The 67,845-nt window shown below is 37.2% G+C and overlaps 4 protein-coding genes and 2 long non-coding RNA genes across 14 annotated transcripts; 3 read left to right on the top strand and 3 right to left on the bottom strand.

Annotated features, from left to right (window-relative positions):
• Nucleotides 1–18,316: 18,316 nt before the first annotated feature.
• Nucleotides 18,317–19,461, bottom strand: LOC113297696 (mitochondrial import inner membrane translocase subunit TIM23-2-like). The gene is made up of 2 exons (XM_026546260.1): nt 19,020–19,461; nt 18,317–18,882 (listed from the first exon to the last, which is right to left on the bottom strand). Exons 1-2 carry the CDS (start codon nt 19,288–19,290, stop codon nt 18,584–18,586), a joined length of 570 nt encoding a protein of 189 aa, XP_026402045.1. The 5' UTR covers nt 19,291–19,461; the 3' UTR covers nt 18,317–18,583.
• Nucleotides 19,462–20,945: 1,484 nt separating this feature from the next.
• Nucleotides 20,946–23,392, top strand: LOC113293273. Its single transcript, XR_003332174.1, has 4 exons — nt 20,946–21,023; nt 21,916–22,130; nt 22,536–22,658; nt 23,273–23,392. It is a non-coding gene; the product is annotated as an uncharacterized LOC113293273 (long non-coding RNA).
• Nucleotides 23,393–32,865: 9,473 nt separating this feature from the next.
• Nucleotides 32,866–44,257, top strand: LOC113297695 (MAG2-interacting protein 2-like). The gene is made up of 12 exons (XM_026546259.1): nt 32,866–33,210; nt 33,328–33,376; nt 33,487–33,660; nt 34,263–34,467; nt 34,702–34,901; nt 35,124–36,093; nt 36,471–37,405; nt 37,570–37,658; nt 37,881–38,240; nt 39,430–40,663; nt 40,835–41,094; nt 41,518–44,257. Exons 1-12 carry the CDS (start codon nt 33,127–33,129, stop codon nt 44,164–44,166), a joined length of 7,209 nt encoding a protein of 2,402 aa, XP_026402044.1. The 5' UTR covers nt 32,866–33,126; the 3' UTR covers nt 44,167–44,257.
• Nucleotides 44,258–45,356: 1,099 nt separating this feature from the next.
• LOC113297694 lies at nt 45,357–47,063 on the top strand. Its single transcript, XM_026546257.1, has 3 exons — nt 45,357–45,513; nt 46,207–46,366; nt 46,516–47,063. The coding sequence occupies exons 1-3, from the start codon at nt 45,435–45,437 to the stop codon at nt 46,763–46,765; spliced, it is 489 nt and encodes a 162-aa protein (XP_026402042.1). The 5' UTR covers nt 45,357–45,434; the 3' UTR covers nt 46,766–47,063.
• Nucleotides 47,064–53,564: 6,501 nt separating this feature from the next.
• On the bottom strand, nt 53,565–59,220 carry LOC113297693. Of its 9 annotated transcripts, none has more exons than XR_003333595.1 (10): nt 57,803–59,220; nt 57,072–57,235; nt 56,856–56,961; nt 56,607–56,718; nt 56,053–56,104; nt 55,479–55,556; nt 54,977–55,373; nt 54,519–54,668; nt 54,359–54,418; nt 53,565–54,065 (listed from the first exon to the last, which is right to left on the bottom strand). It is a non-coding gene; the product is annotated as an uncharacterized LOC113297693 (long non-coding RNA). The 9 variants fall into 9 exon arrangements; XR_003333593.1 differs by having other exon boundaries at nt 53,565–54,140; nt 54,519–54,659; nt 57,803–59,219; XR_003333592.1 differs by having other exon boundaries at nt 54,519–54,659; nt 57,803–59,218.
• Nucleotides 59,221–61,988: 2,768 nt separating this feature from the next.
• On the bottom strand, nt 61,989–65,602 carry LOC113297692 (molybdate-anion transporter-like). The gene is made up of 8 exons (XM_026546256.1): nt 65,311–65,602; nt 64,605–64,749; nt 64,334–64,502; nt 63,810–64,080; nt 63,280–63,545; nt 62,957–63,172; nt 62,706–62,817; nt 61,989–62,577 (listed from the first exon to the last, which is right to left on the bottom strand). The coding sequence occupies exons 1-8, from the start codon at nt 65,459–65,461 to the stop codon at nt 62,516–62,518; spliced, it is 1,392 nt and encodes a 463-aa protein (XP_026402041.1). The 5' UTR covers nt 65,462–65,602; the 3' UTR covers nt 61,989–62,515.
• Between the last annotated feature and the right edge of the window lie 2,243 nt (nt 65,603–67,845).

Genomic DNA, 67,845 nt, shown 5'->3' with positions numbered 1-67,845 from the left:
AAGGCACTAAAGAATCTCCTTGGTTGGCATACTTATTGACTACAGGAAGAAGTACCCTGATGCGAAATTCCAATTGTTGTACACGAGTTTACACTCAAGCATACTAAAATTCATATAAAGTGACAGAGCTCTACTCAGATAGTTTCTGGACATCATAAACCGGAGTCAACCAATCACATGGATAGATTAAGAAGATGGATGTAGACAAAAACGTAGATGATGTTAACTAAGGTGAACCTATCCTAATGGACCGAGATACAGGTTTGGACTAATATCAACACACCGGCATATACAAGGGAACCAGTGGTCGATAATCCTAACTCTAGGTCAACTCAGATGGAATATACAAGGGTACCAGTGATCGACTTTATTGTTATTATTCCGGTCGATCTGGTGGTCTGGTCTGGTCTCTTCATTTTTTTTTTTATCTCAGTCACTCTATTTCACCCTAGCAATGGTAAAAAGAAAAAAAAAGAACTGATCAGGATTCTTTCGATGTTTCCATCACGAGGATATGGCGAAACTACCATGTTTTTTTTCCTAACACCTGAGCTCTATGCTTTTATGAATAGAATCTTTAGATGTTTCCATCTAATCAGATTGGTTCCTCAACTCCTATAACCAAGATGCTTCCATCCACTTAGATTGGTTAGTTCCATCCTTAATAAGCATAAATTTCTAGGCTCTGGAGTTTGTTTAATGCAACTAAAAAGTTTCTCCCATACCCCAAACTTAAATCTAACATTGTCCTCAATGTTCTAAAGATAAAATTAAAAGCATGAACAAGGAGAAACTGTTACCACTTGAAGCAAAAGATATAAGGAAAGATATTACTGTGTCGCATGAATATTGGGTTACCTCCCAAGAAGTGCTAAGTTTAAAGTCTTCAGCCAGACTAAGAAAGGATTAGTCACCTCGTCGAATCATAAAGTAATAGCCGGAATAACTGTGGGTCATCTGGATCAAAAAGTGTTACCCACAAGAAGAGGAAACTGCAACAGACCAAGAAGATACCGAACATACCCTTGCTTAAGACAACTACATCTAGTTGTGGTTCAGGTTCAGGCTCTATAAAAGGGTCCAAATAAAAATCTTTCATTGGTTGGATTTCCTCAAAGGTATTCTGAAGATCAGGCTGAAGAGTCTGGAAATACTCAAGTAATAACTTAGAAGCGCATAACAAAAGCCTAAATAACTGGGGATCCTCTAAGTCAATCAGATTTGACTCACAGAGCTGACCACAATGAAAGAGGTGGTCTTCCTTAAGAAAATGTGCCGACCCTATTCTCCTAAAGTAATTAGGTTCAGTCTCAAAACTTAATAACCGACACATCTGAAAATTATATGTTCCCACAATTGGAAGAAAAGTTTTTGGTGGGAAAACAAAGTCAATCTTGGTATCATAGCCTGGGTTAACCACATCAACCAGGGGATGGGTTTCTAACAACTGAGCTTCTTTCTGGACATTATTAGGTTCGGGAAAACGTGTATGAAGATAATCTTGTACGATGGTTGAGGCACAAATGTCAAGCCCTACACGAGGGAACTTTCTAAGAGTTAAAGGTAAAGCACAGGGAGAATGATAATCAACTCCAAACTTAGAGTTTTGGGTGTCTCTAGGTAGACTAACTACAATTTTCCTAATTTCTAGATCATCGGAATCCTGAAAATGGTCAATTGCTTCTTTTAGGTTATACTCAGGTGATGCATCCTCACTCATATTTAAAATCTCTACGAGTTCATCTTCTTCGTCTAAGACTATTGTTTCTAAATCGCTAGACTCTAAAACATTATTCTCAGAATAAACTTGTTCCTCTAAATCATTATCGGCTTTGTAAACAGGAAATACTACATCGTCTAAAACGAGGGTATCTCTAGTCAAATCCTCGTCCTTTTGAATAGGTGAATAATTATTAAAATTATTTGGATTTGAACTAGAAATAATATTATCATTGTAAAGCTCAATTGGAGTAACCATTTCCTGATCACTATTCCTACATAAGTATGATTCTCCATCAACACTATCCTCATCATAATAACATGAAAGAGATCGAACCTCATCTAAAATAGTGTCTCCAATTCTATCCTCGTCATCTTGATTAGGTGAATAGTAACTATCCTCATTTTCAAGGGTAAAACTGGGAACACTGTGTTGGAAATTCATATAATTTCGAGTATTTCTTTCGTTCGTCTCAGCTATCCGCTTGAGGTGGTCTTCTAAAGAAGGTTCACTCATTATTGTAGTTCTCTCGTCTATAATTATACTATTCATCTCAGCTAACTTACGCGTCGACTCAGCTAACTTCCTGAGGGACTCTTCTAAAGGAGGAATAGGAACAGAGGGATTATAAAAAGGACTACTTTTCAATAGTTTGATTGTATCCTCTAGAGACGAAGAAATAGTACTATAATATTCTTGCTCGTAAGACTGATGCACGTGTGGATAGTAATTGGGATCACCAGGGTATGACCCATAACCTTCGAAAGGTTGGCGTTCCCAACCACTATTCACACTATGGTCATAAAAAGAGTGATGTCCATATTGTTCAGTTGGATATTCATATTCATTGTGATGGCTATTATAATACCAGTTTGACATCCTAACTGCAAGGGAATTCTACACAAACACAAAGAAGGCTGACTCGACCACAACAAGTCTAATTTGTCTAGCAAACAAAAATCATGATGGCTCCACTTAGATTGTTTCTAGACCAGCTTCTAATCCTTCGAAAGGGAATTCGTTACAATTTAAGAAAACCCCTCTGGAATCAATCCGAGTCAAAGTAAGTTTAATAGAGGCGAGGAGAGCTGCGTGGAGCTTTGATACCCAAGGCATCACCGCATTACAAGGTGGCGCAGTCACGCATTCAGCTCACAGAAACCATCATGAACTTTGAAGTATGCTTAAAAGAGTAACCAATATTTTTTGAATGACTTTCCTATTAAGATCGTTACCCTATCAGTCTCGTTCTAGTCAATATTTTAAGCTTAGATTCGCGTAGGTTTACGTGTTCCTAAGGCGGGAAAGAAGGAAACGGTGATGAAATCCGAGTCCTTATCTTGTTTTGGCCAGGCCTTTCCTTTTACTAGAAAATTAAATCCGATTTCAGGTCCTCAACATATATGCATACAAAATCATCCAGTAAACCCGCTGACAGAGGATTCGCGGGTGTTTAGAATTCTTACCTCCCGTTCCAGACGGGGGATAAACTGTTGAAGTCTACTCGGGCCACAACTCTTATGTCATGTACGAACCGAGGGTCCGAGGCGATATCGTAATCGTCGTCCTTCTCTACAAACAGTTTAATATTTAAACTACCCTTCCGTAGGGTTTAAAAATAATGTCCCAAATTTTACAGTCCAAAGTCCAAAAAATAAAGTACAAGGGAAAAGGAAAGTCTAAAAAAATAAATAAAAACAATTAAAAATGTCTCTCTTTTTTTGCTCTCTTTTTTTTATAAAATAAAAAAAAAGTTCTTCTTCTTTCGCTCCTTTCGCTTTGCCTTTTACTCCAAGTCTTTAAGTATTCACCAAAAGCTTTGGCAAAATTTTCTTTCGCTCCATATTCCAAATTCTGTAAGGAAAAGACAAAAACCCAAAAAACGTAAAGAAGAACAAAAAAAATAAAAACAAATAAAAAACTAAAAAAGAAAAAAAATCTAAAAACTCTAGCCTAAAGACAAGTCCGCGTCGGCGGCGCCAAAAATTGATGTTATTTTTCAATGTTGTTGTAGTAAAAAGGTTCGTAAGACTTGTGAAAGCAAAAGATTCTAGATTTAATTTTTAAACTAAAAATATAGCAAACTCAAATAAAGTGATATCAAGATATTAGGAACAACCAAGACACTGATTCCACTATTACACATGAATAAATTATGGTAAATAATATAAAACTCTAATTATCTTTTAAGTCTCTTATTTCTTAATTCACAAATAATCAGGCAAATTCTCAAAAATTAATTGTATCCCCTAAGCATAGATTATCTAAACAAAGCATAACCTATCTAATTGAATCACAACTAATGAAGAAAATTTTGCAAACAATTAAAAACTCTGCAAAAGCAGTGATTGAGTGAATTATAAATTATAAATTAGAGAAAATAAATAATTACCAATTATTCATACGTAAATAGCTTCCTCATTGCCTTGGTTGTCAGAGAATTAGCCGCTCATCATGTTGGAAACACGCTCAAAAATCATTATTATTGCTCAAAGGTGGTTTACAAATGATGAAAAGGGAGAAATATAATGAAAACCGGGTTTGTAACAGTTATGTGTGTTACAAACCAGAACGACCCACATTATGTGTCACTGATACTGTAACAAATAAGTCTGCCTCTGATGTACGACCCTTGACTGTGAGTCGTTATCACTGTAGAAAAACGACTGTCTTTGTTGGTCCGTTCTTCGTGTTCTTCAGTATTTCTCTGCTGCTGCTGCTGCAGATTTCTCTGCAGCTTGATTTTTCGACTCTGTGGTGCTCTATTCTATCCCCTAACTCTCCATCCGCACTCTACTGACCCTCAACGACTTATATAGCTTCACTGCCCCCAAATCTCCCATCATAAATGCATATAATCTTTCATTACTCGGCATTGAAGAAAAATATTCTCGGGAATATTTTGTTTCCATTTTCTTCACCTGCACACGTCTTCAGCTTGTCAATTCGTGTTTACTCACTCCAAACACAATACATAATGAGTCACGTCTTCTCCCATCACATGCTAACCACAGAGAAACTCGGGAAAGAATAAAAAAACGGTCCCATGAAACCTCACGCCCCTGTTTTCTTCATCCGGACAATGCAACCAATTCTAACTGAACCGTGGACCATACCATCCCTGTGTGGTCCAAACAGGCCCAAAGAAAGAAAAATCATTGATCGAGTCTCACTCAAACTTGCCCAACCTCTTAACAGGGTTTCCGCAGGAAGAAAACCCTAGAATCGGTTCAATCCCTGAATCCATCTTTCTAGCCAATTCTGGTCTAAACTACGACCATTGCCAGCTCTGTTGTGTCGATATATACAAACCCAACAAGTTTTGGCCCTTGAATCTCCCTACAACACGTCCAATTCTCAAACCCTAAATTCTGTTATCTGAAGAACTCTTTTCCCGACAAAAACCAGATTCAAATGGGGAAGATGATGGTCGCCCCCTATCCATAGTAGGGGTGCGAAGAGCAAATTCCATGAGGGCGCCTTTGGTCAGCTGCTTGGGTGTAAATATCCTTTGGGTACCCCTTATCATTTGGGTGCCCCTTATCCAACAATGCGAGTCCGAATAACATGTGTCCTCCGGGTGCTTTAGACAACTTTTCGAGCCGATTTTTCCACCAAAGTTTATTTTCCAAAAAATACCTACAAACACACAAAACACCATAATAAGGACGAAAACGAGTACTAACAATACGAAACATTAAGGACAAATTAGACACATAAATGCGTCTATCACACGACTTACTCACATTTCTCATCGTGGATGAACACACGTGCCGTAGACCGCCAGACCAAAACCCTAATTAATATCCCCCCATGTGGTGTGATTGATGTCTCACGAACGTGGAGTTTTCAAGGCAGACGTGTATTTAATTAGTCAGTTGTTAACTTGATTAAACGATGAGTCTAAGTGTTGTTGAGTCGAGCATGATTGATGAATGCTATATGATTCATGGATTGAGCATGAGCAAATATTGCTCGTCTGAGCGAATATTGCTCGCTTGAGCAATTATTAAACATCATAATATTATTGTCCGTCCGAGCGAATATTGCTCATTTGATGGATTACTGAATATTGATAGTTGAATCAATATTGATAGTTTGAGAAAATATTGCTCGTTTGAACAATTATTATAATTAATAATAATAAAATTATTAATTAATCAATATGTTGATTGCTTGATCAACATAAAATTATTAGTGCTTGAACTTGCTCAAAATTATGATTTGCAGAGCGTTCATTTTGATCGATTGTTGATTAATTGATGATTTACTGAAAATCAATCACCGAGTGAGAGAGGGACCGGCTACATGGGATGATAGCTGACCATGTAACTCCCAGGTGCTTGAGTGAGCATGCACCAAAGTCCTTTGTAGACCAGTTGGTGAAAGGATGATTAAATGCTGGTTTAATCATTTATTGAAGTAGTGCTCGTCTGAGCATTAGGAAATAAAACATAATTATGGAGATATGAGGGACCGACCAAGGGGTATGAAACTGGCCTTTGATGGTCGTGGGACCAGTTGGTAGTCGATTGAACAAGTTCCAAGTTGGTTGGAAAGAGTTTGTACCCAATTATGAATTGTAGAAGATTAATTAGGTCAAAATTGTGAAAGAGTGTGGAACCGGCTCCTTGCAAGCCTAAGGGCCGACCTTGGTCGACCAAGGTGGCATGAACGTGTCACCATAGTGTCTGTGTCTCAGTCCTGAGAATTTTGGTATTTTCTGGTACGCGTTTGAGCAATATTTTGGATTTTTAGAAGAGTTTGATCTTGACTGAAACTCTCGATTTTGCTCGAATAAGCAAGTAGAACTCTGCTCGCGCGACCAATATTTTGAGAAATATTAAAATAATAATATTTTAATATTTTCCGTGAGTAGCCTAGTCGGTTATGTGACCATTTGGCTTTTTGCCTTTTTGGATTTTTGATGTTTGAGCAATATTTGAGAAAATATGAAAAACTAGGGTTTTTGCTCAAATGAAGGAGTTTCATGAGATGAAGGAAATAATAATCTAGAATACAAAACAAAGTTTGGCTAAGTTAGGCTAGATAAAAAGCGGCCGAGATTTGTCTAGGAGGGATAAATCTGCGGCCGTGATTTTTTCAACTAACCATTATAAATACTTTATTTCTCATGGTGAATGATTAATTAATTTTTCGTGATAAATGTTCGTTTAATGAATCTAATAAATACATATTTTTATTAATAAATAAGTTTATTAAAAACTATATATATTCATCAGTAAAGAATTTGGTGCTAGCGAGTTTCAAACTCAGGTAACTGGTATCATCACCCAATGACTTTACCATTGTACTACAGTGACCCCGGTTAAAAATTATATTAATAATTTTTAATGGTGGTAGTGAAAGAAGCAGTCGGTGGTGGAAACAATGGCGGGTATTTGTGAGCGGTGGAGGTGGTAACATTACTGGTGGTGGAAAAAATAGTGGGCGTGGCTGGTTTTTATGTACGGTGGTGGATGTTAGTGAATAGTAGTGGACAAAAATAGTTTTGTGTCTTTACAAAATGGGCAACATTTTAGCACAACTGGTATGGACAAAACACAAAATATTTTGAGGATGATGCTAAATCATATAAGACAATATGATCATGACCGCTGGATCACCCAAATGGGATCCCAGCTATTTATAGTACCCGATCGAATAAATCATGGTTTTTAGTATTAAAATAAAATTGATTACATTTCCAGAATACAAAAAAAAAGTTTGTACAAGTTAGGCTAGATAAAGAACGATCAAATTTATACTTGCAGAACATAAATCTACCGTTATAAATGATAAGGTCTAATTAAAAATTAATAATAAATGTTCAATTGATATTTCATAATAAATGTTTCTTTAATTAATCAAGTGAATATATTTTTGTTGATACATAATAAATTTATTTGATATTAACCATATCAGTAAGCATTAATGGTGGTTGTGATGGTGGGCAGTGGTGGGGATAATGATTGGCGAGACTGGTGGAGTGGTGACGATAATGTGGTGGTGGAAGAAGTAGTGGTAATAGGATGAGAAAAGGGGTCCTAAGATAGGTAAATTAAGCACTAATGGTGGTTTTGATGGTGAGTGGTGGTGGTGGATCGACGGTGGGGATAACGATGGTGGGTATTGGTGAGACTGGTGGAGTGGTGACGATAATGTGGTGGTGGAACAAGTAGTGGTAGTAGGGTGAGAAAAGGTGTCCTAAGATAGGTAAATTATTTACCTCGCGTTTTTAGGGGCCACCAGAAAGGATTTAGGGGCCATCAATTTATACCCAGCCAAAGACTCTAGTTAAGGGGTACCCTATATGATATTAAAGTTACATAAATGCCCTTCTGGTAAAACTGTATAAAAACCAAATCAAAAAAAAATCTACTCATTTCAACTCTTCTTCTTCCAGTTTCATATTATCTTCCGATTGTGGAAGAAAAAAAACTTTCCCTCGTTCAACCGAAACATCGCCGCGAATCGTAAAATCAAAACATCGTCGATTCGTTTATAAAACAATGGATAAGGAAATGAAACCCACAGACCTAGAACCAAAAATGTTGCTCGGGGTATCGATCCAAATTGGATTTTAGCAAGAAATAAAGAAATTGTTGCTGCAAATGAAGAAGAACGCGAAGAACGCGAAGAAGAACCCGGAATGTAGTCGGTGGTGGCGATTCCGATAGTCAAACACTTCGTCAACTTCAAATGGCCCCAATTAGGTAAGAATCTATCATTTTTGGGGTTTATTTCGCTTTAATTCGACGAATCGAGAAAAAAAATTTCTAGGGTTTTCGGTTATTTATCCAGATTCGGACGATATTCATGCTTATTTACTTCCGAATGTAGTCGTGTTCTTCATTTCAAGAACATCGACAGTATTCGGGAGAAATTTGTGGTTATCTGCCGAATATTGTGGCCATATCTTCCTGGATACAAACTGCTAATAATCGGTAGTTTAATGAATTTTTTATCTCCGAATATATTTAAGTAGACACACAGTATTCGGAAGAACACTCACTACCGAATATATATATTGAAAAAATCTCAAAATTTCTGATATAGGAAAAATCCCATTTTGGGCCAGTATTTATTCGGAAGACTATAATGTTTTATACCTCCGATGTGTAGGATAAAATTTTAGAGTTTCTGAACTCCAGTTGATGAATATTCGGTTGTAAACATGTTTAGTTATATTCCGATTGTTTTTCATTCGGAAAAATATGTGTCTTCTTACTTCCGAATTTGTACATTCGGGTTATAGTGCACTTTGTCTTCCGATTGTGTAGGATGAAAAATTTAGAGCTTCTGAACTCCAATTGATGCATATTCGGTTGTAAATATGTTTAGTTAGCTTTCGATTGTTTTGTATTCGGGAACAATATGTGTCTTCTTACGTCGAATGTGTACATTCGGGTTATATTTCCATACTTTGTCTTCGATTGTATAGTTTGTAAATATTGTTCCTTTCTTTGTTGTTTAGACAAAGTCGAGAAGGAGGAAGAAAGTGACAGCTAGTGCTAGGAGGGAAAGGAGTGCCAAAGATAATTCAGTGCTCAACAAAGCGAACAAGAACAAAGCAGTCAACAAGGAGTGCAACCAAGTGTTGAACAAGTGTAGAACAACAAGGCAGTGAACAAGGGGTGCGACCAAGTGTTGAACAAGCCGCAACAAAGTGCAGACCAAGTGTTGAACCAGTTGATCCAGTGCAAGAGTAAAGAAGGACAACCAAGTGGTACCCAAAAAGCCAAAAAAGGAAAAGATGGTGTAAGAAGGATATTGCTAAGAAAGCATCACATCTTGTCCCTCAGCACTTGAAGAAGAAGGGTATTCCAGCAGGCACAATCCTTGGGCTACCAGCGGATGGAGGAAAATTGCTATTTGGATACAAAGACTCATGGGCCAGAGAAATATACGAAACCGAGGTAATAAAATTACTATTTTTTATTAATGTATTGTCTATGTGTTATATCGTAATATTTGTATTAAGGATTTTTTTATGTACTTTAATAGGATCATCAAGATGCGGTCCGTCTACTCAAACCTACCGCCGCACCAACAAAAATGCTTGCGTGGCCTTTATCCGGTGAATGTGAAAGGTTCAAGTCAATTGTTGCCAACTCGGGGTTAGCTAATGCCGCCGAGAATTCATTGTTGGAACATGATCGTGTGGCCATATCGGCGTTCGTGGAGAGAATGTATCCTGAGACCGATACTTTCCATATGCCGTTTGGGGAGATGACGATCCCCGGATGATGTTGTGCAGATTCTTAACCTTCCCGACCAAGGCACAGCTGTGAAGTTTAACTACACAAAGCAGTTAAGTTGGGCACAACTTTATGCTCTAACTAAAAGTGCTTAGGTTGGTGAAGAGACAACAACAGCAGAGTTTAGGAGGCATGCAAGTTACAGAACAAGACAGATCAACATTACAGCTTTGATGAATATGTTCGAGGCGACACCTTGGAGAAGGAAAAGAATGGAACGTTAACTGATGAGCAAGTGAACCACGCTGCCACCGCATATCTCCTTTGTGTATTGGGATGTGTCATATTCCCCAATACTTCTGGCAACCGGATCGACGCCAACCTTATACAACTTTTGGATCCTCTCCATGAAGTCGGTGACTATTCTTGGGGCACGGCATGCCTAGCATTCTTGATGGAAGAGTTGAGAAAGGCTTCGAGGCTAGGAACCTGCCAAGTTGCCGGGAACGTGGCTCTATTGCAGGTTTTTTTTTAACTCTATAACTCACTCTATAGTTATTCGTAGACAATACATATGATGCATATCATAACTCCAAATGACGCATATTCGGTAGGAAATGATCCATCTCTTTTCCGAATGTTGGTTATTCGGTGGCTAGGTACTTATTTTTTTCCGATTATATATCGGAAATATTCTTTGATATTAGAACCGAATATACAGCCAGAAAAACTATAGGTTACTGAACTCCAAATGACGCATATTCGGTAGGAATGATCCATCTCTTTTTCGAATGTTGGTTATTCGGTGGCTAGGTACTTATTTGTTTTCCGATTATATATAATCGGAAATATTGATATTAGAACCGAATATACAGGCCAGAAAAACTATAGGTTACTGAACTCCAAATGACGCATATTCGGTAGGAAATGATCCATATCTTTTCGAATGTTGGTTTCGGTGGATAGGTACTCAGTTTTATTTCCGATTATATATAATCGGAAATATGTTTGGAAATTACTACCGAATATACACAATCTATTTACTAAAACTTGGTTTCTTATGTATATAGGCATGGATCTATGACCACTTCCCTATCCTGAAGTTGGCCGGAGAGAACCCGGGGTGGTGCAAAGGTACTCCTAGAGGAACAAAGTATATATTTGAAGACAACCGTTCTAGGACAAAGAGCAGCAGTTGATTCGCATGAGGGAGATTTTGGACCAATTGAAGGCCTCAGACGTATGCTTTGATCCATACAAGGAAGATCGAGCCAGTGGGCATATAAATGTTCGGTCGGACTTGTCCCTTTATTTTGGACCATTGTGGCACCCCACAGGATATGTGATGTATAACCCCTCTAGGGTGATGCGACAACACGGGTATATACAACATCAACCTGTGGAGAAAATGGGGATTACTACAAATTGGAGTTGGAGTTGTGTCTTCTAGTGGTGATAATCTCACGATTGTTCACACAGGCCCACCTACTGTTCTTGATAACTGGGATAAGAGGAATGACTTCATTATCGACACTGGTAGACGAACCACCCGAGGTGATGAAAATTCTCCAGACTATATGAGTTGGTATAACAAGGTATCACATCCTTTGGTTATCCGTGAAATCAAATCCAACACTACTGCGGCGGGTTCAAGTTATAATTGTATCATCAAAGACAAACCAGCTGGTTATGATAGACTGGTGCGTGTTCTTATATTTTTGTTCATTTTATATTATTCCTATAAATCTTAGGTAATTACCGTTTGATGTTATGTCATTACGTATAAAAACAGGTGAATAGGTTCAAGCGTGTTTCCAAAATGTTAACTGCATGCTGAAGAGCGGAGATCCCATGCCAGCTGAGAAGATCAAAGAGGCTAGAGATCTAGTTGATAATATGGATAACGAAGATTATGCTGCCCAGTTTGGGGAGAAAGTCACGAAGAGGCATCCGCCCAAGGTGGCAGTATCAAAGACGGGTAAAAGAACTCGAGCTTCATCGAGCGCTGAAGCTGCTCCAACTGAAGGTGCTCAAACCCGTGGTCGTGCAGGACTGGAGGTAGTCACGGTCGTAAAGTAAAGAAGAGCAGATAAATGACAATGATTTTTTTGTACATTCGGAAGTTTGGGTAACTAAGTTAGACAAGTTCAAATGACAATGATTTGTGTGGTATATTCGGAAGTTTTGGTAACTGAGTTAACTTCCGATTATTTCAAGTTCAAAATTTGAAAAGTATCAGTTTTTCCCAAATTATGATTTTTGGGCCATCTTACATTCAGAACTTTACACAAAAAATTATCCTCCGAATATTACAAGTTCAAAACAAACCATGCCATGGCTCTAGGTGGTTCCAAGGGCCAATATAGAAGGTTAGACACCCCATATTCGGAAGTTTTGGTAACTGAGTTAACTTCCGATTATTTCAAGTTCAAAATTTGAAAAGTATCAGTTTTTCCCAAATTCTGATTTTTGGGCCATCGTACATTCGGGACTTTACAAAAAAAATTATCCTTCGAATATTACAAGTTCAAAACAAACCATGCCATGGCTCTAGGTGGTTCCAAGGGCCAATATAGAAGGTTAGACACCCCATATTCGGAAGTTTTGGTAACTGAGTTAACTTCCGATTATTTCAAGTTCAAAATTTGAAAAGTATCAGTTTTTCCCAAATTCTGATTTTTGGGCAATCGTACATTCGGGACTTTACAAAAAAAATTATCCTCCGAATATTACAAGTTCAAAACAAACCATGCCATGGCTCTAGGTGGTTCCAAGGGCCAATATAGAAGGTTAGACAACCCATATTCGGAAGTTTGGGTAACTAAGTTTACTTCCGACTATTGCAAGTTCAAAATTTGAAAAGTATCAGTTTTTCCCAAATTCTGATTTTTGGGCCATCGTACATTCGGGACTTTACAAAAAAAAATTATCCTCCGAATATTACAAGTTCAAAACAAACCATGCCATGGCTCTAGGTGGTTCCAAGGGCCAATATAGAAGGTTAGACAGCCCATATTCGGAAGTTTTGGTAACTAAGTTAACTTCCGATTATTTCAAGTTCAAAATTTGAAAAGTATCAGTTTTTCCCAAATTCTGATTTTTGGGCCATCGTACATTCGGGACTTTACAAAAAAAAATTATCCTCCGAATATTACAAGTTCAAAACAAACCATGTCATGGCTCTAGGTGGTTCCAAGGGCCAATATAGAAGGTTAGACATCCCATATTCGGAAGTTTTGGTAACTAAGTTAACTTCTGATTATTTCAAGTTCAAAATTTGAAAAGTATCAGTGTTTCCCAAATTCTGATTTTTGGGCCATCGTCCGCCTTTATTTTACTTAAGATCGCACTCGCTTTTTGGATCCGCATAGACCTCACCGTCTGCATTTGATGTGGTTTTAACTTGGCAACCGTTACATGTCCAATTAAATCCAACGGATCATCATGGTTGTGACAACCGTTATAAACTTTATACATTTTATACTCTTTACCTTTAATACCATCGGGCTTATAGAAGACAATCTTAAATGGGAATCCTATCTTCTTGGTATTGCTTCGGTATTTCCTATTCGTCTTCCGTACGTACTTACTATTCTTTCCCTCGTGACTCTTTCGCGTCCCACCTCGCTCACAAATCATTTCAAATCGAATGTCACTAACATGATTATTTTGAACTACCACGCACATGTTATCTTTTGCCTTGTTCATAAGCCATTCCTTTGCCTCCTTCTTATTTCCAAATGTCTAAACGTGCATAAAACAAAACAAATCTAATAAGCATAACCATTTAACATATAAATTTTGAAAAAAAAAAAAAGTAGTAATGAGTATACCAAATCGTTTGCATAGTATAGGGAAGTGTCGGGCCTCAAATAGAAATCATCAACAAACTCTTCAACGGCCTGCATCACAAATTATTATACAATAATCGGAGGTTACTAAATAAGTCAAACTGCCGAATATACTATATTCGGAATCCTATCGGTTACACAAAACACCCGATTTATGCAAATGAATGTACACAGTTTACTGAGTGCAAAAAATGATATAATAGGAAGCTAAAATATATAGTAAAACAGCCGAATATAAATAACCGAGAGATAACTTTAATCGATAAACATCCGATTTTCAAGTTTTCAGAAATTTTATTTTGAGGCCACTGTTATATTCGGCAGTCAAATAATGTTAAAATATTACCGATTGTAAAGGATAAGAATATTGAGTTTTGAAATTTTTTGAGGAATTCGTTTTTGGGGCCATTCGGGAGTAAATAACTCTACATAACTACCGAATGTAGATTTTTTGGAAAACCATTTTGGGTTTTTTTCTCATATTCGGCAGTAAACTACTATCTTGGAACTACCGAATATACATATTTGGTACTCAGTGTGTTATATTCATAAGTTTATTCGAGAAATTATCTACCGAATCTGGGTAGTTCATGGCATTCAATGCATGCAATAATCGGTTTTTCTTGTTTACAAAAGCACACAAACGCATGCAAATCGAGTATTTGAGTTTCTTAACACAATACCTGTGTTTTACATGCATCGTTAGCTTCAATATCAGGCGATTCTCCATTTTCTTCCATGAAAGGGTCGTCTAGGTTTTCCTCTCCACAAAAGTTTGGATCATTCAACATATACCCCAAATCGTCTTCTCTAAACGGTCGTGAACCCTCAACATCTTGTTCTTCGCCATGATTCTCACCTTCTTCTTCATATCCATCCATTTTTGTAGTGATAAAATGGGTTTTCCCTTTTTTCCTTCACCTTCTTCTCTATAACTCTAACAACTCAAAAATGAAAAAGAAATGGAAAAAATGAAACAGAAATCATTCTAATACTGCACCGACTACAATCGGAAGTCTGGGTAATATTTTGGCTTCCGATTGCAATCGGAGGATAACAATGTTATCATATCCTCCGAATATATAAGGGTAATTTCGCCATTATGAATTACGCGAGATAAGGGCTGGCTACATTTTCCATTTGGGTGACCTTTTTTGTTTTATTGATGGCCCCTAAATCCTTTAGAGTGGCCCCTAAAAACGCTAGGATTATTTAGTCACCCTTGGTTAATTTTTCTTTGTTTTGTTTTAATTTGATTTTAGTTTTCAAATTAATTTTTAAAATTAAAACAATTTTTAAAGGCCAGATTTTTTCAAAAAAAGAAGATGTTGTGATTTCAAGATTTGTCGGGTAGGGGCAGGAAGAAAAATGAAACTTATAAAAAAAATTGACCAAACACAAGGCTACACACGAATTAATTGTAATCGGTTCAGTTTCTCACATTTCTCTTTATTCCCCTTTTTTATCACGATTTATGTTTCTGTCATTATTTCTCCCCTACTTCATGGGATTATGCAAGGCTACATGTGAATTAATTGTAATCGATTCAGTTTCTCACATATCTCTTTATTCCCCTTTTTTGTCATGATTTCTGTTTTTGTCATTTCTCCCCAACTTCGTGTAATTACGCATGCTTGAGAAATAGTTCATGATAATAGGTAAAGAGACAAGAAAAGGATCAAGAATTATTAAATATTATTATAAATTTTAGGAAAATGAACAAACACAAATCTATGTAAATTGGGAACCCAACAATTTATATCAAAGAGAAAAATTAAATTCTAATGCCAACAAATTTTGCTGATTTTAAAGTAATTTTAGTTTTTTTTAGTTTTGTTACAAGTTTGGTGAATGATCTTTGATGATATTTTTTGAAGTAGTGAACGAAGTAGTGTTCTACTGCCCATAGGATTTGCTCTAACGATTAACTATGTTTGTCCCAAAGGGTTGTATGACTTACATACACAATATTAAAAGATTCGAGGGTAAGTACATGTTTATTAACCAACTCCTTAAAACATTTAGACCTGTATCGATTGGTTAGATTCTTCTCAGACAATTACAACATGTATGAACGATGGATACATTTGAAACACATATCCTTGCTCGTGCCGTTACGGCACGGGATGAGACCTAGTAATAATAATAAAATAAGGGATCATAAGGTGTGGGACCGGCCATGGCTAGGGCATGGCCGACCGGCTAGTAGGCCCGGTCTCGTGACACCTTTCCCTACTTTTTAATTATTTTTCATCGTGTGAAGGAAATATGGAGAAACTGCGAGTTTTGCTCAAACGAGAGAGTTTGCTCAAATGAAGGAGTTTTCATGAGATTAGGAAAAATAATAAAATAAAAGGGAGAGGCGTGGGACCGGCCGGCGGGCCCGGTCCCCTTAGGCGCCTCTTTATTATTTTATTATTATTATTATTTTTCTTCCCTATTTTGCATCGGTTTCCTCGTTCGTCCATATTTTTGAGTGTTCGTTCGTGTACTCGAATGCTCGTTCGTGCATTATTGCTAAGTACACTCACACCATTTTCTCGGGGCTTACTAGGTGGTGGCCCAGATGCCTGGTGAATATGTATTACTAATTCATGGAATTCAACTGAGAATCAGCCATGAGACGGAGTAATAAAATAAATTGAATATCTATTACTAATCCATGGAATTCAGCTGAGAATCAGCCATGGAACGGAGTAATGAGATAGAATGATTATCTATTACTAATCCATGGAATCCAGCTGAGGATCAGCCATGGAACAGAGCAATGAGATAAAATAGATTATTTTCTAGGATTTCAATTGATTAATGACACGCTAGAATTAATCTATGAATTGCTCTATACTAGCATGCGATATGTTTAAGAGCAGGTTTATTCGAGAATCGAGGTATGAGATAATGGAAGCATCAGACTCGTTCTGAATATTGGGGACGTATAGTCAGGGAACAACAAACAGTGTGGCATCCTGAAGACGTTAGCGCTCTATACTAGCATGCAATATGTCTAGGAATCGTCCAATCGTTAAGAGATTCTATACACGCTCTCTCTACATAGTCAAGGAACAATAAACGGTGTGACGTCCTAAAGACGTTAGCGCTCTATACTAGCATGCAATATGTGTAGGAGTCGTCCAATCATTTCGATTCTACGTAGAGGTGATGATGAAATGTGCAAAGTGTCGAAAGCTCAGCTGAGAGGCTTTTCGAGGAACATATTCATCATAGCTCTGAGAGGATGCTCACTCAGTCAAAGATCATGAAATGGTTCACGAATCATAAAATATGAGTTTCACATACATTCCTGAAGCCAGATCAGAAACATGCAGTATCAGGATTTTACGATTTTAACCTTTGTCGAAAATCCACCATCAACATGGAGCAATAAAGGAAGCAAGAAACCCTACGAAAGAACTCAAGCCATTTCTCAAATTTCAACAGGAGCCAACTCTTCTAACACATTTAGTTGTAGCCCAAACTCAAGTTTTTAGAGATTTAAATCAAAAGCATCGAATTTCTATCATCACCATCAACAAAAACATAATCAGTTGTACTATCATATCCAGGTTAGACCGAATTGAAGCTTCAACTTCGTTTTAAAAATAACACACAATATTATACAGCTTGACCCAGGTTTTGAACCTTAACCAGGATAAGTATAATTTGGATCAAGAGAGAAGAAGAAGAACCTATCGGGGGTTGGGGGAAGACACCTATCAGATTCAACCTACCTGCTAACATGGAACATAATCCAGGAACAAGATTTAATTGCACAATATAACCCCAAGTAAATATGAATAACAGTTTCTCAGATATCTATTTGCTGCTTACTACTAACTCAGCGATTAATTAGAAAAGACTACTTAACAAAAGTATAAATATAAGCAACAATAAACTTTTTCACTATTCGGGTAGACAATTAGGAACCCCGTGACTCCGTAAGAGCTGCTGAAAAACTGAGAACTGTTTTACATAACGGATCAGCTTAGTCACTTACCTACAGGTGGATTTTGGATCCATTTGACCAACAAATGTTGAATGGGCTGGCTGATTCCAGTAAATATGAAAGCTATTTGTGAAAGAATTTATCCAATAAAGATATATTATCATGTAGTGCAAAATAAATTAAGCAGAACAAAATCAATTTCTAAACTTGTGACATATAGACTGGACAGTCTTTAATCATTAGTTCTCATGTAGTGGGTTTGCACCAGTAAGTAGGAAACTACGATGTAAGGAAATGGAACACAATTCATTGAACCAGACATCAGTTGAAATGCAGAAAACTGAATACTGAACAGTGAGAAGTGAAACACAACCAACAAGGAAGGATGTAATGAATGAGTTTGACATAACCTCAAAACTGCTCACATCATTGCACTTAGCTCCAACATCCAATGTTGGCACCTCAATTATTCGATATATAAACACTTCATCAAAAGTTACAAAAGACTGAAAGAGAGAAGAAAAAGATGGAATTTCTACAGTAACAGCAAGAGATATGTAATGAAAAGCAAACCCAACAAGACAAACAGCCGCAATAAGAATTGAATCGTTGAATAAAAAATACTGACATCGGGATTTCATAAATAAATGGAGAAGTGAAAGGATTACATGTAGTTGTATCACTCATATTATGCCAAAATTATGGCTCTCAACGAAAAATCATACAATGTTCATCCCCAATATAGATTATTCAGCATATTAACCATTCCTCAATTACAAGGGGAAAAAAATATATTATTGTTTTCATTGAAGACCAATTTCACAAAAAAACACCTACCATAAACCAGTAAGGAGAAGAATAACAAACCCTATATTGGAATATATCTCTTGACCACTTGTTTTCCAGCAACTGCAGCTCCCACGACTAATCCTCCAATTGCACCGCCAACTGCAGCAGACCTCACACCCTTGGCGGCTTTAAATAAAGCTCCAGTTCCAAGCCCAGCCAAAACACTATTAATCACATCATCTGTATCTCTAAGTTCTACTATTCCACTTTCAATTCCTGCATACATTAATCCTATCACACCAATTCGATTTCCAATTTTCCGACCAGAGTGACCAGATGCATTTAAGATTCGATTAATTTTAAGCTTCAAAGTATCACCTGTACATAATGAAAAGCATTTCCCTTGAAATCATACACTGAAATTTTAAAAATTTCTGAGATAAAATGAAAAGATTAAAATTTTTGATTTTCTCCCAAATGAAAAACCCCAAGATAAACCATTTCTAAAAGACTACCTTGTTCAGAAGCTTTAACACCTTCAATAAAACCTTTTCCAGCACCAAAGATAGCTCCAGAAAGATAACCAAAACCAGTATAATATGTCAAATTTTCACCCCAAGATCTACGAAGAGCTACAGATTCTTCTTGAAATAGAAATTCAGGTGAAGTCGGTAACTTATAAAGCTGTTGCATTGGTAGTTGTAAGTCTTTGTATGGATTATAAAGTTTGGTATTGGTGTTATAATCTTCATCATTCTGACCACCACTTTGTCTTGAATCCACCATTTTTATCTCTATCTAGTGTTTTCTTAATTCTTCTGCAATCGTATCGATAAATTCTGGGGGCTTTGCTTTTGATTTTTTCTAGGGTTCGTAACAAGTTAACGGAGAAGAGATCAGGGATGATCAAAACCTCATTTCTCTCTTCGATGGGTAAAAACTAAGAAAAGGGTTCATTAGGGAAAAAAGAGAAGACCAAAGTACCATTTTAACCTTTGTGAGGAAGCGGAATACCGGATAATAAATACCATATTCCCACACTACGGCAATTTGGTTCCTGGAGCTGCTTGTACAGAGTTGCTCCAAAAGTAAAGGCAGGGCCGCACCAGGGAATTTGCCCAAGTGAAAAATACTAGAATCACCCTACTATACGGGTTCAATATATAGAAGCCCCACTAAATGGATCATCCACTATCAACTCCATGCTTTAAGAAAATGATATTACTAGGCCCAAAATATCAAATTTTCTTCGGATCTGGCCCATAATTAATTATTAGAGATTTTAATAATGACAACACTACCCTTTTGTATATAAACAAGAGGAATATCAGAAGATTCTTTTCATTTTCAGATTTCGTCTCTCTCTCTTCCAGACGAGTTTATCTCCTGCAGAAATGGTTTCTCTTCATTTCCAGATCTGAAACAATTATTCTCTCTCGAAATCAAGTTCTCACACAGTTAAACATCCCCAACAACTCGTGTTCTTGCGATTTCAGTGATGAGAAGATCTGAAGAAGAATCAACCAAATGATACGAACCTAAATCCGAGCATAAAGAAACTCGATTCAATTCAATCGAAGAGAAATATCTAGAAAAATGAACCAAAGTAAGTTTAATCTTTTCATATCCTTTTTAATTTAATTAAGAGCTTTAATCTATCAATCTCGAGTTGAAATCAAAATCTCTGAAGTTTGATTTTAAAAGTTTTGAAAAAAATATGAAAACGAATCTCGATTTCGTTGTTTGATCCTTGATCAGAGTTTGGATCTTTAATCTACAACATCTACTCACTCTGGTTGTTTTGATGTAATTTTTTTGAAGAATTTTGAACAAATATTTCAGATCTGTTCTTCATCAAAATCGACGTAAATATAATTGTAGCTCCGATCTATAAACTGATTTGAGATTTGATATCAGCAAATCATCGTCTCTATTACCCATAGTTTTAATTTTAATTTCAACCACTCTTAATTTTCAATTTCATTTTATTCTTGATAGATAATTTTACGAAATTTATTTTCAATTGTTTAAACAATAACAACAGATGCAGTTTCATGACACAAACTATATATCTAATCGAAATTATGCTTTCAATTTTACTGGCAGTTTAATCTTCTACCATAGTTTGATTATGTTGGAAGAAACCTTTACTGGAAATGATACTTGTTGGCTTCTAGCCATGCTGAGTATGAGGAGGTGGTGGTGGTGGCGCAGATGCAGGTTTTAGTGGGGGATTTTTGACCTGTTGAGTGGTGGAGAAGTAAGTGGAGGTGTCATGTTCAGCAGTGGTGGTGGAATTGCAGAGTGTTTCAACTGTTCCATTAAGTTTGTGATTCTAGGAGGTTGTGGTGGAGGAAGTGCAGGTTATAGATGAGGATTTGGAGCCAATATTGGTGCTGATGGCGGTGTTTTCAATGTCAATTTGTATATAATAACTTGTTTGTGTTGCTTGCGGTGAATATTTGGTATGTAGAGGATCTGCAGGCTAGGTAAAGTGAAAAAATAGGGATTGAAATCAGGTAAGTTAGTTATTAGGATTGATTTTAATTTTTAATTTGAGATAATAAGGCTTAGGTTGATGTCTGTTAACAATATATGAACTTAATGCATTCATATCTTAGAGTGGCCTCTCGATTTGTTCATGTTTTGTAAGATATTACTACTAATTATAGTCTGACAGATCTTTTTGGTTTAGGAAACTGATATGTGTAACTGAAAGAGTGCGCATTGGATAGTAAGTAAATGTTTACCTCCTCTCAGTCAGACAGTCACATTACGCAAAATTTAGAATGGCTATTAGACATGTAGTGAATCAGATTAAAAAAAAAGTATGTTGTTCTCTTTGGAACTGAAAATATGGTCCATCTTAATGATTTCATTGTTTCAGTTTATTAAATGAGGAGGGCATTTTAGTTTTTTATTGGGGGGTTTTCTTGTTTGAGTACAAAATGCATGTGTAATCAGTAGTTACATATGCATATGGCATATGTAAACATTAGTTACACATGCATATTAGCATGTGTAACTAGCCGTTACACATCTAATATGCATGTGTAACTCGTAGTGACAGTACAATACTTCATCTCTATCTTCCTCTACGCAACTTCTTATATAGAGTTTGACGTTAAACCTTAAAAATGCTTAGTTGTTTTGCTTTGTCTGTGGTCTTGCTGAGCTTGGGTTGTGTGTTATTTACACGTCAAATCATGTGTTCCTTCTTGTATCAGAAGGAATAATTGTTGTTCTCAGGAGATCATACCTTACTTGTTCTTAATACTGATTAGCTCATTTGGCAGGATTTTTTGTTTGTTTTCATTTATGGATTTGAGTCAGCTGGCTCAGAAGAAAAATTTCATACTTTGCTTGTTCATATACCTAAGCATGAGACATGAATTATAGCTCATTTGGCAGGATTTTTGGTGTTTGGTCTGATTGGAACAAGTCAAGTTAGTGATGAAGGTGATGTTGAGTTCAAGGCTGTTCTTTTTGTTCCTCCAAAGGCTCCTCATGATCTGTATGGGAGTTACTACAATGCTAACAAGTCCAACTTGAAGTTATACGTCAGACGTGTCTTCATCTCAGATGGATTCGATGATCTTCTGCCCAAGTACCTGAACTTTTTGATGGTAACCATTTTTCCCCAAGATATATAGGTTCATCATTATAAACGAGGCATAGCCGCATAGAATAAATTGCAAGCTTTGCTACATGGATAATAGCTGAACATTACTTTTTTTGGTATATTATGTAGGGTCTTATGGACTCAGTTACTTTACCACTTAATGTATCGTATGAATTTGTTGATTTTATGTTGACATATATAAGTATGATGCATGTGTAACTCCTAGTTACACAATTCAGATGCATGTGTATCTGCAAGTTACACATGCTAATTGAATGTGTATCTTATAGTTACACATGCTAACCGAATGTGTAACTGCTAGTTGCACATGCTATGCGGATCTACTGGTTTCTATCTACGTTGTGCTTATTTTTTGTTGAGTTTATTGGTTTTGTGTTGTCTTGTGCAGGGAAACACATTAGGAAGTTGGTTAAAGATGGATTCATCAGCTGCAAACCAAACCACATTCACTCTCCATATCATGCACGGAGAATGACAAAAGCCAGATTGAGGGGTTTTCACTCTGGATATGGTACGTTATACATAATAATTTACATTTTTTTTTCTTTTCAGTATTCATAGTGTTTATTTGGCTTCCAGCCTGCACTGAACCCTTAGCTACACCTGTACTTATGGATTAACTCTGTCATCATTTCTCAGTAGTATGCGCTATGTCAATAAATCAGATTAAAATACAGCTGACAGTGTTCTTTAGATTACTTGATTGCAGTACTAAAAGTATTATGGCGTGCAATTCGGTAGTTTAATTAGTTAAGATTGATTGTTCTAACAATCACTGAATTTACTACCTTGTGAGACTTATTTGTAACATAATACATCTATTAAATTTTTATTGGGAATTTTAGCTGATTGTGTTTGATTTTCCTTTTGTATTTATTGGTATGCAAAAGTATGTGAAACTTATAGATACACATGCTAATTAGATGTGTAACTTCTAGTTACACAAGCTAATTTGATGTGTAATTTCTAGTTACACATGCCGATTGAATGTGTAACTTCAGGTTACATATATTTTACTTACATATAGTATTTACACAATTGGTTACCAAATTAGTAGGTCTTTCACAAGTAGTAGTATTGTGTATGATTAAACCTAAGTAGTTACTTGTGCTTTGAATGATTCAGGTTCAGTTAGTGATTGAGAATTTAGAGCAATTGTTCCTGAAACAATAAAAATGAGCGGCTTGTTGTCAATGATGATCGAGGTGATAAGTTAATGCTACTGCGAGCAAATCCAGATGCCCCTATATATCTCTGTCTATAGGTAAGTAGTGGAAATGGTTTGTTTAAGTAAATGTAGGACTAACTAGTGGAGATATGTTAACCAGTTTAAGTCCATAACAAGTCCATAGTGAAAGTAGTGTATGGACAACATAATGATTTGTTTATGCATTGACCAGATTCTGTCATTTTCTGCGTATATTATAGCTTGTTACTCATACCTGGATGCAGAATGAGGTTATGACTCAAGATACATTCACTTGCTTTCAAGTTTCTTTATTGTGTTGTGAAGAAACCGATCTCATGAGGATATGTAACTTCTGCATACACATCGATATGGATGTGTAACTGATGATTACACATGACGGATGCATGTGTAACTCCCAGTTACACATGCTAAGATAGGTTATCATGTGTATTTTCTGTGATCTTTGTTCTATAATTTTGCCTTACAATTCGTTCTAATATTTTTTTTTCTTTTTTTGCTTTTTGTTCATCCAACCTAATACATGGATGTTTATTTCGTTGCAGATATGCAAGCATTTTGGAGGGAGGAAGACAAGAAGGAAAGGCAAAGATTTAAACTTCATAAAAGCACAAATCAGACGCATGTGTAACTCTCAATTACACTAGATAGATGCATATGTAACTCTCAATTACACTAGACAGATGCGTGTGTAACTTCTAGTTACACATGCTAAGAAATTAATAAATGAATATTAAAGTATTACATTTATTTTTTGTATGCGTTCTTTTTGATGTCTATTTTCTTGATGTGTAACTTTGCATTACACATGGCATAAGGATGTGTAACTTCTGGATACACATGTCATATGCATGTGTAACTTCTGTTTACACATTCACACTGTATTTTAATAATTTTGGGCCTACATTTAATAATTTTGGGCTTAAATTTTAAATTTTATTTAATTATGGGTTTGACAATATATAAAAGGGTATGGATGTCCTTTAATAACTCGGGGCCTAGATTTAAATTTGTTTTAATTAAGGGCCTCATATTATGGGTTATCCATGGGTTGGGCCTTAGCCTAATTTTCCCCTTGCCCAAATTCTAGGCCGGGTCTAATGGATCCAGAATCCAAGTTTCTCGCTATTGAAGTGTTGTTAATAAGGCTATTGTTACCTTGATTTCCAGAGAGTGCTTAGTTTTGCTTGGATCCAAGATGGAAGTAATCCAGGCACGCCCTTTAAAACCGCGTACTAAAAAAGCATTATACGTCGTTCCTAACTGCGTACCAGCGAATATTTTACGAAAATATTCTTCCACACGCCCTTAGGAACTGTGTACCTCGGTTGAAGAAGAAGAGAGAAAAAAAGAAAAAGAAGAAGGAGTGCGGGCGGTTTCTGTGTGTTTTAGGGTTCTCTATGGCACGCCCTTAGAGAAGAGCGCGTGGACCGGTCAATACGCGGTTAGGAAAGACGCATCTGAGTTTTCCAATGCCGCGCCACTTCAAACTGCGTGTCGCGCCACTTCAAACTGCGCATCTCCTAGGAATCTTGGATCCCCACTACGGTCGGGCGTTGAGTTTTGGTGACGTAGATCGGTGAGAAACTTGAATCCTGGCGTACCATTAGACCCAACCTAAAGAGGATGTCGTTGTCATAGAGTGTGTGTTGTTGTTTTTCTGGACGACTGCACAGCGAAAAATAACAGGTTAGCTCGTTATGGAGCTAGCTTGCCGTAAAATGGAAGTGGGGATTTGGTTTTGTTTTTAGTTTCTTCTTCTAAGCTTAGGTAATTCTTTACCTTATCACCTTTAGGTTTTGGATATTTTTGTTGTTAAATTATATTTAACCGGTAGATTTTATTTTCGCAAGTGAATATCATACCTCAAACTTATTTAACGGGCCTAGTTGTTTTTATACCTGAACTTGGTTAATTATCCTTATCTTAGGATGATGTCTTATAAATTCGTATCATCCAAAACAAATTAAGTTTGTGAATGTTTTTTTATCCGTGATATCACAAAACAAAATGAAAAATTAGGCATGGCAAATAAAATGCAGTTTCACATGATATTTATCATTTATATCGGTTTCTCATAACACAATGGAGCTTTTTTCATGGCTATTGTTTCACTCAAAAAACTCAGCCTCCTGCTCGTTTTGATCTTTTGACCAAATCAATGTAGGAGTGTGCTAATTGAACTTCTACGTTGTCCAAGGACGAATTTGCGATCCTTCCCCTTGGGTCCGAGATATATTGATTAGTAGAGTTTTCTTTTTTCTTCAAACTTCATATGTCATTTTGAAGATGAAGTCCTCAACAACGATACTATTGCATTCAAAATCTTTTGAACTGTCTTGGATTCGAAATAGGGGTAATAAAAACTGAAGGTCTTAGAGAGATTTAAAGGCATGAGTAACTGGATTCTCTTGCCCGAGGATTCGATCTAATAGGATTATCAGTCTATTATAGACGCAATCAAGTCTTTCTCACATAAATCACCAAGATAGACTCGTTGTTTTAATCCGGCAGTGATTCTCATCGAATTATTATTAAACTCTTATGGTTTCTTCCTAAAAATCTCTCGAACTGAAGGCGAAGTTCATTTGTATACCTAGTGGAAATGAAGTATCCATTTGGGTTTCTTTTTGGTCATCTGTTACCCATTCTACTTCTCGGGTTGTGAATGATCCTCCTAAGGATAATTCTATTTCGGCTCTTCAATCAAATTTAAAGGACAAATAAAAAAATGTTATCTCTAAGATTCAGAAGAAGACTATGGATAAGATGATAGATATGTACCATGCTTACTCTCTAGGTATTGTTATAGAGGTTCATAATCCGCATAAAGGTTGGAATTTTATTGCTAATGGGATTTCTAAAGCTTGTAAACTGTCAGATAATTTAGGACGTCGTAGTATCAATTGAAGGCTTTCGTTTTCTTATGGCTTATCCTGATGAAGTTTATAATACTTTTTCGACGGGTAAGTCTTTCATAATAGATTAGTCTAATGTCACAATCTGGCATTGGAAACCATAAGATTCATACATTAATTCATGATCATACTGGGGAATCTTCATTTTGGTTAGGAATAAGGGGTTTACCCTTTTACTTTTGGGATTTGAATTCCTTCCAGGAGATTTTCTCCCCATGGGGCAAAGTGGTAGAAGTCCATCAGTCAACAACTAATTTCACTAAGTTGAATTGTTGCAAGATCAAGGTATCAGGTGACTTATCTTTGGTATCTGCCACGTATTTTTTCAAAGATATTTAGCCGAGTCTTCAAAGGATTCAACATCACTTGATTGATATTTCAGTTTTCTTAAATAAAGTCAGGTCTATCGTCATACCATCTATGTGTTTGGAAGTTTCGATAGTTCAACCACAAGATACAGATCAGTCTATTAAGATTATTTCATCAGTAGGAAATAATCGTGATTTAACTTCAAATCTCCCAGGTAATACGTCAATAAGAGAATTAAATATAACATTGAAAAGGGTATCAGATAGATTGATATGTGATAATTTGATGGATAAGGACTCTTTTTCAGTTCTTGTGTCGGATCCAGTTGGACCTGATGGTAATCCTAACCTGTGGATAACAATTCAAGTAAAAAATGGGTAAAAAAAATTTTAGTACCCAAAAGGGTAACTTTGCTGACTTTAACTTCATGGGCTCCTCTAACGGAATAAGGCCAGCCCGTGATTCCTCAAGTATTTTTGAAGCGTTAGATGATTCTTCGTCTCCTGCATTGAATAACAAATATGATCTTAATTTGATATTTCGTTTGTCGATGTTCTTCTGCAACTTGGTCGGTTACTTCACCAGCTAGTATGGAGGTTGAAGATAAAGAATTATAATTCAAAAGTGATTCTTAGATGGACTTTAATAGAGCAATTGGAGTTTCGAGCAACTTATCAAATATGAGATCTCTTTGTTGTGATTTAATAAGAAACATTACCATGCACATGTTATGAAAGTCACCGAACAGATCGATGATGAACCTGATTTTTACGATACAAAAGAATGATATTTCTCATGATGAAGATGATTGTATTGATGTTGTTCGATCTCCTATTCTCGATGATGCAACATAGGCAGATGTTTTCAACCCAATTACATGTTATATGGTTTCACATAGTTCTAATGGATCATAAAGTTATGTGATGGAATATTAGGGGTTTGGGACAAGATGATAAAATAACTGCAATTAGGAATATAATTAGGAGAAATAATGTGACAATTTGCTCAATTCAGGAGTCAACGAAAGAAATTGTTGATGATTCCTTTGTCAAGGCTTTGTGGGGTGGTTGTTGCAATTTTTTGCATTTACCTTCTGAAGGTGCGTCTGGGGGTATCATAGTAATATGGAAAGAATGGATAGTTCAATTGCAAGATATCTTCTAGGTGCCTTTTCTCTGACAATAAAAATTTAAGAATAGTTTTGATAGTTTTGAATGGTTATTCACATCTATGTATGGAGCTTCTGATGGTGATTATTATCGACAATACTAGCAAAAGATCTCTGACATTAGGTTACTTTTTGATCAACATTGGATATTAGGTGGTGATTTAAATATAATTTTAGCTTAAACTGAAAGAAATTGTACTGTTAGTAGAAAATATTTCAGAAAGTTTGTCCAGGTGGTAATTTTACCTGGACAAACTCGGAACAACCTCTTATTTTAGTCAAGATTGACAAATTTTTAGTCTTTGAAGATTAGCCGTCACATTGTCCGGCTATTATGCAAATGAGATTGAAAAGATCCAATTTCATATGATACCCCCATTCTTCCGTGTTTCAATTCGTGTTTGAAATTCAAGGATCCATTCATATTAGATAATTTCTTATTACTTCGTTTTTCTTTTCTTCCTGATTTGAAGATTTGGTGGCACTATATATTTGCTAAAAAGCTTTAGTCACTAAAGTATTTTTTTTTTATTAAAGCTTGGAGAAAGTCACCGGGAGAATTCCACTTCGGACTGATCAATAATTGGAAGAACTTATATATATACTCCTGGGACATTAAAGAAAAAGATAAATTTCAACTATCAACTGCATATGCGGTTGCTAGGAAATAGGCAAAAGTTGAGCATGTTGTTTTATCCTTGAATTTAGCTCGAAAATGGAGTAAGAGAGCAAAGGGAAAACAAACAAGGACAGAGAGAAGAACTCCAGGTATTTACACCAAATTGCTAGTTTCAAATACAATTGTAGTAATATAAATTATGTTTTAATTAATGGAGTTATTTGTTATGATAAACAATTTTTTTTTCGAAAGCTAAGGTTTTTCATACTTCATTGTTTTAGGGAGGGCGTGCTATTAGGCCTAGATTTGATGAGTTTGAGTTACCTTCACTCTCTCTAGTTGACAAAATTTCATTAGAATAACCTTTCTCGGAAGATGAAATAAAATAGGTTATTATGCATTTTAGCTTGAACAATCCACCGGGACCGAACATCTTCACTGTGGAGTTGTTTAAAATTTTATGAGAGGACATCAAGTCTAATATAATGTTAGTAATCAAGGTATTTGAAACTAGGGGTACTATTGATTGGAGACTGAATTGCATGAACTTGAAGTTTATCCCAAAATGTAATGGAGCGGTTTCTTTTTGCAATTACATACTTATTATCTGATAAGAGGAGTCTATAAGATTCTTTCTAAACTACTAGCTGAAATGATGAAAACAATAATGCCTTCAATTATAAACAACTTTCAAGGAGCATTAATTTACGAAAGACAAATAAATGATGGAATTATAATTGCAGTTGAACTAATTGATTCAAGATGGAAGTTGAATAAGTCGGGCATTATTTGCAAAGTAAATTTTGAAAAGACTTTCGATAATATAAATTGGAATTACCAGGATATTGTGATGTTAAGGTTTGGTTTTGATAATATGATGATGGGTTGGACCAGATGGTGTATCTTAATTGTAATATTTGATATTTTGATTAATGGAGAGGCTATTAATCCTTTCAATAGTCAAAAGGGTATTGGACAGGGGATCCTGTATCCCTTTTTTATTTATCACGATTGCTGAAATTTTGTCGAAAATGATATAAAAAGCTGTTTCTTTGGGTTTTCTATCTGGCTTTCAAGTTTCTAATAATGGTACGGTGGTCAACCATCTGCAATTTGCGGATGATATAATGGTTTTTCTTGAAGACTTAGAAGATCACATTCTAAATTTGGAGATGATTCTCTTTGCATTTTAGTTGTGACAAGTTAGAAGGTCAATTTCAGCAAGAGTGCGATAACGGGTATTGGTGATCATAATGCTTTGAACTGTACAACTTATTTTGGTTGTCAGTTAGTAGATTTTCTTATTACCTATAGGGAACACCACTTGGCAACAAGTCAACAAGTAAGGCTATATGGGAGGTGATAATACACATGTGCCAACTAAATCTAAGTACTTGGAGAAGGAAATACTTGTCTAAAGAGTGAAAACGCATTATGATGAACAATGTTATAACAAGTATACCAATTTATTACCTTTCCTTGTTACAGATACCTATAACAGTTGTGAAGGAGATAGGGAAGATAATGAGAAATTTTCTCTGGGGTTCTTCGGCAACTTGAAAAAAGAGAAGTTGGGTGGCGTGGTCCAGAGCGGCTATACCAAAATCGCATGGTGGCATTAGAATTAAGAAACTCAAATTGGTAAATGAATCTTTACACGCTAAGTGGATCTGGAGATATGTTAGTGAGAAAGGTGCTTTATAGAGACGAATCATTAATGAGAAATTTGGAGGTAACTCTTTTTTTTTTCCTAAATAATTATTCTAAAGTAATTGGTCGTAGTTTGTGGGTTGGATTCTCAAATATAAAGCTCATGTTAAGGAAAACTCTTCTCTAATCCTCAATAATGACACTAATATTCTATTTTGGTATGACAAATGGGTTAGCAAGTGTTTCCTAAAAGGCAAGTTTCCAAGTTTTAAGTTTTCTAGATTCAAAACTCATCTATTAAGGATATGATTTTTGATTAAAGCTTGGAATTTTAACTTTAAAAAAAATGTAAGAGAACAAGTAATGGGCGATGTGGATATATTGCTTCAGTTGCTATAGGGTTTTGTTACTACAATTCATAATAGTGTAGCTGATGATGTCAGGAAGTGAAATTTTGCAGCTTTGATTTTTATGTGGCTAATTGTTACGCTTGTAATACCCCGATTTCGGCAGTGGTTGGCCGAATAGAATATAGGTAATGATTTGTCCTTCCCTAACACCAAGGCCTCTTCAGCATAACTGGCCTCAGAGTTACCAGAAAACTCTGTAGTTAAGCGTGCTCGGCAATCCAAGGATGAGTGACCTCCCGGGAAGTTACTGTCGGATAACCGTAGCGATGCTCGTTAAAACCCCCACATTGCTGGATAACCGCAGTGGTGACCTCCCGAGAATTTATTGTCGGATAACCACAGATGCTCGTTAAAAGCCCCATATTGTCGGATAACCGCAGTGGTTAAGTGGGGACAATACCAGTGGAGGGACAAGTCATTACAAATGGTATCAGAGTCGATGAAGGGTCACATGCCGAGGGTGGGAAGGTACACTGGACGAGGTTGGTCCAGGTGCTTCTCGTGAGGCGCAGGGAACGTCGGAGATTTTGGCTTGTATACATATATTCCGGAGCCGAGGACGGCTCCAATTTAAGGTGATGGTATTGTAATACCCCGATTCGGCATTGGTTGGCCGAAAAGAATATAGGTAATGGTTTGTCCTTTCCTAACACCGAGGCCTTTTCAGCACAACTGGTTCCAGAGTTGGCAGAAAACTCTGCAGTTAAGCGTGCTTGGGCGGGAGCAATCCAGGAATAGGTGACCTTCCAGGAAGTTACTACCTGATAACCGCAACGATACTCGTTAAAAACCCCACACTACCGGATAACCGCAGTGGTTAAGTGGGGACAATATCAATGGAGGGAGAGGTCATTACAACGCTTCTCTAGATGTGGACGTCTTCTTGGATTTTTCATTTAATCAGGTATGAAATCCCAGAATACCCCTGAAAATATCTTTTCTAGTTTGGTGTTTGTCATAAAAGAACACCAACTCTATATTTCCACCTAAAAGCAGGTGAGGTTAATTCCAGTACTTGCTGATTAGGTGATGTTGCACATGAGACCCAAAATCACCTGCTTGCCTGCAAAGATGTGACAATATTTTTTAGATAGTTTTGGAGTTAAATAGGTGTTCTCGGAAAGTATAAAATCTAATATCTGGGAATGGTCGAACAAGAAGAATAACAACATGATAAAGAAGATATGGAGAATTCTGCAATTTGCAATTTGGTGGACTATCTGGAGAGAGTGCAATAGTAGTCTCTATAACAACAAGAAAGAATTTCGATCAACTAATAATGACGATTAAATGTAATATTTTCAGTTGGTAGGCAGCCTTTTTCGTCCTTTTAATTATTTCGTGTGTGTTATTTTTTAATTTGATAGCCAGAGACATGTGGACAACTGATAAACGGCTCGTCAGTGTTTCCATTGTATTGCATTTACTATTAAATCAGTTTATTTCGAAAGCAAGCAACATCTTCAACTGTGTGATTTACAGACACTTGAGCATTTCAGCCTTATGCACCAATATTCCTTTCAATTACTTCAGCCTTCGTTCTTTTCTTATGCTTGAAGTTGGTGAAACCAAGGTTGGTTAATTAATCCTTTGGATGTACACATTAGAAACTTTATATTCTTTGAAATACTCCCTCCGTCCCACTATTAGATGTCCTAGTTGAGGTTTGCACAATTCTTAAGGCAAGGGATGAAAATGAGTATTTTTATTATTTTTTACAATTATACCCTTATGAATAATAACTTGTAAAATTTAGAAATGATTTATCTCTCAAACTATAACATGGATTTTCGTAAACTTTGTATCATCGAAAAGCATTTTAAAACACCTACGTAACGAGTATAAACAAGGATATCAAATTATACTTATTTCTTATGCTAATAATAATCATTCAAAAGGATAATTTTAGAAATGTTCCCTTGTTAATGAGATAGGTCAACTAATAGTGGGACAAAGTTTTAAACCAAATAGGTCATCTAATAATGGGACGAAGGAAGTATTACTAGTAACTGGTGGATCAACAACCTAATGAAGTGAACGTTGGCAGAACAATATCGTACTTGATTCAATTAAGGATGGTGTCCAACTTCTAGATACTTGTAACCCCTAAATTACTTTTTCTGTTTTCATAGATATTATTGCTCTGGTCTAATTCAGATCGAGGTGCAATAGAAACGACACACAAAGATTTTGTTGGAAGGACTCGGAATCACACGATTCAAATAGGACAAATAAATATGTTAACAGATGGTGACCGTCGGCTCACTCAATTGGTATCACCCCGCTATACAAATCATGCGGAATCATCTGCATGTGTGCTTTACAAATTAGAGTGTAAACGAGGTGTAAGAACCTAAAGGAATGTAACTGATACTTCCGAACTTTTAAGTTTTAACTGGTTTTACAACTCTTTTATTCTTTCTCCTCCTCATTCTAGATTCCCCCTTTTCTTTCTTTCTCGTTGAAATTGTCGTCAGAACTTCTTTTGGTGTTCAATTCTAAATCTGATCACCCAAGTACAAGAAGCCAACGATGATCTAAAAAAAACCCTCCATAACTCTCATCTCACTCTCAGACACATTCATTCAGGAACCCTCATCTTCATGGAATTTCGATAGGGTTTCTGGAGACTTCTTTTTTCTTTCTTCTTTCTAGCTTTTTTTTGAAGCGCTTCTGTTTCATCTGTTCGAAATCGATAATGGGAGATAAAATTCAAGAAGTACTATATGAAACACGGCATCACGCCAAAGGATCATTTTCTTCTAACTATCCTCCTCTTCAGGTGCTCAAATTAATCCCTCTTTTCTTTAATTTTTGTCCTGAATTGATCTGGTTGTTTATTTCTCTCCTGGTTTTGTAAACTAATTACACCTTGATTTATTGGGCTTGGAAATTCTAGCAAGATGATAGTGCTAAAGGTGGTTTACTTTCATTGCTTTCTGTTCAAGGTAGGCTTATTAGTACTTTACTCAACTTTACATACTACTCTCCACTTCTATTACAATCTCATGACTCGTTTTTGTTGATTCCGAATTACTACTCATTTATTGAAACGAAGGTGTAAAACGACTTAAGGAGAAATGGGATGAACTTAAAAACCCTAGGAGACAGAAGAAGTGGATGTCCTTATTTGTATCTTTTGGAGGTGAGTATGTTGCTGTAGCTTCTGGAAACAAAATAACCATCTTGCGGAAAGATGATGACTACAAGGAACCCTGTGGCATTTTTATTGGTATGATTTCATTCTTCTCTGACAAGTGATGTTATTTAAGTTTAAGTTGTAACTATAGATCGTTAGGTTATCATACTGGTTGTTTTAATTTGAAGGTCTTTTGACAAGACATTTTACACAACTATGATATTCAGTGGAAATGCTGAAAAATCAAAATAGAGATTAGTTAGCCGTTGAGGTGGGCTATCCAAGAAAGTTGAAGCTAGTCTTTTTTAAAGTTTTCAAAGTGTTTCGGAGACTAAATAACTCTTCTTCTTGTTAGGGCTGCCACAATCTATAACTAAATAACTCTTCTTTTTTCCTGCTTGAGTTGAGGTACTTTGTCGTACTTTCGAACTTGAGATATTTTGATTTTTTTCAAGATATTTCCATTGGATCATTCGCTCTCATTTATCTTAAGGTGTCAGTGAATTAGCTTGTAAACAAGACTCTGGCTACCAACCTTATTGTAGAGTCATTGAATTATTTGTTAAAAGAGTTGTGCCCCCAGTCTGATTGAAATGGATAAGATTAAAGTTGTTTTCGAGAAAAGTTGATTGTTGAATTGATTTTCTTCCTCATATGCTCAATGCTACAATTTCTAACCTATACAAAGCATTCAGGTCATAATAAGCTTGCAACGTTCACATATGGAGCTTGGTCAGATATTCATGATGTTCTTGGAGTTATTGATGAAACCGATACATTCCATCTTATTAAATCAAATGGAGAAGAGTTATCAAGAATCACGAAGAAGCAATTAAAAGTGTCGATGGCTATTAGGGGACTGATTGTTCAGGGTGATCTTGATGGCCAGCAATCTTGCTTGTAAGTGTTCATTTTCCCACAGCTCCCTTTGCAGACACCTATTATCATGACCCCCCCCCCCCAAAAAAAAAAAAAAAAAAAAAAAAAAAACAAAAAACACTGGCAAATACGAAAACCGGTGTAGTCATCGAGGTTTCTGCACTATAGTGGAAGTTATTGGCAAATGATGTACTATGTTAGTACATAGAAGTTATGTTTTTGTGCTTGATTGAGGGTGATATTGTCTCATTGCAGCTTCAGTGTGCTTACCTCGGACGGATTGCTTCATAGTGTTGATGTTAGGCAGGACCCAAGTGAATCTCTTACATCCTTGCGCACTTCAAATCTGAAGACTCAATTCTCCCATGGAATTTCATGTCTTGATTACCATCCGGACTCCCAACTGCTGGTTGTAGTTGGTTGTCCTGATGATGTTAACTCTAGAGATATATCTGGTATAGCTGATTACTCAAGTCTTATATGATTATAACTCCTTCGAATTGTTATTAATTGATCTTCTTCTTGTTTCCTATGTATGCTTCGTTGGATAAAAGGCTTCTGGGCTTTTGTTATAGATGTTTTATCCATTCAAGCTCCTTGGAGTTGACATGTGTTTCAGACATGTTATTTGGCATTGTCACGCAACTAACCCTGGCTGTTTCTCTCTCATCTTTCAGGAATGTATTGTATTTCTTTATGGCGTATAACTGGGAGCTCAAATCCAGGACTAGTGTTCTGTAGCCCTCAATTTGAAGGTTTATTTTCCACAGTGAAAGGTTGTATAGATCCGTTGACAAACCCAAAGGTGGTTATTTCACCACAAAGCAATTATATTGCTGCTCTTGATATTACAGGAAAACTGGATGTTTTTAACCTAGTCGAAGAACAATATGCTATATCCGTCATTACTTTTGATGGAAGCAGAGATCGCTTGAACGACATTGCAGATTTCACCTGGTGGTCTGACAGTATTCTTATTCTAGCGAAGTTGACTGGTGTAGTTACAATGCTCGACATTCTCAGTGGTGCGAAACTTATGGATAGTGAGCCAATATTTTCTATGCCTGTTCTAGGTAGAGTGCGACAATGCCAAGGATGTGTTTTTGTTTTGGAGAGTTTATCATGCGAGGAGAGAGCTTCACATGTTGAGAGAGAAACCTTAGAGATGGAGAATAAAAGGAAGGGCAAGGGCACTCAGGATAGGCTCAATCAATTAGACATTGGTAAACTTAGTTGGAACCTGATATCCTTTTCAGAGAGATCTGTTTCAGCAATGTATAGCAGTTTAATAAGCAATCAACAATATCAGGTTGCTATGGAGTTTGCTGAACGCCATGGACTGGATAAAGATGAAATCCTTAAATCACAGTGGTTGCTCTCTGATCGAGGAACAAATGAAATCAATAGATACTTGTCAAATATCAAGGATAAGGAGTTCGTACTGTCAGAATGCATAGAAAAGGTAGGACCAACAGAGGATTCTGCCAAAGCTTTAATTTTTAATGGGCTTCGTATTACAGATAGTTACAAATTTTTGGAATCAGAAGAGAACGAATCTGGTAAAATCTGGGATTTCCGGATGGGCAGGCTTCACCTATTGCAGTATAGAGACAGGTTGGAGACTTTTGTTGGGATAAACATGGGCAGGTAATAATCGCTGCATGGCATTAAATATGAATATGGTTCAGAATTAATTGTACATTTGATTTCCTTCTGCAGTCTCATGCTTTGGCATGTTTCAAAGAGTCTTAGTACTGTTGACATTAACCTTTTATGTCATAACATTATAGTCTACTCTATTATAGGTTTCTCCTCCATCGTTAAATAAACTGGGTTTTCTGTTATCATTTAGCTTCAAGCTTTTAACATATTCGCGGGCTGGTTGGAAGTGCCAGAATTGAAAATAATTTGTTTTGACTTATTTGTCTATTATATCATACTTTACATCTCTTTGACATGATTAGTCAGTGGCTTATGCCTATCCATCTCGTGATATCTACTTACTAATACAACTCGATTTTCAGGTTTTCGATGCAGGAATACAACAAATTCCGAACTACACCTCTCAGCGAAGTTGCTGTAACTCTTGCTGAAAGTGGAAAAATTGGGGCCTTAAACCTACTTTTCAAGCGTCATCCATATTCCTTGGCTCCATTTGTGTTGGAAATTTTGGCTGCTATTCCTGAAACCATTCCAGTTAAAACCTATGGGCAGCTTCTTCCTGGAAGATCTCCTCCAGCAACTATTAATTTGAGGGATGAAGATTGGGTGGAATGCAAAAAGATGGTCAATTTTATTAGTGAGTTGTCTACCAATCTAGGTAATATTATCACAATCAAAACTGAACCCATTCTGAAGAAAAACCCAGGATATTTTTGGCCGTCTGTAGATGAACTTTCCTCGTGGTACAAGACTAGGGCGAGAGACATTGATACGTCTAGTGGTCAACTAGACAACAGTGTTTCTTTGGTGGAATTTGCCTGTAATAAAGGCATTGTGGAGTTGCAACTGTACCATAGGGAGATCTTATGTTTATGTCAGCTAATTTATTCTGATGAAACTGACATGGAAGATAGCTTCACTATGAGTCTTGTCTCATGGGAAGAATTATCTGACTATGAAAAGTTTAAAATGATGATTGATAGAGTCAAAGAGGATAGGGTATACAAAAGATTGAGTGACAAGGCTATTCCTTTTATGCGGAGCCGTGCGCCTCCCCTGGAAGCTAGGCAAACAGAATCGTTTTTGGTTAGATGGCTGAAGGAGATAGCTGCTGATAACAAATTAGATATATGTGCGACTGTCATTGAGAATGGTTGTGGGGATTTTGGAACTGGTAGCATTTTCATCGATGATGTCGAAGCTGTTGAATGTGCCTTGCAGTGCATTTATCTGTGCAGTCTCACAGATAGATGGAATACAATGGCGTCCATTTTGTCAAAGCTTCCAAAACTCAAAGGTAAGTCAAACTTAATCTTGACAAACTCAACAAATTGTGAAATACCTTTAAGATTTAGATTTCTGAAATTGCCTGATTGGGCCAAGTTACGAGTTATTTCTGAATGTGATGAATCGGAATCTTAGAATTTTGTACAAGGATGTAATAAAGGTTATGTGTGGCAGATACTAGCATAAGTGTCAGTGGCCTAGAGAAAAGAGTACTTGCTGCAGAAGGCCATGTTGACGCAGGGAGACTCTTGGCATATTACCAGGTTACGTTTCTTTTTATCCACTCTCTTTCGTTTGAGGACTCCAGTTCTTTAGTTGGAAAAGGCTGTGTTATATGCAATTGTTCATTTGGTCTTTGTGACAAGTCTCAAGTCATCAAAAACCAGAGTAATTCCTTGTCATCTTGGTGTGGAATGGAATATTCCAATCTCCGGAAATGGATTATTTTGTGTGAAGTTCTAACTTTTTATGGGTTGATATTTCAGGTTCCGAAACCAATTAAGTACTTACTAGAATCTCAGTCAGATGAAAAGGGTGTAAAACAGATTCTTCGTCTTATTCTCTCTAAATTCGGCCGTCGGCAACCTGGCAGATCGGATAATGATTGGGCAAACATTTGGCGAGATATGCAATGTTTTCAGGAGAAGGCATTTCCTTTTCTGGACTTAGAATATATGCTGATGGAATTTTGTAGAGGACTGCTAAAAGCTGGGAAATTTTCCCTTGCAAGGAACTATTTGAAAGGAACCAGTACAGTGTGTTTGACAACAGAAAAGGCTGAAAATCTTGTTATTCAAGCTGCAAGGGAATACTTCTTCTCAGCTTCTAGTCTTGCTTGTGCCGAGGTGAGTATTTTAGTGCACATTTTACTTTCTTTCCTTGCATGTAATCTTAGATTGCATTGGTAAAGTTAAGTTTCTAACTGTATCTCATCATTATATGAAATCACGTTTTACTGATTTTGCTTCTGTTCTAGTTTATCTTTTTTTATAATTAATATATTTTATAGCTGGTATTCTGGGAGACTGGGAGTTCCTTGCCTTGGGACAAAGAGAAACTAGAATACGTCAATCATCCTTAATTGTAACATCATCTTTTATTGTGGTTTCTTAACTTATGCAAACCTCGACTGTTCTCACCAATCTTATCCATTTGGTATTTTACCATTTTTACTCCTAGAATACATTCTTAATTTACAGAAAATCTGGCTCAAGGACCATACGTCACACATAGTTTTTAAGCAGAAGTAACTTCATGTTAGTCTAAAGGACCATATGCATGCGTGATATTGTAATTTTATTCACGAACACTGGATTTCATTCATTTGAAGGTCCGCATCCATTTAGTTTCATAATAGTCCTCTGATACTTTATCATCACAATACGTATGCATCATTTTGGTTGCATACTTGTTTTATGTTATTTTTTTATCCCAAGCCCAAGTTTTTTGTTACAGAAATAGGTGTGCGTAGGTGCGTACTTGATTTCTGATTGTATTTTGCTCATAAACGGTAGATTCTATTCTTAAATAGCCATCTTTTTGATTGCATACCGTTTTCTGATATTTCGGTTCATCAAACCCAAAAATTTGTTCAGAAGTAGGTGTGCATATTTTAGGTTATTATTCATCAGCACTAGATTTTGTTCGTAGATAAGTGTTCATCCTTTTTAGTTACACACCTGTTGAAAGAGATAAAAATATTTTGATTTAATATAGATCAGAAAAATGTCAAGCATCTATTGCTGTATATGAAGGTCCTTTTTTTTTAAGGAAATCATACTTGCCTAAAAAACTACAGACATCTTTGAAATGGTCCTGTACCCCAATTAACACGTTAATTTACTCGTCCCCGTGTCTCCCTTCCCTTAACACTATCTATACTAACTTTATATTTGTAAGTTAATCTTACTCCCAAAGAAGCTTTCAGCACTATAATCTTAGTTATTTTTTCTCTATCTTTTCTTCTTCTTCTTCTTCTTCTATTTTTTCCCCCTCTGTTTGATCGTAAGAGAAATGTTATGATGCTTCATCCAGATCTGGAAGGCCAAAGAGTGCTTAAACATCTTTCCAAATAGCAGAAATGTCAAAGCTGAAGCTGATGTTGTTGATGCACTCACAGTCAAACTTCCAAATCTAGGAGTAACTGTTCTTCCGGTGGAGTTTAGGCAAATAAAAAATCCAATGGAAATCATAAATAAGGTAATTACCACTCAAATTGGAGCTTATCTTAACGTAGATGAACTCATCGAAATAGCCAACCTTCTCGGATTACACTCCCAAGAAGACATAGCAGCTGTGCAAGAAGCAGTGGCAAGAGAAGCCGCAGCAGCTGGTGATCTACAGCTGGCCTTTGATCTTTGTCTTATTTTAGCAAAGAAAGGACATGGGTCTATTTGGGACTTATGTGCTGCAATAGCAAGGGGTCCTTTCCTTGATAACATGGATAGTAGCTCACGAAAGCAGCTTTTAGGGTTTTCTTTGTGTCATTGTGATGAGGAGTCTATCAGTGAGCTTCTTCATGCATGGAAAGATTTGGATATGCAAAATCAATGTGAGACACTTGCAAAGTTATCAGGAACAACTCCTCCAAATGTTTCTGTTCAGGGTTCCTTACTGTCACATCCAGTTCACAGCAACCAAGATATAGCGAATATGAACGATTGCTCGGCAGAAGCGGAAAATTATGATGATCAAGAAATTAATCTGCGAGAAATCAAGAACCTTCTGTCCACTATTGCAAAAGATTTATCTGTTGAGGATGGTAACAGATGGGACTCTCTTCTGGAGAATGGAAAAGTTTTGTCATTTGCTGCTTTACAGCTACCATGGATGATCGAGCTGAGTAGGAAAGAGGAGTGTGGAAAAAAGACGGCCTCTGAACCAAAGCCTGCTGTTAGGAGGCGGTGTACAACTGTTAGAACACAATGTATACTGACTATTTTATCTTGGTTGGCAAGAAATGATATCGCTCCAACTGACGACTTCATGGCGTCTCTAGCAAAATCCATAATGCAGTCCCCAGTTACGGAAGAAGAAGACCTCCTTGGGTGCTGCATCCTCTTAAATCTTGTGGATGCTTTTCTTGGAGTGGAAATAATAGAGGGGCAGCTTAAATCAAGGGAAGCCTATCAAGAGATCTGTAGCATCATGAACATGGGTATGGCGTACGGTTCATTAAACAACTCTGGTGCCCATCATGCAAATCCTGCTAAGAGAAGGGAGCTGTTGTTATGCACATTTCAAGAGAAACACTTGCCACTGAGTCCAGGTATATGGTTTAACACGATTGAGGAGAATTCAACCCTCCCAAGTATAAATCCATTAGAATCTGAGGTGTTCCTTCTAGTTGTCTATTGCCTCTTCTTTTTAACCTAAGAATAGGACCTTTTCTGTTTCTTTATGAGTTTTTTGTTTTCTTTTTCTGATTTCTGTGAATCAGATACAACGGATGGAAAAGTTCAATCCACATTTTGGAGGGAATGGAAGTCAAAACTAGAAGAGCAGAAACTGTTTACAGATCAATCAAAAAATCTGGAGAAAATAGTGCCTGGAGTAGACATTGCACGATTTTTGTCAGGAGACAACAAATACATTGAGAATGTTGTGTCCTCCTTGATTGATGGTGTGAAAGTAGAGAAAAAACCCGGTTTGAAGGAAGTGTTAAAACTAGCTGGCACGTATGGCTTGAATTGTTCTGAGGTCCTCTCTCTCTCTCCCTCCCTCCCTATCTATCTATCTATCTATCTATCTATCTATCTATCTATCTATCTATCTATCTATCTATCTATCTATCTATCTATCTATCTATCTATCTATCTATCTATCTATCTATCTATCTATCTATCTATCTATCTATCTATCTATCTATCTATCTATCTATCTATCTATCTATCTATCTATCTATCTATCTATCTATCTATCTATCTATCTATCTATCTATCTATCTATCTATCTATCTATCTATCTATCTATCTATCTATCTATCTATCTATCTATCTATCTATCTATCTATCTATCTATCTATCTATCTATCTATCTATCTATCTATCTATCTATCTATCTATCTATCTATCTATCTATCATTACCGCTAATGCCTTGAAAAACTATTTTCTATCTCACAGGTGCTGTTGGGATATCTCTGTTCTGCCCTTGTTTCTGAAGTTTGGTCAAACAGTGAAATCATCTCAGAAATTTCAGACCAGAAAACGGAAATTCTTTCTTGTGCCGCTGCATTAATTGGCACCATATCGTCCAATGTTTACCCTGCAATCAATGGTTGCAACAAAGAGCGCCTCTCCTACATATTCATCCTTCTCTCTGAGTGCTACTCACATTTAATAGATACCGAGGAGCGGCTGGTAGATTTACAATCTGAATCTGACCCGACAAATATACTTTATATGCAGTTAGCCGAATTTTATAAGACTCTTGACCAAGAATGCAGAAGAATATCCTTCATCAAAAGCTTGAACTTTAAAAACATCACAGTGTTAGGTGGTTTGAATGCTAGTTATTTTAATGAAGAAGTCTACAGTAACATTGATGAAAATACTGTTGAAGCATTGGCAGAAATGGTGGGAAATCTTGTTGGCGTCTTTCCTGATTCCGAACTTAAGGGTCTGATATCAAGGAAATCTGTTTACAGACATTATGTATTAACTCTCCTGACAAGTTTTATGACTGATTTCAGAGCAAATATAGATTTTTCAAGTCCAGAAAATTTCCATGGATTTCTTAGTGAACTTGAGCAGAATTATAGTTGTGTCAGGAACTACGTTAGAGCAATGTCACAGGAAGATGTGTTTGACATTACGCAGCAGTACTACATGTCAAGTCTCCCAGTTGACTTTTCTTCTGAGAGTCTACCTGGCGGCGACTCCGAGTGGCTAGATTGCCTTATATCACTTCTGAAGTTCTGGATTAGTCTGGCTAATGATGTTCATGATAGTATATCTTATGACAATGTTGAAGGAAAGGTCGTCAAGGTCAATGCAGAAACCCTATCGCAGTGTCTCAAGGTTTTCATAGAACTTCTAATGGAGGATAAAATTTTTGTGGATCAAGGTTGGAACAGTATCTCAAATTATGCGAGACATGGCTTGGGTGGTTTTCCTAGTGAAGCTCTCGGACTCTGCAAATCTATGGTGGTTTCTGGTTGTGGGTTTAAATCCATTTCCCTTGTATTTACTGAAGCTAAAGGCCTTTATCTGACCAATTCAGGATTAGAGTTAAAAGGTAGACGAAGTGTAGATGGTGCATTGGATCTTCCCCATCTTTATGGAAATATATTAGATTCAATGTTGCTTAACTTGGAAAGCGAGTCTTGGGATCGCCAGAACTTGCATCATTTGCTTTCAACTCTCAGTAGATTGGAGGGTGATCTGGAGGCTCTGAAATTGGTCAGGTATGCAGTTTGGAAAAAACTAGGAACATTCTCTGATAACATGCAGTTGCAAAGTCATCTCAGGGTTTATGCACTAGAAGTTTTGCAGTCCATCACAGGAAGAAATCTGAGGGGTCTTCCGGCTGATCTGCTTTCCAATATTGAACCATGGGAAGGTTGGGATGAATCATGCTGTTCTATAATTAGTCACCAGGCTTCCGATCAAACAGCATCAAATCAACCCGATTCAGCGAACAGGTTTACCAGCAACTTAGTTGCCCTTAAATCGACTCGACTTGCAGCAAAAATTTCACCAAGTGTCGAGATTCTTCCAGATGATCTGTTGAACCTTGAATCTGCTGTAACTTGCTTCATGAGTTTATCTGAAGTTGCTAAAAGTGAAACCCATTTCGAAGCTCTGCAACATATTTTAGAAGAATGGGAGGGACTTTTCGCTAGAGAGAGAATTGTAGAAGAAGTTTTAGAAGAAAAAAACCCAGGTGAAGAGTCTGAAGTTGGAAAGGGAAGTTGGAGCGGTGATGAGTGGGATGAAGGATGGGAAAGCTTTCAGGAGGAACAACCTGTTTTAAGAAAAGATGAGAATGAGGAAGCTCTTTCGGTTCATCCCCTTCATAGTTGTTGGATGGTAGTTATGAAGAAATTTCTCTCGTTAAATCAATTTGCTGACATTTTGAAGGTGATTGATCAATCCCTGTCAAAATCTAATGTCATCTTGTTGGATGAGGGAGATGCACAAAGCTTGGCTCAGCTTCTTCTTGGCATAGATTGTGTTGTTGCTCTGAAACTAGTTCTTTTACTGCCATACCAAGCCATTCATTTACAGTGCTTAGATGAACTGGATGTTAGGTTGACACAAGGGTCCTTGAGTAAAACTGGCGGAGACTTTGAACTTTTTAGCCTCTTTTTGTCGTCAGGAACTATCTCAACCATCGCCTCAAACCCTAAATACCGTGCTACTTTCTCTTACGTATGTTACTCTGCTGGACGTTTTTCTCATCTTTGTCAGGCAACTCGATTATCAGAGCTCAAATCTAGAGAGAGACAAAAAAGTAGATCTGAAGAAAATGACTCGACTGTTTTCAGAACAGTTCTATTTCCATGTTTTGTTTCAGAGCTTGTGAAGGGTAAGCAACCGGTTTTAGCAGGATTCCTTGTTAACCAATTCATGCACACAACCACTATCATCAGTGTCATTAACATTGTTGATGCCAGTCTCAGGAAGTACTTGGAAGGGCATATGCAAATGCTAGATGGTTCTGAACATGATGTAGGAGATACAGGCATATGTAGATACTTAGGAAAGACAATTTTGGGATTGAGAAGCAACATGGCAAGTTTGATTCAGTCTGCTTTGTCCTCCCTTTAAGTGGGATGTAAAATGAGGATAAGTTTTTTTGTCTTTCTTTTCCTTATGCGAGACATAAATAAAAGCAAAATTCAAATGAATTTTTTCGGTCTTTATTCTGCCAACCCGAAAAATCTTTGGCTGTGTAGAAAGTTACTACAACAAAACGTTCCTCTATATTTTATTTGACTCTGAGAGCGTCCACAGTGGTGCGAGCATAACTAAAGACCAAAGACTAAAAGAAAAGATCAAATTTGGGTTTAGTCCGTCCTGTGACGTAGCGGGTGACGAGTAAATTTGGTCGCGCGTTGATATAAAGTCCGCTTCATCGTCCATCGTAGATAAAGATTACGCCTGGCATGGGGCGTTGATAAAGATAACGCCTGGTATGGGGCGTTGATAAAGACAACGCCTGTATGGGGCGTGAACTATAGCAACGCCTGGTGTGTGGGACGGAGATTATACGTTGGCCCGAGTTCAAAAAAAAAAAAAAAAAAAAAATGGGGCGTTGATAAAGACAACGCCCCAACCAAAGTTTTGTAAACTTTTCAAATTTGGGTTCATGACTATATCAACGCCCCATTCAAATTTGGTGTCCGGCGTTGATTATACCAACGCCCCATCCAGGCGGACATTATACCAACGCCCCATGCCAGGCGTTGATTATACCAACGCCCCATTCAGGCGGACATTATACCAACGCCCCCATCCAGGCGGACATTATACCAACGCCCTGCATCAGGCGTTAACTTTACGAACGCGCGGCTACAGGCGGACATTATACCAACGCCCGTCGGGTAGACGGACATTATATAAACCCCCGACTATATTTGGATTTGGTCTTAATCGCCGACCAAATTTGGTCCGAGTTTTACTCTTTGATCAAATTTTGATCGATGCTCCGTCCCATTACACCAGCCCACTCGACATCAAATTTGGGTTTAGTCGTCCAGTGCAGTTGCTCTGAGCTCACAGCACCTAATGTTATTTGCTGAAACTTGCTGGGGGGAGAAATTGCAAATACGCTAGTAAAATGATCTGGGAATCCGTTGCGTTTCTCTTCATTTTTCACACATTAAAATTCCCGGTAAGGCATGAAAAAAAAAACCCGGTAAATCAGCATCTCACACGTGAGACTAGGCGTGTCGCACAGCTAGCCATATATTTTTTTCTCTTCTCACGTCAACAGGAATCTATTTTATTCATTTCATCTTCTCTTCAGAAAGTTGGAATATCTGAGATGAATCTATTTTCTCTTCACTTCAGAAAGTTGAATTTTGTAAAACAAAATGGAAGGATTACCAACAGATTTGTGTTTGAAGATTTTTTGTTTTTTAAATCATCAAAGTCTTGCAACAGCTCAACACGGTAATTCAATCCTATACCAGTATTACAGACTTGTCTTCTTAAATTTTGTATCATGGAGATATCTAATTGTTAAATTAGATATCATGGAGATATCTAATTGTTAATTCTTAAGTTTATGAGATGTGATCGACTTTTTGAATTTCGATATATAGGTTTTCATTTCTGTGTAGAAAACTGAGATGGTTCAGTTGAATTATGCTTGTCCAGAGAAGACAGATTTTACGAATATATGATTGGTAATTTGATAGACTTGACACATAATTCATCCATGTGACCATTAGACTGTTCCAAAATTTCTTCTTTTGTGTTAGAGTAGAAGGTTACTAGCTTCCAATCTGGAACCTCACGGGTCTATTGAGTTTCCCTGTAATTCTTCAATTTCATCTCAGATATTCCAATTTGCTTGACCTGAATAAACCACTAATATTATTACTTTTTTGATAATAGGATTATGTCTTGTTAGAAAGTAGAACTGTAATTGAAAAATAAGATGGACAAAAAGGACCTTTTATTTTGGACGAACCTGTGTTATTTTGGATTCATCCCTTGAAGTTCATGAGGGTTAGTTTGTGTTTCAAGCATGTGCAAATGTTTAAGAGTTCAGAAAATGTTTGGAAAAATCAGATTAAAAGGTGAAGCCTCATTAGCAGATAGACTCAGGTTCAGTATTTAAGGCTACTAGTTGTTTTTCAGTTAGCAGGAAATGGAAGCACTTGGCATCCCAGAACATTCTATGGTGCAATTTATTCAAGGAGAGGTGGGGAGATGATCAAGCAGCATTTTATGCCCCTACTGAATCCAAAACATGGAAAAATGTGTACGAAGTTCAGGATCGCTGTGATAGAGTTGGATTGTAAGTTGAAACTTTTAATGTTTGTCATTTCAGAATATAGTTTGACTTCTTTAAACTTGGATTCACATATTCTTTGTCTGTATGTTTTTGTTATTGTGTGTCAGTATGTCTAATCACAGGGGTAATCTTGCTTCCCCTATGTATTTCAGGGGACTGAAGATCATCAGAGAAGGTGGTGACTATTATCTTGTTCGCCAAGGTGAGATCCAAAGGTATTTGGGTTCGAGGAATGATGAAAAAGATGCGAATGATCACTCCAAATGTAAAAGAGGTCGGGTCACCAGTGAAGGATCATTTGAGGAAGATCAACCGTGTCTGGGTATTCTTGACAAAATTCTCTTTTTCATGGGTGACCTAGAAATGGCAGCAAGTGACGCAAAACGGAACAGAACTCTGTGATGCGAAGCAAAATTTGTTTTGGCATGATGAAATGTGAAATCCAGGTTGCGCTGATGGGGAGCAACAATGTGCTGTTAACTTCGGAAAGGTTTTTGAATCTTGATGGTGCAACCGTGTTATTTTCTTTGTGTTGTTGTTACCAGATTGCTTGTATGTATGCATGTATTTAAGCTGTGAAATAAATTTATTCCAATGTTTTATGTCATGTGAAAAGAAAAGTCGGTCATTGTTGATATTCCGTTTTGTTAATAAACAGATGATCTTTGAAGTTGCAATGTAAAGTTTTTTTTTTCCTTTTTCTGAAAATGTCAATAGTTATCTAAATTATCCAAACACTGGACAGTGTAGCAAGATATCTTCATAAGTAACTGCAAACTGTAGTAGGAAACGACCATGTAGTGTGCTTGTCAATCATGCATAAGCTCAGTATCCTCGCATGAAGGAAGAATCTAATATCTTGAGCTCTCCAGTTTATGGACAAGCACTGATTGCCTTCACTTGAACATGCTGGTACTAAGTTCGACAGTGACAGAGTCAACAAAAAGATGTGGTACCTTAGTGTCTCATCCGCATCAAAGCCGCAAGGAGGGGCCCCCCTTTAGCATCTAAGGCTCATGTTGCCCATCCAAAATCAGCTCGGAGTATTCTTCAACCTGAATACGAACCAGCAAGATGGCATGATCCATAGTATTATCAGCATCCATATATGAGCCTAGTATGACCGGCTTGTCAAGCGGCCTAGTAATAATGCGCAATAGTTGTGCGTTATTGGCAACATGGCACATGCCAGAAATGCGGTGGCACATTCTGAGCTGCAACTAGGCAATGACATGTGCCAAACTGGGTTTGTATGGCAAATGATGCGAGATTAGCATTAAGAGATGCCAAATGAGTTTGGCAAATAATCGGTATGCATGTGGCGTGCAGGCATGCAAGCAAGACTTGCATCATCAGCGAGCAATGATTGCGGGACTTTGGCTGGTGAATTCAATCTTTGTGCAACAAGGCTAGATGATATGTGTCAGGCTCATGGGTTTGACGGTTATGAGTTGGTTACACGGAAGGAATGTTTGCTTTATGAGGCTAGAAACTGTTTGGTTGGCTTTAGGAAAGGAGTTAGGCAAGTTGGCACGGTTGGCCAACTGCCTTGTGTAAAGTAAATCTGTAACTGGCTGACAGTTATTTGTATATAGTTTTGTAAGGCTATATAAGCCTGATCTTGTGAAGGGATTGGGTGTCAGGAACAAGAAGAGTTGTGTAACCCTAAGTGTGAAGTAATAATAAGGGTTCGGCCAAGATTAAAACTAAGTTCTGTTGGTGCATTTATCCCTTGTTTTGGCTTACTGTTTTATGCATCAAGCAGAGTGTGTGTATTGATTTGTTGGCTTGCAAATATTTGCGAGCAAAACCTATGTATAGTATGGGTTGAATAGAGTTTTAGCCAAGAAGTGAAGAAATTGGCTAACTGCGAGTTGGTTGAATTGTGATGTGGAGCATAGTGCCATTGTCAAGGTTGACTGTTGGATTTGGGTAGTGCGGACCTGTGACAATTCGGGAATCAGATCCCTGATTAAGGGTCTCTCTGTTCACGTTGGAATATAGAAGGTTGATTGATTTAGTTGTTGTTCTTGAAGTTGGTCGTGAATTGTATTTGAAGTGAAGGATCCACACAGAGAATACAAGGCATAGAAAGGATGGGGTGAAGATCATGCCAAAGGTTAGCATTAAAGGTATGTGAACCCTATATCCAAGAATCTACAAGCAATAGTCAGACACGAAGGATGTACTCGGAACAACTTGATGGGGGTGAAAGGAGGTGTTCTACATATCAGAACTACACTAAGGGTACCAAAGAAGCTCCAAGTGCTGATAAGACACATCACGATGCTGGGAAGGCTCAGCATGATGTTGGCATGGGCCAACAACGCAACATCAGCTGCTTACTAGGGAGTAAGGCACACACCAAGAAGAAAATGTCTTATGGACTGATGTATATTGATGTGAAGATCAATGGAGAATGGGTATTAGCGATGGCTGATACCGGTGCTACAAAGTCCTTTATTTATCCAGACGTTGGCTTGGAATTGAACTTAATAGTTACTAGCGCGGCTAGCACCATCAAAGTTGTTAACGCAAAACCACTAACCAGTCGAGGGAAAGTTTGCAATGAAGATGTTCAAGTTGGAAAATGGAAAGGAAAACTAGATTTCTAGTGATGGTCATGGATGATTATGACCTTGTATTGAGCATGGATTTCTTTTGTGGAGCGAAGGCGTCGCCACTTCCTCATAGAAATGGGTTATTGATACAACACCCTCAATACCTATGTTTTGTCTCTATGGTGAGGCAAAGTGAACTAGACAAGACACTTAAGCCATGTTTGTCTGCGATTCAGGTGAACGAAGGTATGTGCAAAGGCTTGACTACTTTCCTAGGCGTGTTGGTTGAGATCAAACCAGGAAAAGTAGTAGAAGTTGAGGATGAAATATCTGAGGTCTTATAAGAGTTTGCAGATACGATGCCTGCAGAACTTCCTAAGACACTACCACCGCAGCGTAGGATCGATCATATGATTGAGTTGGTAACATAGGTGAGGCCACCTGCGCAAGCACCATATCGTATGTTACCTCTAGAACTTGAGGAAATGCGGAAGAAGATTTCTGAACTGCTGGAGGCAGGTTATATACAACCGTCTAAAGCTCCATTTGGTGCTCCAAATCTGTTAGGACCTTAGTCCCACATTGGTAGATAGGGCTTAATTGGGTAGTTTATAAGTCAATGGGATCCCTCTTCTAGTTAACCGGTTTTCGAGTTGAGTTCTACCCATGGGCCTATGACGAGTTTAGGGTCGGTACCCTAACATTTGGTATCAGAGCCAACCACCACGACCCATACCCGCTCCACGGAAGGTGTGACCTATAGGCTGGATTAAGGTGTAGGGGTACCTATGTATGGGCGTAGTTGTCACCGCATTGAATACTGATAGTCGAGTGGAGCCGCCATAAGGAAAGGGCTACCGCCGGGTCAGTGTCGATAGAGTGGGCCAACGAGGGCGTTGGGTCTGGAAGCGTGGTGGGATGTTGGGACCTTAGTCCCACATTGGTAGATAGGGCTTAATTGGGTAGTTTATAAATCAATGGGATCCCTCATCTAGTCAACCAGTTTTTGAGTTGAGTTCTACCCATGGTCTTATGACGAGTTTAAGGCCGGCACCCTAACAAAATCTGTTCCAAAAGAAGCAAGATGGCTCGCTTCATATGTGTGTAGGATATAGGGCTTTGAATAAGCTAATTGTGAAGAAAAAGTACCTACTTTCAATAGTGGCAGACTTGTTTGATAGATTAGCAAAGGCCAAGTTCTTCGCCAAGTTGGATTTGCGCTCAGGTTATTACCAAGTGCACATAGCAGAAAGAGATGAACCAAAGACTGCAATGGTAACCAGGTATGGCTCATATGCGTACCGTGTAATGCCATTCGGCTTGACGAATGCTTCTGCAATATTTTGCAACCTGATGAATAATGTGTTGGCTGAGTATATTGACCGCTTTGTAGTAGTATACCTGGACGACATAGTTATTTACAGCGAGACTTTGGAAGAGCATGCGATGCATCTTCGCAAAGTATTTTCCAAACTTAAGGAGGCAAGTTTGTATGTGAAGAAGAAAAAGTGTGAGTTTTTCCAGACCACAATTACTTTTCTTGGCCATGTGATATCGCAAGGGTGCGTGCATATAAACCAGAAAAAGGTAGAGGCCATTATAGATTGGCCTGAGCCAAAGAAGCTAGGAGAGCTTCGTTCTTTCTTGGATTTACTTAACTATTACCGGCGCTTTATAGTTGGTTATTAAAAGAAAGTATCTCCTTTGACAGATTTGTTGAGGAAGGACAAATCATGGGCATGGACTGACGAGTGTCAGCGGTCCTTCGATCCATTAAAGGAAGCAGTCTCGACAGAATCAGTTCTTCGCTTGCCTAGCGTCGATATACCATTTGAAGTGAACACTGATGCTTCAGACAGGGCTCTAAGGGGAGTCTTGGTGCAAGATGGCCGTCCGGTAGCTTATGAGAGTCGTAAGCTTAACAATGCTGAAAGGAGATATATTGTGCATGAGAAAGAGATGTTGGCAGTGATACATTGCCTAAGAACATGGCGCCATTATCTGTTTGGAACTTATTTCGTCATATGGACAGATAATGTGGTCATTACGTTCTTTTCCAGCCAAAAGAAACTTTCGCCAAAACAAGCAAGGTGGCTTGACTTTTTGAGCGAGTTCGACTACAAGTTCGAGCATAAGCCAGGACGGCTTAATTCTGTGCCAGATGCGTTGAGCAGAAAGTTGGTGGCATAATATGTTGCGGCACTGACCACGATTGAGACAAAGTTGTTGCCTCGAATCAAAGAAGAGACGAAGAATGATCAGGCATGTGTGCGCCCGACTAAGCAGATCAGTGATGGGATCGTTCATCGATATTGGATAGATGATGGAGTCATCTATGCCAAAGGAGGAAAAATTTATGTACCCAATTCAGGTGGATTGAGAAGGGAGCTCCTGAGAGAGACGCGTGATTCTATTTTGGCTGGTCATCCAGGCATGGAACGAACGCATGCTTTGATAGCTCGTTCTTATTACTGGCCTAAGATGGAAGAAGATGTTGAGTTGTATGTAAAGACATGCTTAGTGGGTCAACTAGATAATACGGAAAGGAGGAGCATAGCACCATTGCTACATCCTTTGCCGATTCCAGAAAATCCATGGCAGTGCTTGTCGATGGAATTTATTAACGGACTGCCGACGGTGCAAGGCTTTAGCTCGATAATGGTCGTCGTTGATCGTTTTTTGAATTATGCTACATTCATTCCCTGTCCTCATTCTTGTAATGTAGACGTTGCAGGGGATCTGTTCTTCAAGTACGTAGTGAAATATTTGGGTCTTCCTCAAGATATTGTGAGTGATAGAGACTCACAGTTTACAGGCAGATTTTGGACTGCCTTGTTCGGATTGCTTGGATCTGAACTAAAGTTTCTACTAGCAATCACCCCCAAATCGATGGTCACCTGGAGATGATAAACGCATTGCTAGAAGAGTACTTGCGTCATTATGTGACGGCAAACCAAGGAAATTGGGTGGGTTGATGGATATGATCCGATTTTGTTACAATTTGCACAAGAGTTCATCAATAGACTGGACTCCTTTTGAGTTAGCAACAGGCCAGCAACCATTAACCCCTCATGAGGTGCCAAAGTCAAAGAAGCAAGGCTCATGTCCAACATCATATCGCTATGCAGGGTCTAAAACGGAGATGACTGAGCAAGCGCGTGATAGTTTGTCCAAGGCAGTGAGAAGGGTGAAGAAATATGTTGATTTATGTCGCAGAGATGTGGAATTTGTGGTGGGAGATATGGTGTTGTTGAAGCTAAGACCCCAAATTTGGAAGAAGATTTCTAGCAAGACAGTGCATAGAGGCCTAATTCCGAGACATGACGGTCCTCTTGAAGTAACAAAAAGAGTTGGTCAGGTGGCTTACAGACTCGTTTTGCCGGAACGATTGAAAGTGCATCCCACTTTTCATGTTATCTTCTTAAAAATGTACCATCCTGATTTGCTGGAAACTTCGAGACAACAAGTGAAGTGTGCACCACTAGTAATCATATCACAATTCGACAAGCAAGTTGAGGCTATACTTGATGATCGAGTTGAGGGGGAAAGCAAGAAGAATAAGAGAACTTATTTTCTGATAAAGTGGCATGGTTTGCCAGACTCTGAGGCTTCTGGGAGAAGGATACTACATTGTGGAAATTTGAAGAACAAATTCAGGCTTACCTATAGCAAAAAGAATCAGCGAGGGCGTCGAGTTCAGCTGGTAGGGGAGGTCTATGACCGGCTGGTCAAGCGTCCTAGTAATAATGCGCAACAGTTGTGCATTATTGGCAACATGGCATAGGCCAGAAATGCGGTGACGCATTCAGAGTTGCAACTAGGCAATGGCATGTGCCAAACTGGATTTGGACATGGCCAATGATGCAAGATTAGCATCAAGAGATGTCAAATGAGTTTGGCATATAATTTGTATGCATGCGGCGTGCAGGCATGCAAGCAAGACGTGCATTAGCACACTTGCATCATTAGGGGGATGATGCTCAGCAATGATTGTGGGACTTTGGTTGGTGAATGCAATCATTGTGCAAGGCTAGATGACAGGTGCCGGGCACATGACTTTGACGGTTATGAGTTGGTTACACATAAGAAATGTTTACTTTACTAGGGATGACACGCCCGTGCCGGTACCGGGCTATTCCACACTATTTTAAGCTTTGGTGGTAGACAACCTTTAGTAGTTTTAACTTATTTTTTTGTTTTGTTTGTCTTTTTTTTTTTTTTTTGAATCATATTCATATATTAGGGTGTAACAAATTGTTTTTTATGTTATCCAATTTGTTGTTTGACTGCTTAACAATTTGTTGTTTCTGGAGCATGCTCGTGGTATGGATCTCAATGGTTCGTCCTACCAATCTCTTCTTGACTCGAAATAAGTGATATTCTGTTCTCGTTCCAGTAAAAGTATACTAATTTTCCAATCTCTAATATTAATCTCTCTGTAAATATCTTCTCAACCTTCACTGTATATACCAACGAATGTAAAATTGTAAACTATACCAATCAACCAAATATCACGTTATAGATATATATAGCTTTCTTAGGTCTCTGCAAAGCCTTCTGACGCTTGTACCCATCCCCCTGCATTTCCTCATTCCCGGACCTGGAACCTCCTATTGCAAATAATCTAAAGGTCAGAACTGTTGGGAGTATAAAATTTAGTTATACCCATACTTCACAATAGTCAAATCCATCTAAATTATACAGGTTTGAAACATTCCTTCCTATGCAACAGAATTATTTTTATGCTCTTTTATTATAACGCTGCAACCTCAAGTCCTCGAGTAGGAATTTTACAAACTGTATACTTTTCAAAGTTTTGGTTTATGTTCTGTGTCAGTCTCAGTACACCGTTATTATTCCAAAGAATTGCTCCTCAGAGATGGCCCGGAAACCTGTCACGTCCGCCTTTTTCTACTACTGGAAAAGTTTGTCAGATTGCGCCTCCCAGAACTACGGTTATTCCTCCAACTGGTCTGCTGCCCTATCAAATATCTCTCAAACGCCTGATTACGGCTTCCACACAATATTGGTGTTGCATTGGCACTGTCAAGATACAAACTCTGGCTGCAAACCTCAGGTGCAGCTTTGTTAATGCTATCAAGTCTTCCTCTTCCGACAGGTTTCATATATGCTGAAGCCACCTAAATTAAAAGCTAAAGTATTTTATCAAGTTCCATTTTGGCGGAGTAACCATTCATACGTAGCATAAAAAAACCCTGTAATACCATTTACAAAGTAGTGTGAGGGAGTTCTATTTTGAAGTGTGATCGCTGATAACAAATGCAACAACAAACAAATAACACTAAACCAACGTCTTAGCTACTTTCTCACCTAGGGTCACATTCGCTATTATTACACATTCCTACTAAGTATATGTACATTATTTATTACTGTAGTTGATGGTTTTAGTACTTCCTTCACCCTATCAATGTACCTGATTCAGATGAAGCCTTTCATTGATGTTACAAAGACCGCTTCGCTCTCACCTTATGCTCTAACATACACAAAGAAATTAGAAAATCAAAATCGTTAGTATAATCATGTAAAAATATTATTGTTCAAGAATGAAGCAAAAAGGTACCACTAAGGCATACATCAAAACATGAAATATGATGCAAGCCAACAGGGACCTTCTTGTACAAGTCTTCTAAGACCATCAGCCACAGGCTTCTTTTTTTTTGTTGTTGAACTGACTAATATAATTTGGGTACTTTTCAGGCTCGTCTCGCTAACACCTGCAAGTACTAAAACCATAAAGTACGTTGATAGGGTGAAAGAAGTAGCTAAGATGTTGGTTTGAGTACATTGAATCACTTTGCTTCATTCTTCTCAATCTATCTACCTATGAGCTCTTTTTAGCTAAAACTAAGACGTCACTTAACATGGGCGTGGAGTTATAACCTCTAACTTCCCACATTACTGTGTACACTGCTATATTAAATTCAAATTTTTCATAGGAGTTCCCAGGCGAATATGCTGAAATTTCGACATCGAAGTATCACTTCACATAATGTTCGCAGAAAAAAATTAATAATAATGTAACATTGTTTACCTGATAAATCTTTTAAGGAACTCATTCAAAAGATCAAGGAGTGAGACTTGTGTTCATTAGATAAAACCTCATGTTCCATGTCCAAGCAGCACATCAACGAAGACGGCTAGCTACCAAGTCCAAAAGATAGCGAAAACTGAAATGGAGAAAAAATGAAGGCATTGAGATAAGACATTGAACAATCCAACGATAATAATGTGAATCGGTTATGTATGAAGTATTACGGGTGAGAGATTTAAAAAGTCTAACAAATAAAGATATTAAATATCAAAATTACACCAGCTACACCAAAATTAAGGTCACCCAATATGTTGCAGGCTTAGCTCCAATAACGTCCCTCCCCTTTTATCTATTGCCTCCAACATAACATCCCGAGTTAATGGTTTATTTGTTGAACCTGCAGTATCAATCACAGTATTTACAATAAAATCCACTATAAACTTTGATGTCAAAAATGATGAGTCCTCTTCTGGGACAAAAGGAATTGAAGGAAACAGTCTACCAAGCTCCAATAACGTCCCTCCCCTTTTATCTATTGCCTCCAACATAACATCCCGAGTTAATGGTTTATTTGTTGAACCTGCAGTATCAATCACAGTATTTACAATAAAATCCACTATAAACTTTGATGTCAAAAATGATGAGTCCTCTTCTGGGACAAAAGGAATTGAAGGAAACAGTCTACCAAGCTCTCACATCATAATTTGGCAAATATACATATCTTAACAAAAGACACAAATATGTTGAAAAATTGACCAAAAACATAAATTGAGACTAACTTTTTACAGAATGTTGTGATAATAAATAAACACTTAAAACAAAACCTAGCCAAATCGAAACACTAAACATATATGGGGGAAAATAGAAACACAAACATAAGGAAAACAACTACAAACCAAAATTTTAGAGAATGATTACTATTTTAGGAATCATCAGAGTTTAGTCAAATTCTGATTTTTTTTCTTTTACTAACGAAAATAGATAGACTCATATCGATCTTTCAGAAAATATAAAGTATCACAAATTTCAATAAGCAGTTTTAGCAGAGCTAGTATAAATTGTAGTAGAATGGTTACCTTTTGAGTATGCCATGATTTGGTATAGCATAGGATGTTGTTGTGAATGAAGCTAAATAAAACAAAAAAGAACACACACCATTTCAATCAGAGTACTATATATTAAAGTGAGACTAAAGATGTACATGGAGAGAAAATTTAACCAAACATGTGGAGCTATCCAAAGGGTTCACGTGAAACTAACATGAAATACAAATAATTACTGTCAAAATTTTTGGATTTCAAGACAAATGACTGCTATATTCGAGCTTGATTATTTAAGAACTGACAGAAAGAAAAGACCGACAAAATACAACAAAATTAGACGCCATGAAACCAAACTGGTCATCATTAAACAGAAACAGCAGATATAATTGTAATCAACATAACATAAGCATAACACAGATGGATCCTAAACAAAAAGTTCAAGTACTGCGAAAGAGATGAAATTGGAGAAGGGAGCACACATATTTCACCTATACCACATCACAATCAGGCCATGCTTTCAATTCACAAAAAAACTATAATCAACTTTAAAATTTGAACCTATGAAGCGTTAATTCCCTAGTCATTACCATAAAATCTCCCCACCAATTATACGCATCCCATCATTAATTAGGACTGCAACATAGCCTCAGATGCCTTGTATTCATATTTGCGAAATCCGCTTCTCTCTCACCTTATACTCTAACATACACAAAGAAATTGGAAAAATCAAAATCATGAAGAAAATATGGTAAAATCATTATTGTTGAAAAATGAAGCAAAAAGGTACAACTAAGGTATACATCAAAACAGGAAATACGATATGGGCCAACATGGACCTTGTACAACTCTTCTAGACCATCAGCCTTTTTTTCTTTTTTTTTTCTTTTTGATGAACTGACTAAAATGATTTGGGTACTTCTTAGGCCCGTCCTGCACTAACACCTGCAAGTACTAAAACCATCAAGGACACTGATAGGGTGCAGGAAGATGAGACAACAATTTAACAAGTTACTCATTGCATGGACGAAAAACTTCAAAATTTAAGTTCTTACCCTCATGTATGCAGTAACATGCCCACCAAATTTGTTTTGTGGTGAATATCTCCAAGTAACTCTTTTTTTTCGAAGCATCTACCAATAAGAATACCAACATCCAGAAGAGCATGGAATGGCCTCCTGCTCACTGTCCGTTCAACTGATAAATACTCTCTTGTTTCCTGCCATGTAAGAGCATGAATATGTCAAGTTGCATGTACTGGACAGTACTAAATTTGTGAACTTGACTAATAGCCCAAATTTAACGTTCTACGCACAATTGATATAAGAGAGTTCAATTGCAATATTTCAAAATGCGTAATTAGGAAAGCAAAAGTGGTATTAATTTGGTCTTTCACAAAACTCCTATTGTGTATTTCAAAGAAAAATTGTCATAGAACTACAAAATCACAAATACGATTATAGAATAGTGGAACTGGTAGAGATATCAAATGAGATCCGTAGTCAAATCTTATCCATGACCCAAAAAGATTATAATTCACAGTGACTCAAAAATAAAAACAAAAAACAAACTTAGTTTAAATTAACTAATATTCTGCACCGAAATTACACTAAAAATGGCAAATAGATGAACAATAAGAAAATCACCAAAATCAAATAGAGAACACTACCTTTTCTTGGATAGGAAGGATATGGATTAATAGGTTATCTAAAGAAGAAAATAAAGGGATAAGTAAAGAATTAGGATCAATATAAGAAAAAGAATACTGAAAATGAAGAAAACTTACTCTTCTCTTCTTTTGTTAAACTACAATGCAAGAGTTCAGATTCCCAATTCTTTGTTTCATGTGTAGAATATTTTTATTATTTTTGCAGTTTTGGATACCTCTGAAGTGCTTAGAACAGTGAATAATCGATTGGGAGATTTTTTGGGGAGATGAGAAATTCGGAATTCAACCGATTCTGGTATATAATTTTTTGAGGTTTTTCGCTTGAAATTTTCTTGGTTTTCCAATTTTATCAATTGATGTGATACGGAGGATGGAAGAGAAATTAATAGTGCGTTAGTGTATGCCAAACGATGAACGTTTCGCAAATAACCGACTGTTGGGACTAAAACCAAAGTGTCACACTTTCAATTTCATGTTTAAGAAAGTGTCATAGTTTTTTTCACAATTTATTTAGTGCCACACATTTGATCTTTTCCATCCATTTTTTTCACAAAAAAGTTAACATCCGCTAGTGCATAGGTGGCAGTAGTTTAGCTTAGTAAACGACATTTATGCCCTTGAATCATGTCACTATAGTTCGTGCCTTTTTTGGGGCATTTCATCAAACAGGTAGACCACGTCGAGTTCATCCGGCAGCAACAACATCAAGTTCATCTTTGCCGTCTTCTCACTGCCCAAATTCAATAACATACAAACCATGTCGAGATCATCCATTCACCACTTGGTTGAACAACAACAACATCTGGCTTTCTATTAATCTTCCAGCAAACAATTAAGGCCAATTACGGTCAAATCCAATTTAAACCTAGAATCCCATACAAAATCACATATTTGAATCTAGAACTCTTGGACCTAGCTTTTACTGTTGTGTTCACTGTAAAAACCATCCGCCAACACCTTCTCAATCTCACGAAAACATCCAAGACCAATTTTGGCCCGTCTGCAACACCAAGTAGATGATTAATTAAGAGACTGATTGAATAGTGGAATTTAGGGATTAATTAAAGGATTGATTGAATGTCTATGGAGTTGTAGTACGGAATTTAGGGATAAAATTGCATGAATGAAGATTGGGTCTGTTTTGAGAGGAAATAGATAAAGATAATTGATTGTGCTATAAATTGCTGGTGGAGATCGTAACCGAGATGGAGAGTGAATTGGCAGCAAACGAGATGTTGGTGTTGGTCATGATATACTGCAGTCTAGTTCGAAGCAGCGGCATCAATGGAGTCAGTGAGAATTGGTGGAGATGATTGAGCTGTTGTAATCGGTGCAAGGAGAGATTGAGCAAAGAACAGACTTGGTTTATGGATTTGTCTTGATTAAATGGTGTTGATTAATGGTGAGGTTCTGGTGAGATTAAGTTTGGGGGTTCTTGCATTGACTGGACTTCAGTTTATCTTGAGCAAAATCAGGCCGGGCTTTGTTCTCGTGATATTGTCTAAGGTGAAGAAACGTAGATGGTCTAGGAGTTACAGTTGGTTAGACTGCAGAGCCGGAGAAGTGGGTGTTAGCACACGGACCAAAATTGGTGTCTTTAAGGATTGTGGAGGGTAAATAGGTAAAGATTAATGTTTTCTTGACTTGTTCAACGACTATAGACTTGTATTGTGGGCCTTGACAGAAAACATAACGGTTGTGGCATTTAATTGATTTTGAAAAAAAACGGTGGCACTTTCTTAAACTAGAAATTGGAAGTGTGACACTTTATTAAAATCTCGGTGGAGGTGAATACAGTGGTGTGGGATAACATAGATCAGGAGCATAGCGCAAAACTATTTGATAAAACTGGGAGGGGAGAGAAAATCCTAACCGCTAGTTAGAAAAACGGATGTATCTCAGCCGTTGCATGACTCACCAAACGCTACTGTTGTATAAGCATTGATATATATCTAAGGCTAGGAACTGTTTGGTTGGCTTTAGGAAAGGAGTTAGGCAAGTTGGCACGGTTGGCCAACTGTCTTTTGTAAAGTAAATTTGTAACTGCCTGACAATTATTTGTATAAGCCTGATCTTGCGAAGGGATTGGGTGTCCGGAACAAGAAGAATTGTGTAACCCTAAGTGTGCAGTAATAATAAGGCTTCGGCCAAGATTAAAACTAATTAAGTTCTGTTGGTGCATTCCTCCCTTATTTTGGCTTACTGTTTTATGCATCAAGCGGAGGGTGTGTATCGATTTATTGGCTTGAAAAGAATTGTGAACAGAACCTCTGTTTAGTATGGGTTGAATAAAGTTTTAGCCAAGAAGCGAAGAAATTGGATAAGTGCGAGTTGGCTGAACTGTGTTGTGGAGCATAATGCCATTGTCAAGGGTGGAAATTGAACTATTGTCCCTCCTTTTGATGGGCCTCCACAAATATCCCTAGAAAACTTACAAATATCCCTAAACGTATAATTGTAAATTATTCCAAAAAAATAATAGTTCAATTTCCTTATTTAACCTTCCTTCCCATTTACACACACGTATTCTTCTTCTTTATTTCTGTCTAATAAACCTCCGTCACTCTCACCACCACCATCTTCATCGTTCTCATCACCGCCACCATCTCGATCGCCTCCACCACAACCAGCACCACCATCTCGATCGCCTCCACCACAACCAGCACCACCACCTCCGTTATTTCTGTCTAATCAAGATGTATCATCAACATATGAAACCTTCTTCTTCTTCTTCTATAATCGATTTTTAAAATCATACCCAAAGAAACGAGATCTGATTTTTTAGGTTTTGAAATCAAGTTTTGAGCAACGATTTGGTGGTTCGATTCGATTAAGAAAAGAGGATCTGAGAGCTACTGCGATAAAACTGATTTCGAAATGGTTATGGTGTGTTAATCAATAGGATATGTTGGAGATAATGAACTTGTTGTTGCTGAGAAGTAATGGGTGTGTTCGAATCTGAAGCGGCTGATGCTTCTAATGGATTGTGATTAAAATGAATAGATGAACGTGTAGGAATTACAGGGAATATAGAATTATGAGGAGAGAAGTAAGGATGATAATGGTAGCGGCGGTGGTGGTTCTGGTGGCGATGGTGGTGGTGGTTCGAATTGGTGTTGAAGCTTCACAGAAAATAGTGACGGTTGCTGTTATGGATTATAAATGGTGGCCGATGGTTTTGTTGGTGGATATGAAACTGCAGCTGGTGAAATGGTAGCATTTTTCCATCAGCATGGATAAACATCCATTGTTGATCCAATTAAAATGGATAAACTTATATTGTTGATCCATCATCATGGATAAACATCCACTGTTGATCCAACTGAAATGGATAAGCATCCACTGTTGATCCAACTGAAATGGATAAGCATCCACTGTTGATCCAACTGAAATGGATAAACTACTGTTGTTGATACAAAATTATCTGAACCGATGGTGGCGGCGGCGACGGTGGCGGGTGGTTGTTGTTTTGGATTATTAATGGTGGTTAATGGTTTTGTTGGTGGATCTGAAACTGCAGCTGGTGAAATGGTAGCATTTTTCCATCAGCATGGATAAAACATCCATTGTTGATCCAACTAAAACGGATAAACTTATACTGTTGATCCAACTGTAATGGATAAACTTCTACTGTGAAATGGATAAACTTCTACTGTTTATCAAGGGTATATCAATTTCAGTTTTATGCCACTTACTGTTGATCCGTCATCATTGGATAAATATCCACTGTTGATCCAACTGAAATGGATAAACATCCCTTGTGGATCCAACTGAAACGGATCAACTACTATTGTTGATACAAAAATATCTGAACTAGTGGTGGCGGCGGCGGCGGACTAGTGGTGCTGGAGGACTGTTGGCGGTGTAATGGTGGTGGTGAAGGAGTGGTGGTTGTGGCGGTTGGTAGGTGGTGGTTGTTGAACAGTGGTGGTGGAATGGTAGTTGAATGTTGGTGATGGTGGTCCTAGTGGTGGTGGTGAAATGGTAGAGGAAGAAATTTGTTCCATTTTGAAATAAAAAAAAATATTACATGAATGAGGGTATTAAGGTAATGTAATATTAAATGGATAAGGTTATAGAAAAATAGGGACATATCTATTGTTGAATAAGGATATATTTATTGGTTTTGAAAAGGGAGGACATATAATTAATATACCCTTATCAAGGTTCGAGACAAAGAATTAACCTAGATATGTTAACTTTTCAAATCGAAGTAAATTAGATATTTTTGTTAACTTTTCAAATCGAAGTAAATTAGATATGCGTGCAATGCTTAAACTTAAAATAGATAAAGACTGACGTATGATTAGAAATAATATCTATTTATATATAAAAAGTTCTTACAGAACAGAGATCCGCATCTTGGAATCTCCAAGAAAAATAATCATGTAACAGGTGTTCAATTCCACATAAAAAAAAGGAAAAAAAAGAGAGAAAACCCTAGACATCCTGTTGTATTAACCCTTAAACACACTTAGACAAAACAAATAAAAACCAAAATTACAGCAGAGGACTTTTAGTTTCAAAAAATAACAGTAGGAAGTAATATAATCCATACCATGCCCCTAGTTTACTTCAATACCTATTATTCCTGCAACTGTCCTTTGTTACCAATAGCCCTGAACTCTTCTTTAACCAGACTGATTTTTCTTCAAAACCTGTTCTCAATTTAATGAATTGTGAACCATCCTACTATATCTCCCCTGTTATTTATAGGAATGGTAAACTAACAAATTGCATTGTTGCAATTACTACGCCTCACTGTTAAGAAAGATCGCCTATTTTTTCCTGAACCGGTCTAAGCTTTGATGGTTGCCACCTTCACATCAATTAGATGTTCAGGGGTTCAGCCTCTGTGTCCCTCTCCTTCAATGATGTCCAGTCTTCAGGCTCTGCATCAAAGCAAACATGAGTCAGATGAGACAGAATACACGAGCAGAACTCAATGGGTTATAGAAACGAGACCTCTAGGATGGAACTTTGTTAGGTTCAACTAGATATACATGGGCGATTAACTTACTTGACTTGTTGTGCAACTCTGCCACTACCATGAGCCGCCTCTGCAAGATGGACGCCATCAAGAGGAAAATAGAGCACATTCCAAACATGACAGTGATCGGGAACGCATTAACCTTCAAAATAACAAGAAACACATTAGCATAATTACTGAATGACAGGAAATAGACCATCTTCAAAAATCACTTGAGATAGCGAAGAAACAGAATATCAAGCTGAGAGCTTTTGAAAATACAGAAAGTGACAAGTGTTTACATTGTATAGCACAATGCACACGAAGATGTTGAGAGGAATTCGGAAGAAGTTCATGATGGTGCTTCTGGCCTCCTCAGGGATGTATTGCGATCTCATCTTCATGATTGATGGCCAGAATATGCCAACACAAGATTCAAATGTACAGAATCCAAAAAGTTGAATACACCCTGCAAATGAGATGCTTCCACCTTTCTCCCCTGAAGGAGGTACCAAGAACTGTTCCACATGAAACACCGCAGTTAGAATCATGCACCCAGGAGTTTCAAAATATAGAAGAACACGGTATATGAAGAAAAGCTGGGGAACTGGAATAAATATCTTACACCAGTGACTAAGGGAAGAAGGAAAGTACAGGCAGAAACTGCAAACACAATCTGCATGTAGCCTTCAACTTTGAGATTTTGGCGTGCCATCAATCGAGATGCGATGGAGCTTCCCAACATAGAGGCCAACATGAATGTTGCAAAAATAAATCCGTGTGGGATGTCCTCGTCGTTAGGGCTCAAAGCAGGTGTCCAAAGGAACACAAAGGTGTACATTGAGCCTTCAAACAAGGACTGAATAGCTCCCAACAGTGCAATCTTCTCGTCTGATTAGAAACATATATTAAAACAGATTTTAAACAAGAGAAAAAGGAAACCCGAATGTACCGCAGAAAGAAACTAGTTAGACTTAAAAGATCAATCATTCCAACAATGGGATTTTTTTGCTTATCTACTTGCCATTTGCATCATTGTCCAAAATACAGGTCTAAAGTAAATAATTTTTAACAAGTTTGTAAGCTGTTCTCAGATTCTACCCCAAACTACGACAATTTAGTTTTCTGAAGGCTAAACTGAAGATAGAGACATACCAGAAGCAATGGCTACTGCTGCACCCCTGAACTGGGTAAGCAAGTCCTTGCTTTCAGAGGGGTCACCAAAGTTTTCGCTCCATGTTGATAAGATAATAGCCATACCAATGGCGAGAAAGCAAGCAGCGGCATCAAAGGGGGCAACAGGACCAAATCCCAAATTATCAGCGAGCATGTTGCCAAACAACCCAGCAAAAATAGCAATGAGACCATTGCCAAGAAATATTGCCTTGGAGAATGTCAATGACAGCCATTGTTGTTCATAACCTCTCTGCAAAGTTCAACGGAGAATGCACGATAAATCATCCAAATTCTTATTGAGGATAAACACCAAATGAAACGAGAGCTTCTTTTTTTCCTTTTTTTTTTCACTTGATCTGAAGACATTTTACCCCTGAAGAAACTAATTGAAGTGGTAAAACCTAATCTTAGCCTTTTGAAACCATCAAAGCTAATTGAGATTTTCGAAAATAACTCATACTGAGCTGCATTTCCAAAACAATGAAAAAGATGCAAAATTTTACCTTGTTGTGTTCTGCAACTAGCCATGACTCGAACGCTGAAAACAGGAGGGAAGTAGCAATCCCTCCCAAGATACGACCCACCATCAGAACCTTGTACTGAGGTGAATGCTTGGTGATACAACTCAGGATGTATGTTATACAGTATGTAATGCAGGCCCTCTTACGTCCTCTGTGTTTCATTTACAAAGTCATAAGCGACACATAAAAACAATATTTTACTAGTACAGAGAGAATAAAAAAACATAAAATGCACTTGTAACTGATCTATTACGTTTTGTCAGCTAGAGACCCAACAACAGTCCCAAAGAGCATAGACGACCCAAAACCAGCAATAAAGAGACGTCCAATATCTCCCTTTGAGAAACCATATTGGCTGTACAAGAAGTACACATATGGACCCTGCAACCAATCCCCAGCTATAGGCCACAAAAAAATAAAAAAACAATAATTAGAAAACTAGTATTAAAATATATATCAAACACTCTAGTTGTTAATCAAGATCTATGGCAATGACTGAATTACAACAGTATTTCAGAGAAACTAATTGGAGATACAATTAAAAGCATGAAGCGCGCTTTGGCATTTCTACAAATACCTACATTGCAGATCTAACTACCAATTTAATTGCACTTCGAATTATTAATTATTACTATTTGTTTTTTGGACAGAATTAAAAGTGCAATAAAGATAAGACTATACTAAGTATGATGAAAATCAACCAGATCAATCTCACATTGTCACCCAACATTATAATCATTAGATCAGCAGCATTACACTAAGAAAACTACTGAAGCAGCTAATCCTATATTACACCATTAAAATTTCAGATCACTCCAAAAAGATGACTGGAAACAAACTAAATCAGAAAATAAAACACTAGATCCAAGCAACAGCTAACCTAATCATCAAAACTAACAAACGAAATGGAAATTTCAAGTTAATGTAAAAATAGAGAAACATATCAGATCTGAGCTTACCCATCATAAGAGAATACACAACTAAGTAGTTATTCTTGAAAGCATTAAAAGCAGTAGAAGTATTAATCCGATCTTTGTTGTTTTTGCTGAATTCTAATACTGCTACCACTACAGACATAGCTCCAAACACTAAGTAATAGAACATCTCCATCTCTGCTAATCGATCTCACAGAAACAAAGAGATTTCTATTGAGACTAGTAAAAGAAGAAGAACGAAGAAGAACTGAAAAAGCTGATAAAATGGGATTTCGTTCTTCTACTCCCCAGACTGATTCTCTCTCTTTATGTTAGTGAGTGAAAACCTGGGCAAATAGAGCATCATCTTTTGTGTTTCGAGGATTGTCGATTTCCACGTGTCAGAATCTTAGTGTTGTGTTTTGTTAAAGACTGTTGTTTTTCTTTTTTAAATTAATTTAGAACATTAGATCTTATTCTAATTTCATTAACAATGCACCGACTAAACTTAGACGTGTTCTGTTATGGGCCCAAATCAATATCTTCCACCTACCCCTAAGTCTTATGGTGGGCCAGGATTTTAAGACCGTCGATTTCGTCATCTCTTTTTCGATTATGGCTGGCATTAAACGGTTTTACACTCTAGCCAAATTCCGTGTTTGCCGACAAATGTATATCTCAAATTCTTCACTTGTCCAGCGTTTCGATCAGAATTGGCACTGCTTACCTCGTACCAAATGTGGCAATCGAATAGCTCTTGGCGGGGTTGCTGGTTCCCAATTTCCCGAGAAGAGCATTTTTTTTTATCAGTTAAAAAGAGAATTCATTGAAAGTAAGGTAATTAAAAAGGTACCTTAACCCAATAAATACAATTGAAATAAAAATGAAACAGAAAATGGAAACCGATATGGGAGTCGATCATCAAAAAGAACGAAAAAAATTACAAGAGCAAGAGTGGACACATTTTTTTAGCTAAGTCATAATATATTAACAGCCGAAGAGATTACAAAAGTTAAGAGTAGACACATACACTTGCTACTCCACGCGCGCCCTCTCAAACAGGACGATAGAAATTTGAATCCCATGAACAAACTACCATATTAGCCGTTAAATCTACCATCTTAGTGTTTGATTCGGTTCAAAAACAACATTTTTGTCCTCCATAAGTTGGCGTAGGCTGAAAATGAAAGCTAAAATATAAACCAAGACGATGGTTTGCCTAGGTTTTCCGGATGGAAGCGTTGTAAAAAGGGTAACGCCTAGGCGTAATATTTTTTGGGTTCCATCTCATGATGATAAATTTTCTCAAGCTTAGAATTCAATTCCTTAATGTTTACTCATCTTTTATAAAAGACCTGTGCATTATATTAGTAAATGAAGATTACAATAAAATTTTACTCTAGCGCTACTAGATCATTATTGATCTAGCAGCACCAAGGACAAGCATATTTGTCAATTTTTTATGTCGACCAACCCATTCTTCAACCTTAGCTACTAAAAACATCCAGTATATTTTTAAGGATACTAAAAACATTCAATATATTTGTGATGACAAGCATGTGTCCATTTGATCTAGCAGCACCAAGGACAAGCATGTGTCCGTTTGTAAACGAATTTTTAGCTACTAAAAACATCCAATATAGTTTTAAGGAATATCTTGATATATCTTTACTTTGGCAGCAACAACAAGTGAAGATTCTGTAAATTTGTAGGAAACCTAAAATCGATAATGTTGATTTTACATTTCATCGTGCTCGAAAATGATCTACAATCATCACATTTATGCCATCTTCAACCCATATTTGTGATGTAAATTCCTACCTTAATCATCAATTTTACGTTGATGAAAAACTCCTCCATGAGTTGTCTGTATAATCAATTAAGAAGTTTAACCCATATATCTTACCTTTGACTAAGATGATCTACTGTAAGATGTAGTTCCATATGATAAAAGTCTTCTTTGGTGCCTATAGTTGTAATTTTTCCTTCCCGGAAATCAACTTTATCATAACAAACCTTTGGAATTCAAAATTGAAAACATACCCAAAGTAGTACCTATTAAAAAAAGAATCGTTATGACGAACGAAGAAATAATATCACAAGGATGAAGAAATAATCACTACAAGTATAACGAAGAAAAATCACCGTCAAAGTAAAGGGAAACATCGGTTGATTGAAGATGACAAAACTGAAGCTAACATACCTTGATGTGAAATGATAATCTGAGAAAATCGGTTCTAAAACCGACAAGATCAGGGTTAAACTAAAATGGGGATATTTTCTTTTCTGATAGGGGATTGATGCGTAGCGTAGATGCGACTAATTAGTGATCTTATTTTCACTCAACTAACAAGTAATATAATGGAAGTCAAGTTCGTTCCCATAAAAAACAAGGAGTTTTAGTTGTCGAAAATGTCACAAAGGGGTTTTTATAGTAGACTTTAAAGCAAAATAAAAAAGAAAACAATTAAAATTTAGTTGTAAGCAATGGAGAAAGATATGGATTCCTTCTTCGTTACTAAAAACTCATTGAACTATTATACTCTTATAATTTTTATTCATCAGAGATTATCATTAATC

Source organism: Papaver somniferum, chromosome 7, assembly GCF_003573695.1.
Source record: "Papaver somniferum cultivar HN1 chromosome 7, ASM357369v1, whole genome shotgun sequence".
NCBI lineage: Eukaryota > Viridiplantae > Streptophyta > Magnoliopsida > Ranunculales > Papaveraceae > Papaver > Papaver somniferum.
Note: the sequence above shows the minus strand (reverse complement) of the source record. Positions and strands in the feature narration are given on the sequence as shown.

Bases quoted from the DNA above. Each gene is read 5' to 3' on its own strand.
- LOC113297694 (XM_026546257.1), top strand. From the start codon at position 45,435: ATGGAAGGATTACCAACAGATTTGTGTTTGAAGATTTTTTGTTTTTTA. The intron at 45,514-46,206 runs GTAATTCAATCC...GTTGTTTTTCAG, and splicing joins TCTTGCAACAGCTCAACACG to TTAGCAGGAAATGGAAGCAC. The intron at 46,367-46,515 runs GTAAGTTGAAAC...TATGTATTTCAG, and splicing joins CGCTGTGATAGAGTTGGATT to GGGACTGAAGATCATCAGAG.
- LOC113297695 (XM_026546259.1), top strand. From the start codon at position 33,127: ATGGGAGATAAAATTCAAGAAGTACTATATGAAACACGGCATCACGCC. The intron at 34,468-34,701 runs GTAAGTGTTCAT...GTCTCATTGCAG, and splicing joins GATGGCCAGCAATCTTGCTT to CTTCAGTGTGCTTACCTCGG. The intron at 36,094-36,470 runs GTAATAATCGCT...CTCGATTTTCAG, and splicing joins GTTGGGATAAACATGGGCAG to GTTTTCGATGCAGGAATACA.
- LOC113297696 (XM_026546260.1), bottom strand. From the start codon at position 19,290: ATGGTGGATTCAAGACAAAGTGGTGGTCAGAATGATGAAGATTATAAC. The intron at 18,883-19,019 runs GTAGTCTTTTAG...CATTATGTACAG, and splicing joins TGTTAAAGCTTCTGAACAAG to GTGATACTTTGAAGCTTAAA.
- LOC113297692 (XM_026546256.1), bottom strand. From the start codon at position 65,461: ATGGAGATGTTCTATTACTTAGTGTTTGGAGCTATGTCTGTAGTGGTA. The intron at 64,750-65,310 runs GTAAGCTCAGAT...TGTGGCCTATAG, and splicing joins TGTGTATTCTCTTATGATGG to CTGGGGATTGGTTGCAGGGT. The intron at 63,546-63,809 runs GTATGTCTCTAT...GTTTCTAATCAG, and splicing joins AGCAGTAGCCATTGCTTCTG to ACGAGAAGATTGCACTGTTG.